The sequence below is a fragment of the Canis aureus genome, chromosome 15, assembly GCF_053574225.1.
Source record: "Canis aureus isolate CA01 chromosome 15, VMU_Caureus_v.1.0, whole genome shotgun sequence".
NCBI lineage: Eukaryota > Metazoa > Chordata > Mammalia > Carnivora > Canidae > Canis > Canis aureus.
This window is the reverse complement of record NC_135625.1, coordinates 30,980,521-31,051,808: the sequence shown is the minus strand read 5'-3', so window position 1 is coordinate 31,051,808 and position 71,288 is coordinate 30,980,521. Positions and strand designations below refer to the sequence as shown.

The window sequence follows — 71,288 nt, the reverse complement described above, 5'->3', positions numbered from 1 at the left end:
CACCCCTGTTGGTGCAACTACTGCATTGTACTGTGGTTTGTGGTTTGGTTTATGCAGCTAACACAGCTCCAGGAACCTGTTGACATGAATGAATGGGGGAGGAAGGAAGGAAGGAAGGAAGGAAGGAAAGAAGGAAGGAAGGAAGAAATGACATCTTTCACCAGATGAACAGCTCACTGAAGCTAGTGTGGTCACCTAATACGGCCACTTGACTAATTTGACTTCTCAAGAACTTAGCAATTTCATGTACCCAGTTGCTCTAGGGTTCATTTTGTTTGTCTTTTAAAGATTTATTTATTTATTGGGGGGGGGGGGCAGAGGGAGAGAATCTTCAAGCAGACGCCTACTGAGCGAGGAGCCCCTTGAGGGGATTGACTTCACAACCCTGAGATCATGACCTGAGCTGAAACCAAGAGTCAGATGCTTAACTGACTGAGCCACCAGGCGCCCCACTCTAGATTTTTTGAATGGGACATTCCTCTATAGATACCATCAGGAAAATAAAATATGGAAAAGCCTCATGGTGAAATAACATTTTATCTTTCTTGGGGGAAGGTTGTCCCAGCCGTTAGCTGTGGGGTGATAGATGTTCCCATGTACTTACGTAAATCAAGTATATCACACTGTAAAGAGTTGTTGACTTTGTTTTTTTTTTGTTTTTTTTTGTTTTGTTTTGTTTTTTTTTTGAGTTGTTGACTTTGAACCACAAGATTTGGGTTTGAACCTCGGGCTTATCATTTACTAGTCGTATTATTTTTTTGGACAAGGACCTTGATTTTTCTGAGCTTTGATTTGTTTCCTTGTCTATAAAAAGTGGGATAAGAGTAACTTAGCTTATTGGATTGTGAAGAATAAATGGGGCGATGCATGGACAAGGTGCCTGGCACAGAGGCAGCATGAAATAAATGCTGGTATTTCTTGTGAGTATCATTCTTCTTATTTCTACTGGAGCCTCGAGTAGGCGGGGTAAGGCCTCCTCTCAACCTCTGGCTAATTCAAGAGGGGAGGAGCAGGGGTCAGGGGTGACTAAGTGGAATTTCCAGGCTGAGAATGTGTGGCCCTGGGATGCTACACTCCAGTCATCTCAGAGGCTGGCAAGGGAAGATGTTCCTGGTGCTAATTAATTGTGTCCTTCTCTCCCTGACATGTAGATGTATGTCTGGAGGTCCTAGATACACACCACATTCATTGTGCAAGATACAGCACACAGGACGACAAGGGACCTTTGGGCAACTAAGAAAAATAGCGTTAAGGGCCAAGTGCTGGGCCCACAGTAGACTGTAGGTGGCAGCAGAAACCCAGGCATGGAGAAAGGAGCCAGCTGGTAAAGCCTTCCTGGAAACTGTCCTACAGTGGGCAGTTGCTTTTTCCTAAAAGCAAGTCCACTACTTGCTTTTAGGAATTTATTAAAAAGACCTGGAAGCTTTTAGCATCCATAACTTTAGTGGATTTGACACACCATTTGATGCTATCTTCTCTGTTCTTCAGAGTGAATGAAGATCTCTGAGTTCATTCGTACAAATTCCCCCAAATCTTGCATTTGTGGTTTTTTTTATGTCAAAAAAAAAATTCAGAATGTCTTCAGCATTAGGGCATTATTAGGTTGAATTCAACATTTAATGAGAGATAGCTTCCAAATTATGGCCTGTGACAGCCATCACGCATGTTATTCTTGGTGGAACAAGTTCTCCCTTTAAAACAAAAAAAGATTTTATTTATTCATGATAGACAGAGAGAGAAAGAGAGAGGCAGAGACACAGGCAGTGGGAGAAACAGGCTCCACGCAGGGAGCCTGATGTGGGACTCGATCCCGGGATTCCAGGATCATGTCCTGAGCCAAAGGCAAGACGTTCAACAGCTGAGCCACCCAGGCGTCCCAAATCCTCCCTTTTTAAAAAATTTATTTGCTTTTGAGAGGAAGGGGCAGAAGGAGGGAGAGAGGGACTAAAGCAGACTCCATGCTGAATGAGGAGCCTGACATGGGGCTTGATCTCACGATCCTGGGATCAGACGTGAGCCGAAACCAAGAGTCCCCACTTAACCAACTGCACCACCCAGGTGCCTTACAAGTTCTCCCTTGTGGAAATAATGCAGACCCTCCGAGGGGTAGACAGAAGACAGGGAGGTCTAAAATGATTTCTCAGCGCTTGCAAACCCAGGTGGTTCTCCTTCAATGATTGCTTTGGAATTTCCTTTCATCTGATGTTACCTGGTTTGCATATGTCTGATTTATACTTACCTATCTCTTAATTTTCACATTTCCTGTGAAAATTGTATAGTATGTGTCTTGTAGAGAGCACAAAACTCCATTATTGTTTCTTAACCCAGTCCGAGTTTCTTAACCAAGTCCCTATCATCTGATGCTGGACTTGAACCCATTCCCATCTCTTCTGGTAGTTTGATTGAGTGCCTTCCTTCTTACTTTATCTTTACCATTTACTATATTTATTGTTCATGCTTTTCTTTTCACATTTCTTCCGGAATAATCAGGACATTCATTTTTCAAATTCTTTTCCCTGCACTCCTTTGTCTCAAGCAGCACACGTTTTACTACATAGCTCTTACATTTTACTTGGTCCTCAAAGTTGGAAGTCCTAATCAGTGGGCTGGAACCACCGTGTTGCCCTGACCTGTCAAGATTTAACATCATCCTGGTCCTCCCCGCCAATCATTCCTCACCCCTATATTTTGTTCATAAAATTAAATTTGTACTTGTGGATCCTTTCCCTCTTTTTTTGAAAACAATTTAATGATTAGAAAACCAGAATTAGGGGCACCTGGTTGGCTTAGTCAGTGGAATGTGTGACTCTTGATCTCAGGGTTATGAGTCTGAGTCTCACGCTGAGTATAGAGATCACTTAAAAATAAAACTTAAGGGGCAGCCCTGGTGGCGCAGCGGTTTAGCGCCGCCTGCAGCCCGGGGTGTGATCCTGGAGACTCTGGATGGAGTCCCACGTCAGCCTCTCCACGTGGAGCCTGCTTCTCCCTCTGCCTGTGTCTCTGCCTCTCTGTCTCTATGAGTAAATAAATAAAAATCTTTAAAAAAAGAAAGAAAAAGAAAGCTAGCACAAAGAACATCTGCAATACCCTTTGTCAGATTTACCTATTAACATTTTACCCCAATAATCCTCTATCATTTACTTCCTTGTACACACACGCACACAGATAATTTTTTAAAGATTTTATTTATTTTTATTTATTTATTTATTTATTTATTTATTTATTTATTTATTTATTTTAGACAGAGAAAGAGAGAGAGACACAGAGACAGGCAGAGGGAGAAGCAGACCCCATGCCAGGAGCCCGACGCGGGACTGGATCCAGGAACTCCAGGATCATGCCCTGGGTCAAAGGCAGGCGCTAAACCATTGAGCCACCTGGGGATCCCAGATATAATTATTTTTTGAGAGTAAGTTACGCATATACCCTCATATCTACTCTTATCCCTAAACATTATGTGTGTACTTCCTAAGAAGAGTGATATCCTCTTACAATTTCCATTGTATAATTATTGGTTTCATACACTTTGTTTTAATATTTTAACTTAGTGTATAGTTAACATTCGTGTTTTGTCAGTTGACCTAATAATGCCTTTTATGGCATTCCCCACCCTCTATCACTGTAGGGCCTTATCTGGGGTTAAGTATCACATTTGGTTGTGCCTCTTTAGTCTCCTTTAGTCTGGAAATTTCAATAGCTTTTCTTGGTATTTTATGACATTCACATTTTTTAAACTGAAGGATAATTAACAGATAAGGTTATATCAGGTTTCAGGTGTACAATATCAAGTGATTCAACAATCCCATAAATTACTCAGTACTCTCAATCCCCTTCACCTATTTCACCCATGCCCTCCTCCCTTCTGGCAACCACCAGTTTGTTCTCTGTATTTGAAAGCTTTTTGTTTCTTTATCTCTTTTTCCTTTGTTCATTTGGGGTTTTTTCTGTCTTAAGTTCCACATACATAGGAAATTATATGATATTTGTCTTTCTCTGTCTGACTTATTTCATTTAACATTATATCCTTTAGGTCCATCCACATTGCTGCAAATGGCAAGGTTTCATTCTTTTTTATGGCTGACTAGTATTCCACTATATATGTATACATTTACCACTTCTTCTTATCCATTTATTTATAGATGGACATTTTGATTGCTTTCATTTCTTGGGTATTATGAATAATTCTGCAATAAACATAGGGTTGCATGTATCTTTTGGAATTAGTGTTTTCATTTTATAATTGAGTGAATACCCAGTAGTGGAATTACTGTATCATAGGGTAGTTCTATTTTTCATTTTTTGAAGAACCTCCATACTGTTTTCCACAGTGGCTACACCGGTTTGCATTCCCACACAAGTGTTCCTTTCATTCCACATCCTTGCCAACACTTGTTGTTTCTCATGTTGTTGATTTTAGCCATTCTGACAGGTGTGAGGTGATTTCTCCTTGTGGTTTTGATTTATATTTCCCTGATGATGAGTGATGTCGAGCATCTTTTCATGTTTCTGTGGCCATCTGGATGTCTTCTTTGAGAAACATTCACATTTCATAAAAGCAGAGTTTCTGTTGACATTAGAAAAATAGAAGGTTGTTTATTTTGTGCTTTTCTGATTATTCCATCATGATTAATTCAGATTATGCATCCTCATCATGTCCTCATCAAGTGAGCTTGTGTTTCCCTTAGTTTATGTCTTCTGTCCTCACAGAATACCTACCTGCTTTCCACTGCTGATATGAATTTTGATCACCTCTGCAGAGTGTTGTCTTATTCTCTGCTCTGTCATTATGGTTTTTGTTTTCTCTTTTGCCGCTACTAAGCAGTTTGGAATGATATACCTTATTACCATGCAGCTATCCTTCTTCTTACCAAAATGCCCCCTAGATTTATCATCCAATGATGACTCCTGGCCGATCCACTCATTACTTACAATGTTTGCAAAATAGTGATTTTTCCAGCTTTATCACTCCCTGCACATTTACCAGTCAGCTTTTGGCATTCTGCTGTAAACAAGAGGCCTTACTCTATCTAGCTCTATCTCTTTATCTACCTAGCTATTGATCTAATCTATTGGAAATGGGCTGATTGATTTCTATATTATCAATGGTTTGTAATTCAGTACTGTACTTAACTATTTTGGTGCTCAAATTGTGTCAGATTGAGTCCTATTTGTATGTCCCTACTTTTGCAGTGAGAACTTGGCTCCCAACAATCAGCATGCTTGGTCATTTGCCCCGTCCTTTAGTACAGCTAAAATAGTTTCAGAATTACTTTGTCCAGGCTGTGTTAAAACAAACCATTAAAAAGAGCTTGAGATTCATTTTTCCATTCTTCTCCCACCTCAATGGCTTAAAATTGAGGCAATGTAGGCAAAGACCGTGTTTGCAAGGTACTTGGATTCTTTCCTTCTTGGTTCTTGGTTTGTCACTCCTTCCATCTTCTTTCCTTCCCGTACACACATATACAAGAACAATTTGAGCAGAGAGATCTTCTTTTTAAGATTTTATTTATTTATTCATGAGAGATACACAGAAAGAGGCAGAGACATAGGCAGAGGGAGAAGTAGGCTCCATGTGGGGATTCTGATGTGGAACTAGATCCCAGGGCCCTCGGATCATGACCTCAGCCGAAGGCAGATGCTAAACCCTTGAGACATCAGGGCGTCCCAGAGCAAAGAGATCTTTAAAAAGTACTGTTGGATTATCATGAAAAGCATAAAGTAGGAACCAATCAGTTCATATTGATATAAATACATGCTTGAAGAAAAAAGGAAAGAATGAAGAGGGAGACACGGCACAACTATATATCATTTGTGCTCCTTTGCATTAGGCTTTATCAATGTAAATGTATATGTTTCACAGGAATGTATGCACTTGTCACAATTTTTTTTTGTATTCTTACATTTTTTTCTCTGTCATTAGGTCTTGAAATTGAATTAATTTTTTTCTTTCTTCCTTTCTTTTTTCTTTTTCTTTTTACTTTTTGGAGTATTGTGTGATTTCCTTGGTAATGGAACAAGGGTGACACATTTCTGAATTCTTGAACATCTACAAATCTCCTTCTTCTGCCGTTGCATCTGAATGGTATGTTTCTGTACACAGTTCCCAGATCACAGCCCTGTCTACCAGGAGTCTTGACATGAGACTTCTCTTTGCTGCTAGCCTAGATTCATGCAAGTACTATTTTCTTTGTCTGAAACATTGTATTTTCATCATTCTCAAGGTTCAGGAATTTTGGTGATATATGGGCAGAGAGAAGTCTGTTCTCATTAAGTTTGCTTGGGAATTGGCAAGTACCTTATGACAGCAGTTTCTCTTCAGCTTAGGGAAGGTTTCTTCTGTGTTTGTACAAGCATTAATTTCTCTCCATCCAGTGCTTTTTCTCCCTCAGAAACTCTATTATTCACATAATAAATCTCCAGTCAAGGCCCATTCTTCTCTTCCTTCATATTTTCTATTTCTTTGTATTTTGTTCAGTGGGCTCAGCTCTTTTTTTCCATTTCTTCTCCTGAAATCCCAGGAATGCTCTCAGCAGTGGTCACTGTACTTCTCATGTCTGCTGATTTTCTAAATTCATAAATCCTATTTTGAACTTCTAAAAATCTTCCATTTGCTCCAATGATAGTTCCAAAGCATTATTTTTATGTATTTATTAAAATGTCACCCTGTCTCGTGTGCTGATTCTACCTCAACAGAAACCCCCTGTTCTTAGCCATCCTGCCCACCCTTCCTCACTTACCACCTGCTCATGGGCTGGGGAGGCCCCTCAGCCCCCACCAAGGTCAGGCTGTGGAAAACTATGGCAAGTGGTAAACAGGCAGGACATTGTGAATGACATGGCAAATTGTTTGATTGTGGATGGAGGAGCTTGTTTTGGGAATAGGAAGACAGGTATGTTGGGTGGAAGGGTTCCAGAGAGAGGGAAAGACTTTTGTGGAGGCAGACAGACAGGGAGCAGTTCATTCCCTGTGTGGCTCAGCTCAGATCTGCAGTCTCCCCCCAGGGCCACATGCGGCAAATACACAGAGTGCCGAAAAAATCCACTGGAGTCTCTCAGTTGGGCTTCCCCAGACGGCCTCAGCATCTGAAGTCCATATCCTGAAGCCTCTGTGTCGGAGACGCAAAGCTTTCTGCTTTCTACCAAGCGTGTCCAAAGTCAGTCTCTGCACCTGTCCTCCTCCTGGAGAATTTAATCCTCAGATGCACTCACGAATCCCTTGAGGGACCTATGCACGTCCAGCAGCAGCAGCCTTACTTGGGAGTTAGAAATGCAGGCTCTCATGCCTCACCTCAGATCAACCTGAAAAGGAAGGTGCTTAATAACAAGATCCCTGGATAATTTGTCTATATTTTAAAGCATAAAAGAATCCTGCCCTGGGCCACTGCGACCGGCCGCGGACACCTGCTGGCACCTCATACTCACCTGGGTTGTTGGGTGGCCTTGGAAAGGAGGTGGGAGGTTGGAGGGTCCAGAAATGTATGTACACTTAATCTGACATTCTCTCAGCATTCTGTCCTAGGTTTTCAGGAGTCTTTTTAGATGTTTGTAACAATGTGGTTTTCAATTCATAGAATGCTGAAGTTCAGAAAGATCTGGAAGAGAATTGGTCTTCCATCATCCGATTTTTATACATGACGTCCAAAGAGGCTCCAAAGTTTAATAAATGTCATAGAGTGAATAAGCAGCAGGGTAAGGGGAAGAATTCAGGTCTCTTCATTTTAGACCACTGCTTTCTTTCCCTCATTTCACTGCCCAGATCTTCCTGGGTGGTAATTTTTATTGATGTTCTATCAACAAATGAGTATGATCTTCAAATATTACCAGGGCAAACCTAAACCAGAACCAAATCAAGACAACAAAAACCATCACCACCACCACTACCAAAAAAGATAAAAAAGAAAAGGACAAGGACGCCTGGATGGGTCAGCGGTTTAGTGCCTGACATTGGCTCAGGTCATGATCCTGGGGTCCTGGGATCGAGTCCCACATCGAGCTCCCTGCAGGGAGCCTGCTTCTCCCTCTGCCTGCGTCTCTGCCCCTCTCTGTGTGTCTCTCATGAATAAATAAATAAAATCTTAAAAAAAAAAAAGAAATCCAAAGGAAAATCTTAAAAAAAAAAAAAAAAAGAAATGCCAAAGGAAAGAAATCCAGCAAATGAAACAACATGCCACACTTGCTTTCTCTTAGTCACGATCTTGCAGTATTTAGTCAAAAGAAACAGTGGAAGAAAATTTCTGATGCAGCAAGATCTGTATTTAATTGCGTGGAAATACAGGACGGCTTGTGGCCCCGAGGGAGAGCAGCCTGGGGCAGGGACATGAAGGGTTGGTGAGCGGCGCTGGCGCAGAGCACAGTGAGTGCAACCGCTGAGAAGGGGCATGTGTGCCCCCGCCCCCACCCGGGGCCAGGGCAGGGGTGTGGCCAGGGGGCATCCGGAGGACAGGTGAGGGAGAAGCTCGGAGAATAAATGGAATTATATGACATGATGAAAACCTGATTGAACCAACAAGGCACCCATTGGTAGGGTACAGAAGAAATTCACGAACGAGTGCTTTTCTGGTTAGAGCTTAATATGCAAACAGAACATGCTGGCACAGACACGGTCCCCAAACATTCGGCTGCGGCTCTGAAGTCTTGCTATATCTGTCCGTTTTGTGGTCCCTGCTTGTAACGATTCCATGCTGACATTTGCCACTATTTTTAAGATAAAGACTTGTAATGCTATACATGAAACACCAGTAAGTACTTACTATTTTTTCCCTGCTCTTTAACTTCAAGATCTTTTATACTCTCTGTGTTGCAGGTTGAGTGCCCAGGGCATATTCTCTTTGGAGAAATACAGCAAAAGGAGTTAAGATGACTCATTTTTACCAATGACAATAATATTTGAAATGGCTCTTCAGAAATGGAAAGTGTGATGCTTTGAATCGAAATGATCAGTGACACAGATATGGGCAAGAAACGAAATCAAATGGATCCAGGGAATGGAGACTCCCCCAACCCCCCCCCCCCCCCAAGGAACATGGTTTTAAAGTCAGTGGTGGAGAAGCAGGTCCTCACCTAGGATAGGACAAGCACGACCGTTTTCAAAATGTGTCGTGTCGCACCAGATTATTTTAGCAATCTGTTAATCAGATGGCCCAGATGGACACCAGCAAGGGAGGCTGGGACAAGGTGATTCTCTGGTATTTAAGCTCCAGCAGATGGGTGCTTCTAGCGTGGTTCAGCCTGCCACTGCTGCCAAGTCAACAGCGAGGAAAATTAACACAGATCTGACTTGCTACAGAAATGATCCTCTGTAGCAGGTTTCTTTTTTCTTTCAAATGCTGCTGAAATTTCACCTCTTTCATGAAATCTTTCTAGGCTAATATCTCTTGGCACATCATCATTCAACATTTATTCCTTTCGGCTGTTTTGAGACTTACATGGACACCCACACGGTTCTCTGCTACCCAGCTTGGCAGACTATAACGTATGGGTGAATCAGCTCACGGAGGCAGATTCACGATGCTTAAACATGTAGAAGTTAACAAATCCCACCACAGTTGGAAGATAAAATACATGTAACAACCAAATTAATAATTTTAGTATCAATCACTGGTGTAAAGCTTTGTAGCAATTTACCCCATCATTTTATTATTATTGCAATCCTAGTAAGAACTGCAAGGGCCAATCCGGCCACAGAATTGGTCAGGAAATGTCTGTAGGGCTGGTGGTGAGTCGTCCAGGCACAGGTGAGTGTCCCAGGCATTTCTACCTGATAGGCTGAGACCAACCCAAAACATTGGCTTAACATCTGCAAGTGGATCAATATGATATATCATATTAGTAGAAAATATGATAAAAACCACATGATCATCTCAATAGACTCCAAAAAAAGCACTTGACAAAATCTAACTCCTTTCATGATAAAAATACTGAACAAACCAGGAATAGAAGGAACTTTCTCAACCTGCTAAAGGGCATCTGTAAAAAAACCCATAATGAACATCTTATATAATGGAGAAACCCTGAATGCTTTTCCTCGAGATTGAGAACGTTGGTGGCTTAAAATTCAAAGTTCCAGGGGAGGTTAATCAGCCAAGTTTGGGTTATGTGCCTGCTGTCTTACCCTCTTCAGGAGGACAGAGAAATAATCTGACCCTGGGCATTGGGGAGAGGCAGGGGCTGGCCTCCCACCAGGATGCCCCCACAGCAGGGAGGAGGTAATTCCACAAGGCAATTCAGGTGCTCTTTAGAAAGAGGCTCAGATCCCAAGTGGCCAAAAAAAATCAACAAAGTGTCTCTGTATGGAAATATTCGGGTCTACTCACTCCAAGGTCCTTGCCATGTCACCATATTTGGCATATTATTGGTAATTCAAAAGATTTTTTGACATCCTGATTAATTAGGAACATTGATATTATTGAAGAATCTATGGCCAATGGATTTTGAAATAAAGGTTGTCCATCCTTGCCTCCAGACCATTCCTTTCCTGGCAGATTCTGTGTCTGGTGACTCTACCCTTCTCTTGGGGCCACCATGAGGGAAGCCAGCAGTATGTGTCTGGTTTCTTACTTCAGTTGCTGGACCACTGCTCCATCTAGCTAGAACTTCTAAAATGGCTACACCTGCAACCCCCTTACTGCCCACTCTGCCCGGTTCCCACTGGATCTCCTCTTTACCTCTTGATGGCTGAACCTGGGTCTCATTTGAATCTTTGTACTCCTACTTGTGTGTTCAAAACTTCCTTTAGCTTAGCTCATCAGGCACCTCATGTGCTGGGATCGCCTGTCTATCCAGCTTCCTAGCCTGCCACCACCTTGTGATAGCCCTCACTACAGCAATTCTGGATGAATGGGAATTTCTTAGACCGACTCTGCACCTTCATATATTCTCCTCTGTCTGCCTGGAATGTTCTTTACATAGATAACATGTCTTTCAAAAAATTAGCTCAACATCATGACCTCTCTGAAGCCTGCCTTGATTGTGCCTATCCCAGGCCAACCCCTATCTCCTCTTTGCACCCATGACATATCATGTGTTCCACTGTTAAATTTTTCTGACTGTACCGCAGTCATTCCTTTGCTGGTCTGTTATCATAGCTGTAAATTGTAGGACATGTATCTTAAATTATTTTGCATCTTTAGTGCTTTGTGCTCCATAAAATTCTTTAACTGCCTACTGCTTGGAGTTTCACTTCCTAACATTTTTTTTTTCCTTTAAATCAACCAGAGCTGAAAGGGATGGCAGGTTTAAAAAAAAAAAAAAAAAAAAAGAATCAACTACATTCATAAAACACTTTAGTTTTCATAAAACAACCTGTATTTTCTAGATCTGGTTAGAAGGCTGAGGCATTAAATTAAAAAGTCACAAATAGGGGTGCCTGGATGGCTCAGTTGGTTGGGTGCCTGACTTTGCCTTGGGTCGTGGTCACTGGGTCCTGGGATTGGGCCCCAGGATGGACTCCCTGCTCAGTGGGGAGGCTGCTTCTCTCTCTCCCTCTCCCCCTCCTCCTGCTTGTGCTTTCTCTCTCAAATAAATAAACGAAATCTTTAGGAAAAAAAACTTAACAGCAGAACAATCATTAACAGCAGTTCAACTTGATTCAACATTTATCGCGTATATCCTATAGGCAGGACACTGATTACTAAGATACCAGTTCATTTTCACTAGACACTGAATTTCAGAAAAAAAAAGTGAAAATATAAAGTTTCAGAATAACTACATGATAGATCCCAATTATAAGAGTTCAGCCTTGCAAATTATATAATTCTTCTGTCCTGTTTCCCTTATATGGGTTGAAATTTTGGGGTATAACCATAAATGCAACTCTCCTGTTAAGATATGTATAAAAATAGGAGAACCAGTATAAGATTTTTCTAGGCAGAATTTTGAACATGCCAAAAAAAAAAATTACTTGATAGAACTCTAGAGACCCAGGAGTTGAAGTCTAGATTTTTTTTTTAAGATTTTACTTATTTATTCATGAGAGATACACAGAGAGAGGCAGAAACACAGGCAGAGGGAGAAGCAGGCTCCTCACAGGGAGCCTGATGTGGGACTCGATCCTGGGACTCCAGGATCACACCCTGAACTGAAGGCAGATGCAGAACTGCTGAGCCACCCAGGCGTCCCTAGATTTTGGTTTTACATATGGTTCAAATTTAGGATGACATCCATTCATTTCATGACACTGATGGATTAGTCAGGGTTCTCCAAAGAAATAGAACCAATAGGATATGTAAATAGAGACACTGATGTAGATATATAGATAAGAGATTTTTTTAAAAAAGATTTTATTTATTTATTCATGAGAGACACAGAGGGAGAAGCAGGGTCCCTGTAGAGAACCTGATGTGGAACTCGATCCCAGGATGCTGGGCTCACGACTTGAGCCAAAGGCAGATGCTCAACCAGTGAGCCACCCAGGTGCTCCATAGATAAGAGATTTATTATGGGAATCCGCTCACATTATTATGGGCATATATATATATACCACCATATGCTATCTGAAAGGTGGAGAGCCAGGAAGTCAGGGATGCTGCTGGGATAAATTCTGGAGAACCAGGAGTTCTGATGTTGGAGTGCAGGAGAAGATGGATGTCTCCAGCTCAAGATGAAAGAGATAATTCACAACTTCCTCTATATTTTTGTTCTTATTGGGGTCCTCAATGGATTGGATGATGCCAGTCCACATTGGTGAGTGTAGATCTTCTTTACTCAGATCACTGATTCAAATGCTAGTCACTTCCAGAAACATCCTCATAGACATGCCCAGAAATAATGTTTTACCAGCTACCTGGGCATCACTTAGCATCTCGAGTCAACACAGAAAATTAACTATCACAACTGGTTCAGGTAGCCCGAGTAGATGACTGCAAGGTTTGTCTTGTTGGGCCACACCAAAAGTCAGGCATTTGACCACCAGGTTCTGGAGCATTTGCACTGTGATAGAAGGAAGCTGTCCTCAGCAGGGGACAGAACAGTTGGGTCCTCTCCTTTACAAGTTATTCATCCACGCAACAATCATAGATTCTTCACTTAAATCAAAAATGTGCTAGATGGTGGAGCTCAGAGATGATTAAGAAAAGGTTCTTACCTTGAATTTAAAATCTCAGAGTGTTGGGGAACAGAAATGTAAAGAGATAATTACAGCAAAATGTTGTGTAGTAATATGAAAAGTAATGATTAACATGACCCCATAAAAACTTCCTGCCTGTTTAAGAAAGTTTTTCAACCTTTTTTTTTTTTTTTTTTTTTTTTTTAGTTTTTCAAGATTTTGAGTAGTGTGCTATTCAGGTAATTTTTAAAATGTCCATTGAAATTAAGGTCTTTATATCTAGAAACATCTGTATCTTTTTATTAATATTAATAGGAAATATACTATTTTAATATAAATAGAAATATTATAATATGTAACATATTATATTTGCCATATATTGTATTTAATATTAATAAAACCTGGTAAATTTTTATAGTTTCAATATATGTCCTATATCTTTTATTCTAAGTATTTTATAGATTTTTTTTTGTATTTCCATTTCAACTGCTTTTTGCTCTCAGAGAAGATACTGTTATATTGTTTGCACCCATGTCAGCAAATTCTCTTAATAACTTTAGTTTAACTTAGGGTTTATTAAGTTTTCTGGATAGAGCAGCATTGGTAAATAAAATCTTTTCTTTCTTTTGTGATACATTTTCTTATACAGCCTATTTTGTTTCCCTGAGATGATGGTCTACGGATACCAGTGGGTCTGCAAGGTCAAAACTACTTTCAAAATAAAATTTGCATTGATGGTAAACAAACAAAAACTAATGATGGGTAATATTGGTGTCTCCTTACCATGAATTAAGCTGGTGGCACCAAAGTATACTAGTGGTCAGTATATTCTTCATTGCTACATACTTATGGTTTTATCTATCTATCTATCTATCTATCTATCTATCTATCTATCATCTATCTATTCACGTATATATTTAAAGATATATATATATACATATATACATATTTAAAGATTTTATCCATTTATTTATTTGATAGAGAGGGAGAGAGAGCAAGGGGAGAAACAAGGGGAGCAGTAGAGGGAGAGGGAGAAGCAGACTCCCTGCCCATCAGGAAGCCCAATGCAGGGCTCCATCCCAGGACCCTAGGATCATGACCTGAACCAAAGGTAGATGCTTAAGTGATGGAGCCACCCAAGTGCCCCATACTTGTAGTTTTAAAATATGTCTTTTTTTTTAAGACAAGAATGTGCTTCATGCAGTAAAAATGATTAATTTTTATTAAATCTTAGCCCTGTAGCATATAGGCTTTTAATATTCACTGTTACTAAATACGGAGTTTGCATTAAGCCCGTCTGCTTTGTACCAGAGTTGGAGGAGGGAAAGCACCTGTGCAACCATCTGAGTCACAAGCGTAATGAGCCACACTTTTCACAGCATACCATTTTTACATGAAAGAAGGACTGACAGACATCTGGTTATTCAGACTTGGGGACTTGGCAGACATGATCCTCAAAAATGAATGGTGCATATGTGTCACTTCAAGGAAAACAACTGACAGTATTTGTTTCCAGTGACATAATTTGAGCTTTCGAGGGAAAATTATAATTTTTGGAAACTGGAGTCCACCATCTAAAAGCTTACTAGCTTTCCAACAGTCAAAATCTTTTGTGATGATATCAGTAGCGATGTTAACAAATGTGATTTTTAAAATACTGCATGATAGAAGGTGTTAACATTTGGAATATCAGCATAACTTAATGAACCCATATTTTCCAAATGATCAATGCATAATGCTACAAAGTCATGCATGGGTGAAAGATCCACCCAAAGTACAAAATAGACTGGTGGATTTTAATAAGAACAGCATGAAATGCTCATTGATGTGGTTTTGGATTTCACACTGCAATTAACCTTTAAGAAATTACCACTTAAGTTTTGGTCTTAGCGTCTATGCTAATTTCATAGGGCTGACATAACAAACTACCACCAACTGGGTGGCTCAGAAGAGCAGGAATTTATTGCCTCACAGTTCTGGAGGCTAGAAGTCTGGAATCAAGGTGTCCCTGCTCTCTCTGTAAGCTCTAGCAGAAAGATCCTGCTGGCCTCTTCCATCGTCCAGTAGCTTCAGATGCTCCTTAGCTTGTAGTAGCATAGGGCCTATCTCTGCCTCCACCTTCACATAGCCTGCTCCCTGGGTCTCTTCACGCTGCCTCCCTTCTATATATGTCTGTGCCCATATTTCTCTTTTATAAGGACACCAGTCATATTGGATTGGGGCGCACTCTAATGCCCTCACCTGAACTTGAGTAAATCTGCAGAGACCCTTTTTCCAAATAAGGGTCACATTCTGAGGTACTGGGAGTTAGGACGTCAACATATTTTGGGGGAGGCAGAAAACTAAACCAATACACTTAACTAAAAAGGCTATTATTTCTTCTGCAGCCAACGCTTACCTGCGTGAGGCCAGATTTCCTTTATATCCTGCAATCAAAACAGCAATAAATCACAATTTACAGGCTCTGGGGATTAGAACGTGACCTTTTCCAGGTGGTGGTGGTGGTGGTGGTGGTGGGACAATATTCTGCTCACCATTGGCTGACAGAGCAGATTGAAAAGGTGAAATGTAGGGGAGGGACCTAGGAGAGGATGACACATGTCACTAAGAATGAGTCAGAACATAACGATTTAAAGACAAATATGATTGTTGCTGAAATTCTTATTTATATCACTTATGTCTGTGGCTTTTTTCAGCTGGTTTGGGTTATGAAGAGCCGACATGACTGTTAGAACAACACAGCTGCGATTTGTATCCATATATAACTGCATCTAGCTGAGCCTGAACCCCGGTCTCCCCCACTGCAATTCCAAGTACTGATCACTAGCTTCAGTGGCTCTCAGTTCCTTCAGTGGGAGGAAAACTAGTCTCCTTCCCGAAAACTCTGAGCGGCTCTATTGCATCACTCAACACCAGTAAAGTATCTGAGCAGATTATTGAGATAATCTGGTTTTAAAGCAACAACATTTCAGCAGAAACCAGTATGACATGCTGCTGGGAGGTTTTTGTTACACGTGGAAGGGTCTTTGCAAGTGGCTTATGCAATCAGAGCATACAACGCATTTAAAGAAAACTTCAGAGCATATGGCGTTCTGATAACTTCGAAGTGTGGTTTGATGGGACCAGCCGTGAACACGAAGAGGAGGTATGATTTAAAAGAAAGCTGTTGGAGTACTGTATCGCAAATAAAATCTAAGAAGGCACTTTGCAATTCAGTTTTCTGTTTCTGTTTCCCCCCCTGGGGTGTTATTGCTGCCTTGCACTCCCAAGCACTGCAGAGGTTGCTCGCCAGTTTTACGTTCTAAATTCCAACTCCCAGGTGTTCTCTCCAAGAATCTGACACTCCCTTCTCCTGGCGTAGAGAAGGAATGTCACCGCTTAGCTAAATAAGGGGATGGGAGGGTGATCTATGTCTTTGGTCATGTGTCACCAACTCCCAGTTTTGTCCTATCATCTGATCCCCGAGGGGTAGCGTTTGTGTAAAATGACGTCCGGATTCCTGCAGTCCTAGAAGTCTGTGCCTCGACAGGGATGATGTTCGGCTCTGGTTTCCACCCGCCGGATGCGATGCTGAAAGCCTCCCTCCGCGGCGGGACGCGGACCGACGGGCGCCGTCTCCAGGGCGCTCGCACCCACCGGCCCTGCCTACGGGCCGCCGCCGCGAGCTGTCGGGACCCTCGGGTCGGGGCGGCGAGCGAGGCCCGGCGGAGGAGCCCCGAGGCTCGGTGGGTGCTCGGTCGGGAGCCGGAGGCCCCAGCGTTAGGAAGTGGGCGCGGAGGCCGCCCCGGGGCCCAGCCGACCCCCGGGCCGCGCCGCCCGCAGGGCCCGGGCCGTCTACTCCGGGGACTTCAGGGGACCCCTGGCGCGGAGCCGGGGACTCCTCCGGCCGAGCGTGGCTGAGCACGCCCACGTCGCCCCCAACCTGTCAACCGCCAGGCCCTGAGCTAGTCGGCGTCCGCGGTCCCACCGCTGGAGCCGAGACCCGCGGGGAGGCGGAGCTGCCCCCGCCCCGCCCCGCCCCGCCCCGCTCCAGGGGTCCCCCCCGCTCCCCAGCGCCCCCCGCCCCGCCCGGGGACCCCGCCGCTCCGCCCGGACCCCCCAGCCCCCCACCCCGCCCGGGGCGCCCCGCCCGGGCCCCACGGAATCCCCCCCACCCCGTCCGGGGTTCCCCCCCGGGTCCTCCCCGGCCCCCACCGGCCCGGTGAGCGGCAGCGAGGAAAGCCCGCCCCGGCGCCGCCCCCGCCCCCCCGCCCGGGGCCTCCGCCGAGCGGCCCCCGAGCCCCGAGCGCCCAGTCGGCTCCCGCCATGGGGCGCCGCGCGCTGCTGCTGCTGCTGCTGCTCCTGCCGCGGGTGCTGGCGGCGCTGGGCGGCCTCGCGGGCTCCGCAGCCGGTGAGTGGGGCCGCGGGGGGGGGGGGGGGGGGCGCCCCGCGTCGCAGGGTGCGGGGAGGGCGGGCGGGGAGCTTGGGGCGCCGTCGCTGTGCGCGCGATGCCCCCCCGTTCTGCAGCGACCTGCATACGGGAGGGTGACCCGGGGCCCTCTGCGGCGCCGCCGGGCGACCCGGGGAGAGGTGGCCCCTGCCGCTCTCCCGGTGACGCCTACCGGTCCAGCGCGGCAGGTGCAGGCGGAAGGGTAGGTGGGCTCCGGGCACACTCCCCTTTCCCTCCCCGCACCCCGAGCGAGCGTCGGGGACAGAGCTCTCTGCGCTCCGGAGAGCAGGCGCACCCTCTTCCCTCCCCGGGTGTCGGGCGTCGTGGCCTAGTGGGATTCGTCTTCTAGCCAATGTCCTGGGGCCCGCACCCCAGCTCAGGGGTCACCAGGCAGCAGATTTAGCCTGGGGGAGGCTCGGGAAGACATAACCTCATTCCAGAAACAGCACAGGGAAATACGGGGGCTTGGGTCCGAGGCAGAGTTAGGAAGCAACTTTCTGCAGCGCTTGTTGATGCTGCAATCCCGTTGAGGCCGACCCCAGGGCAGAGGAGAGCTGAGTGATGCCCCAGGGTGACTCAGACACCCACAGTTCCCAAGCGGTGGTGGGTGAGCGCTGTGTAGGAGGTGCCTAGCAGTGGTCAAACCACCTGGCCTGAGGATCCGACCTGGCAGGTGCCCTCATAGATTGAAGGCTGGTTTTAAATCATTTTAACGTATGCAGACTGTTGGTCAAGGTTGTGTTAACTAGTTCCAAGGAGGTGCTACTTCACTGAGTTGTCTTCCGGGAGGGATTCTAACCCACAAGATTTTTGCCTAACCTGGTGGAGCACCGGTACAGTGATGAGAAGCCCTTGTGTGGTCTTTTTGCACCACTCCTGAGGCACCTTTAAAATTATTAGCATTTTTTAACCGAGCAGTGGTTACCAAAGCTTTCTGGCCTGTAGACCTCTTTAGGATGTCTGTTTTAGAATAGCATGTGGTCACCCTAACAGACTATGAGAAAGCTACCATATACTCAACAGATAAGTAAACATATTAATAAATATCTTACTTATTCACAGCAAGCATCTACATAGGTCTCAAAACATTATTTTTCACTTATCTGCAGATATGTAGAATCTATATGCACACTTGGTCTCCAGATGGAGAATCATCAAGGCAAAATATTGTTCCAGGTGTGACTCACCTGGGAGTGTGAGTCTTTGAGGGATGACTGGACCCCTAAGTGGGATCCTTCTGGAAGGATCTGTTGGAAGTGGTAACAAAAGAGTTAATGCCTTATGAAGATTTATATGGTGGGTATTCTGTGCCAAGTGGCTTTGTGGCCATTTAATCTTTGAATCTTTCTCTTCTGATCACTTATTTACCAGTCTCATTTTTTGGACAGAAAACTGAGATCCAGAGAGAGGAAGTAACTCTCCCAGGGTCCTATTGTTGTTAGTAAGCAGTCCCACCAAGAAGGCAACCTTTGTAGCTTGACAGCTGAGTCTCTGCTCCCATAGTAGTGGCTGGTAACATCACCTGTCGTCAGTGCTTTGGGGCAAGCTAAGTGAGATTGCCTGGATGGTACAGGGCAGAGTTGTTAGCAGCCCGTTAGTAACCAATATTTTCTGAATATTTTATTTAAAATGTTTTTTATAAACCAACCCTTAAGAAAAAAATCAAACCCTAAGTAGCGAAGCTAAAAGTACTTAGAGGGATCTAAGCAAGACTAAGAAATGGTCCCTTACCGAAGAAGGGATGGTCTACATAATGACCTTCCATTGTCAGCTCCCATTACACAACTTTCCATACCACTTTCCATTCCATATACAATTGTTCCTGGAAGTAGGACCATGGTGGGAGGTGGGGGGTGGGTGGACTTCACTGCATCTTACAGAGATTTCTAGTACAGGCCATGTAGCTTATCTTTTCTAGGGACTAAAGATTGGCGCTTTTTTTTCTTTTTTTAAAGATTTTTTTAGATTTATTTGACAGAGAGCACGTGCGTGAGCACAAGCAGGGGGAGAGGCAGGCAGAGGGAGAGGGAGAAGCAGGCTCCCTGAGGAGCAGGGACCCTAATGTGGGGCTGGAGTTCATGGACCTGAGTCAAAGGTAGATGCTTAACTGAGCCACCTAGGCACCCCTGGATTGGCTTTTTCTTTTTGAAAGTTAGGACAATATAGTAAATTTGGTACAGTCAGGCCTTCCTGGTGCTTCCCTCTGAGGACCACATTCCATAACAGGCATTGTTTGGACATTGATCTTTCAGGTTTGATAAACACAAGCTTGTGAGTTGAATAAGACAGATAGTATAGATCAATCAAACTTAAAGTATTCATAAGCAACCTATTAGAAGCATTCTTATGAAGATAGTATGTAGGGGTGGGGGACAGGGTAACTGGATGACGGGCATTAAGGAGGGCACATGATGAGATGAGCACTGGTGTTAAACTGGATGTTGGCAAGTTGAATTAAAAAAAAAGATAGTATGTGGGACCCCAAATCCTAATCTAATTTTTAGATATGTCCGCACAGGCTGAAAAATAAACTAGAGTCCAGACTTTGAGCTTAGACTTTTAAATGTGCAATTATTCGTGCAGAGTCTTAAAGATCAAACCAGAGCTGAAGAAGTAGCTGGGTCTCTTTGAACACAGTGCAACTGGGCCCCATTCTAATGCAAAAACTGGGAGGCGAATGGCAACTCCCCAATTCCACAGCCCAGAAAAGAGTTTCCAAGGATCGGTATTAGGGCAGTCATATTGGTCTTTATGGCACTGGACCGCCCCCTCCCAGGGTTCTCCAGGGAATTAGTTGAAGGAAGGTCCTCTCAATGACCTTTTAACTGCAGCTTATCATGAAACAAGCTGTTCTCTTGAAGCTGAGGAAGCCAGGACCTCTCAAGGATTTGCTTTTGTTTACCCACTGCAGAGGAAGTAAGGTGTAACATGACGAGGCAGGCTGCATGTGGGGAAAGGTGCATTCCTGTGACCTGGCTCTGCAATGGACAGCAAGAGTGCCCCGATGGGTCCGATGAGCAGTGTGGTAAGTGCTCCTCGCTGCATCGCATCCTCCTCCGTAAATGGCCCGTCGTGCTGTGTGCCTGGCTGACAGCCTCGGGTCTTGTAGTTTTCCTTCGGGAGGGGATATCCAAAAATATTGGGTGTTCTGAGTTGTTGCAGGCTTTCGGTGGGTAAGCCTAGAGATGTACGTGTTGGTAGCATTGCTATCAAACAAGCGTGGAGGGCTGGTTGGGATAGAAAAGCCACCAAAAGCCTGGCTTTTCACCTTATCTTCTAGCTTAAACATGTGGCAGCTACTGAAGCTGGAATATTCCAGATTGCTTTATAGGAAACCCTCGCCAACCCCAGTGCATACGATTACTTGAAAACAAACTAGTTCAACTCTCCTTGGAGCTTTTGCACAACAAAAAGATAATTTTTCAAATTGAGGACAAAGAAAATCATTAAACTGATAGACACCAAGTTAGCCATTTGGAAAAGGTCTTCCTGAAATAAAGCTCAAACACCTCTGTGCTATGAGTGCTCCCAGCCCCAGGAGGGATCTCCAAGCACCTGTATATGAGGAAAGCCTCTTAACAGATGTCTCACAGCCTTGAGCGGTGAATACAGAAGGAGAAAATTCTTGATTAAAAGAGGAAGCACTGGGTGTTATTCTGTATGTTGGCAAATTGAACACCAATAAAAAGTAAATTTATTATTAAAAAAAAAAAGAGGAAGCTCCCAACCCCCCCCCCCCAGAGCCTGGGGAGTGCTACATTTCCTTTCTCCACCCCACATGCATGTCAGTGCACTGGCCACCTACTGTAACTAATTTACTGTGAAACCTTTGATATTAAAAGATGTAATATTATGTAATATTACAGATTAGAATTAAATTTCACACTTGCAGAAGTGCCTTGTGCTCTGCTCCCCCGTACACTTCACTCCAGCTGTCCAGGTTTACTTGGAACTGCCAGGGGACATACTTAGGTGGAAATATTCGAAGGTCTCATTAGACTCCAGTTGTCTGAGATCTTTATATGGCCTCAAATGGGGCCAAAGGGGTTCAAAGAAGTAAACCTATAAAGCTGTACTAATACAGTGGCCATTAGCCACGTGTGAAGATTTACATTTATTTAAATAAATAAATATAGTTCTTATACTGATCACACTTCAGATGCTCAAGAGCCCCATGTGCCTAGTGATGACCATTTTGGACAGCAGACGTACAAACCACTTCCATCGTTGCAGAAGTTTTTATTGGATGGCGGTATTCTAGAAGCATGAGGGGGGAGCGTAAGCTTTGTGGGGCTGCTCGGTGATTGTCACGAAGGCAGGGGGTACGGTGTGTGATTAAGGGCGACAAGGAAAGGACAGGCAAAGTTAGGATTGACTCAGTGGCGGATCGGGACTTAATTGTTCTTTTGCTAATGAAAATAATTCCTATGAAACCCCAGCTGAAAAGCTGTCAGCGCCCTGACCAACACCTCTTCCTCTCTGCTTCTCGAACACTGCCACCGGCCCCACAGAGGAAGCGTGTCGTGCCCATCCCCAGGCTTGGCAGTGTGATGACGGGAAATGTATTTCTAGTAGCTGGCTTTGTGATGGTGCTGGGGACTGCCTGGACGGCTCCGACGAGGCGAACTGCGGTATGTACAATTTATTTTCTCTTTGGACATGTTCTCTGTGTGTCAGCAGCATTGATGTTAGCAGCATTGATGAACCTCCGCGGTATTCAGTGGATCCAGCAAGTCACTAGGTAGCCTTCTGCCGTACAGGCCACAGCACATGTTCACCACTCACTGTCACCGTTCAGTCGTCCCCCGTATTACAGGTGGACACTTCATCCCCTTCTGCATTTTGCAAAATTGCCTAAAAGATTCTTGCCACTATTGGCTTTTTAAACTCCTTTAAGGTGAAACTTCAGTATACAGAGTTGTGGCCACATCTCCAGTGGCTAGCATGCCCATTCAGTTCTTGGTTTTCTTTTCTTTTTTAAAGATTTTTTAACTTATTTATTCATGAGAGACACAGAGAGAGGCAAAGACACAGGCAGAGCGAGAAGCAGGCTCCCTGCAGGACTCGATCCCAGGACCCCGGGATCACGCCCTGAGCTGTAAGGCAGACGCTCAACCACTGAGCCACCCAGGTTTTCTTGGTTTTCTATAGGCCAAACCCATGAACACACCATAAATACCTAAATAAAGCAGCCTGCAGCTCAGCAGTGCCCCCTCACTGAGCCAACTCCTGCCTTTTACAGAGCTCTCGACACCATGCCCCGGCCAAACAGCCCAGTGTCCGGGACGTCCTCAGTGTGGCGATGCTTGGGAACTCTGTGAGGGCCGTAAGGACTGGGAAGATGGGCTCGAGGAAGCACGCTGCTCCCCAAACTGCTGCCTGGCGGGGCAGTGGCAATGCAGGAACAAGGTGTGTGTCGAGGCTAGTTGGAAGTGCAATGGGGTGAACGACTGTGGGGACTCCTCGGATGAGGATGCCTGTGGTGAGTGCCCCCCCAACCCCACCCCTCCCGTCTGTCCTTTACAGAGGAAGGTGGGCTGCCTTCTGCAAGTTGCATTTTCATTCCTCTGACTGGGGCTTCCATCCTATATCTAAAAACAGGATGTTTCCTAGCAATAACCAAGATTTAGTTATCCATGGAAACACTGAGCTGTCCTCAAATAGTGACTCTGCGCTGGACACTCTAGGCAACGTGGCTGCTGCACAGAAGACCAGAGCACTGGTGTCTGAAGGAAGCCTCCTAACAGAGCCTCACGTCCTTGTGTAGTTCGTACGGAAGGGGGAAATTTCTCATTAAAGGAACTTGATGAGCACCATACACAATGTAGTGGAACCTCCAACTTCTCAGTAAACCACAATCCGGCTCAATCTTTCTAGAATTAAATCTGCAATACTGAATATGTTCAGATTCTAACATTTTTACATGTATAAACTGGTTTCTCAATAGGGTTTTCCTTTAGGGCTCATGTTGACTGACTTTAACACCATTTCAATTAGAACTACTCAATACCAATTCAATTCTAATTCAGCTTTATTTCAGTTCAGTGCCCAAGTGACTTGACATCATCGTCAGTCATCCTTAAAGCCCAATTCGCTGAAAACTCTGCTTGAAATGGCAAAACTTTCCTTCCTACTTAGACTTACCTTGGGCTCTAGAAATCCTGCCCCACCTTACTGTAATAAATGTCTGTTTTTACTACCCTTTCCCCCACGGGCTGTTGGAAAAGGATGCTTTCCTTCCTACACAGCTTCCTGTCCAGACGGCATGGTCAGATGTGATGAAGGGAAATGCATCCCAGAATCCCTGGTGTGTGATGGGGAAGCCGACTGCAGAGATGGTACCGATGAACCTGCCACATGTGGTGAGGACCCAACTACCGGGCTTCACGTGGGGGTGGGGAGAATCAGAGTAAGTCAGCCTGTGCCTTTGTTACCATGGGGGCCCGCACTCTCGGAGAATGCTTGGACTAAACTCCTACATCAATTATCCTTCAGTGATGGGTCCCCCACATTTTATAAGTTCCAAGCCTTGGCTTTGGTCTCCTGAGTGTGAGCAAAGGTTACCTGAGCCATAAAGCATTATCACTCCAGGGAAATAGACTCAGACCCCTAGTTCAGAGACTTTCAACTCTGAAAATTCTGGAATATAGAAACAGACTTTGCCACTGAGAAGAAAATCATGTATTCAAGACCATATGATGAGTTCTCAAAGGATGTTCATCTAAGGATGTAACTAGAGGAAGGACTTAGGAAGACTATTTCCTGGTGAGGAGGAAGGCTCCTGAGCAACCATCTCAAACTTTAAAAAGTTAAGATTCTCACTATAAAAATCAATATAAAATATAAAAATCACTGTTGGTTGAATCTGTGGGGGAAGGGGCACCTGTCCCCAGGTCACTTTGTCATCTGTCTCATTTCTTCCTTAAACTTGGGCTTAGAAGTATATAATGAGACCTCTTCAGTGCTGCTAAGGTAAGGGCTGTGAAAGCAGCCTTCTGCTAAAGGAACAAATAAGACACAGAAAGCATGAACAATGGGACAAAGCTCAGGTTTCTGGTCCCGTGGAGATAATTCACTGAGATTAATAAATTACTGTATCACATCTTGAGGTGCGAGCCCTGGCTACTGATATTTTCTAGAGAATATAGGGAAGAGGTTGTTGGCCCTTCCGTGGGTGAGCAATATACCAACATTTGAAATTGTCAGACTGTCCACCTCAAAAAGTCCTTTCCCTTGCTCCGTCATTGCCAACTTTCCCCGTTCTACAGCCTTTCCCCAAAGCCGCCATATTCCTAGGTTGGAGGGCAGGGTCAAAGTTTATTCTTTAAGGTCCTACAGCCCTCACAGTGTAGGGGGTTCTAGCACCACAGTTTATAAGACATTTGATCTGTACTGTACTCAACTGTCCTGACTGCTGCCCTGTCTCTACCAGGGAAAAACTGCTCCCTGGCCAACGGGGGCTGTGAGGGGCAGTGCAGTGTCACCACCTGGGGAGTCCAGTGTTCGTGTGGAGCTGGGTGGCAGCTACAGCCGGACGGGCAGAGCTGTGCAGGTCAGAGTTCATCTGGCCCATCTTCTGAAGTGTTTATTGCAGTAAGAGATACATGAAATACAATTTACCATCTTAGTTGTTTGAGGCGTATAATTCAGTGGCCTCCACTACATTCACAACACCTGTAAACATCACCACTATCCATCTCCAGAACTTTCTCATCCTCCCCAATGGAAACTCTGTCCCCATTATTATTTTTTAAAAAGATTTTATTCATTTATTTGACAGAAAGAGTGAGCACAGGCAGAGGGAGAAGGAGAAGAGTAGGGAGCCCCACATGGGACTCAATCCCAGGACCCCGGGATCATGACCTGAGCCAAAGGCAGCTCTTAACCAACTGAGCCACCCAGGCACCCCAACTCTGTCCCCATTAAACAATAACTCTGTCCCCAATCCCTGGAACCTTCTATCGACCTTCTATCTCTCTGAATTTGCCTGTTCTAGTCCTGCGTATAAGTGCAGTCCTATGGTATCTATCCTGTGTCTGGCTTCTTTCACTTAGCATGTCACTAACGTTCATCCATGTTAGAGCACATGTTAGGCTCTCCTTCCATTTTTAGGGCCAAATAACTCATTGTACATGCCTCATTTTGTTTATCCATCTGTTGATGGGCATTTGGGTGGTTTCCACCTTTTGGCTATTGTGAACAGTGCTAGGAATATTGACACACACGTGTCCAAATCCCTGCTTTCAATACTCCAGAGTATACACCAACAGTGGAATTGTTGCATAGTGCATATGTTTAACTTGACAAACCTTCAAACTGTTTTTCACAGTGGCTGCCCTATTTGACATTCCCACCAGCAGTACACAAGTGTTTCTGTTTCTTCACATCCTGCCATTCATTCTGAATCAGCAATACCACTAAGAATGTTGCTAGGGTAACCCCCATCTGGCTTCTGTACCAGCCACACATCTGGGGTCGCTCTACTGATGCAACTCCATAGAGGCAGAGGCTGTCTGTCCCCACACCCAGCACAGTGATTTCCACATCATACATGTCCAGTGAGCCCCTGAAAGGGGGCCCAAAGGAGCAAAACTACTCAAGAGATTGTTCCTTGGTCGTTTGACCTATGACTCTCTATCACCAGATATAGATGAGTGCTCCTTGGCCTACGGTCCCTGTGGCCAGCTATGCCATAACGTCCCAGGCTCTTACTCCTGTGCGTGTATTCAAGGTTACCAGCTCTATAATGGCACCAGTTGTCGAGTTACAGGTGAGTTTTGACACCCCAAGCAAAGCTTAAGCTTTATCGTGTTTTTAGCAGTAATAATAGATAGAAGTACTGTTCACTTTATGGTCTAGTATTAGAGGTGACTTAATTTTTTCCATAAAGAAGCTGGTATTACAACATTTCTTGGCCAATTCAAGTGTCAGTTGCTATTAGGTATCTTTATTTTTTTAAGTTTATTTATTAAAGTAACTTCTATATCTAACATGGGACTAGAACTCATGACCCCAAGAATCAAGAGTTGGATGTTCTCCTAACTGAGCCAGCTAGGCACTCATATTAAATGTCTTTAAAAGAACTTTTTCAATAGGCTATATGCCTAGGTTGCTCCAACGACCCCACTGATACGATCTTAATGTGGCCTGTGCTGCTTAAATGATGGGACAATTAATTCCATTTAGCTGCTGTGTATAAAGCATGGAGAGGACTTCTGTCTAGGTTGGGTAAGGCCTGAATCTGAAATCAAATAGACCAAACACTCCAAAGATGAGTGTGAACGTGTTGGAGTTCAGAGGAAGAATTGTGACTTAGGGTGATCTCTAAGTCTCCTCTGGACATCTCCTCTGGACACACCTGAGTCCAAACTTCAGGGATAAGTGGATTTTTTTTTGATAAGTGGATTTTTAAAAAGATTTTATTTATTTATTTATGAGAGACACACAGAGAGAGGCAGTGACATAGGCAGAGGGAGAAGTAGGCTCCCTGCAAGGAGCCTGATGTGGGACTTGATCCCGGACCCCGGGATCACACTCTGAGCTGAAGGCAGACTCTCAACTGCTGAGTGTCCCTGGCATAAGTGGATTTTAGCATGGGAGATGGGACAGCATCTTCAGTTAAAGAGAATGGCATGAAAGAAAGTGTCAAAGGAATGTGTCACTAGTCCTTTTCTACCCTCTTTTGCAGATGGTGCTGTTAAAATTCTTATAGCGGCAGGTAGAGAGCTTGGGGTCCTGGATCGAAGAACAGGCATCTATGAGCCCCTGATACCTATAAAATCGAGGCCTACTTCTGTTGCATATGATCTTGAGAGAAGTATGTACTTTTGGGTGGATGAAGTCATAAATGTATTCGTCCTTGGGAAGCCAAATTCAGTTCCTCTCTATCCAGGTATATTTCTTGATGTTAAGAGCCCTAGCTGCTGCTTTTTTTTTTTTTTTTTTTTTAAGATTTTATTTATTTGAGACAGAGAGAGCACTTGCATGTGCACACAAACAGGTAGGAAGGTCAGAGGAGAGAGAGAAGCAGACTCTGCTAAGCAGGGAGCCTGATGGCAAGCTCGATTTCAGGACCCTGAGATTGTGACCTGAGCTAAAGGCAGACACTTAATCGACTGAGCCACCCAGGCGCCCCAAGAGCCCTAACTTCTTAAAGCTACTTCAGCACTGTATAAGCAGCCTACGCATTCCTCTGGACATCTTCTGTGACTCACTTGTGAATCATGAGAATGTATACAATCCCAGTTGAGATAAAACCACACAATTTGGCTCAGCAGGGGCTTTGGTCGAGCATAACCAGAGATAGGAAATCACTATAAAGAAGCACCGAAGGTTTGGGGATGTGGTTTCAGTCCAAGGTTAGTCTCCGCTCCATCACTAGGTATCCGACTTTGAGCCGGTTGTTAACTCTTTGAAACCACTCTCAGTAAGGCGAAGGGGATAGCCTTTGTCTCATTGGGTAGGTGTGGGGATTCAAGTAGAATGGTACATGTGAGGAAGTGTTTGGCATTCTCTTGGGCAAAGAAGTCCTCTGCTAGGACTTAAGAGGTCCAATTCCTAGCAGTTCCCCTGAGACTTCTGGAATAGCTGTCACCCCAAAATGAGATGTTGCATTCTCTTGGGTTTCTGGGTTCTGCTTCTGCTAAGGTCCTTCTCCATCCCTACCACCCACTGTATCCTGGACATAGCACACCTCTGGCCCTCCTTCCCTGTGTCCCATTTGCCTCCTCATATAGCTCGAAATCAGAAGCTGTAGAAGAGTATAGGCCGAATATTTTTTTCAAGGCAAGAAGAAGGTAGAAGAATACAGGAACATAATACTGTCTCGTGTGTCCCCAGAACTTAAAACAGTGGACAGTATCTCTTTGGACTGGCTCACGGGACAGTTGTATTGGGCTAGCAGCTTCGCACGGGTTATCTGTGCTGGTTTGAGTGATGGTCGAGGTTATGTCAGAATCTTGGAAAAGGATCTGGTGCCCGAGCAGCTGATCGTGTTTCCCACAAAGAAGTAAGTAGTGTTTCTTTGAGATTGTATCCTAAATCATTGGTTATCTTAGACATTCCTTAGACATTGATAAGAGAACCCTTCAACATTTTCAACGTAGGTCTCATTTGCTCCAAAGATACCTTCATTTTAAGTCTAAATTGAATCCTATAGAGGCCAGCTTTTCAGTCCAGAGTCTGAGGGCAGAAACTCAAGGATTCTTAGCAGTGCGATGAATTGGGGCCTGTGCAAGAGCCCTAAGGGGGCCTGGATGTTCAGAACTGGATGTGTAGGGGGAGCGTGGGGACTGCTGTTAACACTTTGTGCTTGCGCTGTCCTCAGGTCCCTGTATTGGGTAAATCGTGGTAAGAAAGGCATGAGAACCATTGAAGCTGCAGGAATGGATGGCTCGGATCGGAAGGTGCTTGCAGCTGTCAACGTGGAGGAGCCAGTAGGGCTGACGCTTGACCACGTGGCCGGCAGGCTCTACTGGATCAGTGAATATAAAGAGGTACTGGAGAGAGGTCAGGGAGAAAAACGTTTTAGGAGGGGCTTGGTGCAACTGTGGGTAACTACAGAGTTCTCCTGAGTCTCGCATCAACACTGTGAGGTGGCTCCTGGCCACGAAGACAGACAAAAGCAAGCTATGACAGCATGGTCTCTTCGGGTAGAGCCCGACTAGATCAACATAGGTTGGGAGACTTAGTGTGAATTTCCTAAACACTGCAGTCAAACGTAGCATTGGGATTTCCTAGTAGCCTGGGTCATATTCTGTATTGTACCTGGGGTATAAAACCTTTTCACGTGGCAGACCGCCTCTTTGAAAGCATGTAGTTCAGTACTTCTTTCTTAGTACTTACTTACATTCCTATTTCTAGGCCTTAATATTACATTTGATTTTATCTTATTTTTGGAAGCATCAAACTGGCAGACCAGTATGATGTGGTGACTAAAAGCATAGGCTTGAGAGTCATAGTCTTTTTCTAAGACTTTAATTTTTTTAAAGATTTTATTTATTTGAGAGAGAGAAAGTGAGAGAGCATGGTGGGGAGGGGCAGAGGGAGAAAGAGAAGTAGACTCCCCACTAAGCAGGAATGGGACTCCATTCCAGGATCCTGGGATCATGACCTGAGCCAAAGGCCTGACACTTAACCAACTGAGCCACCCAGGCACCACGTTTTGTTTTGTTTTGTTTTTTAAGCAATCTCTACACCAGTGTGGGGCTCGAATTTACAACCCTGAGAATGAGAGTTGCATTCTCTACCAACTGAGTCAGGCAGGTGCTCCAAGAATCCTATTTTTATGTCTGTTACTTCAGCTATGATTTTGGCAATTTATGGCACCTCTCTGAGCTCCCACTGCCCTCTCTGTAGAGAGCTAGAATGCTTACCTCAACAAGCAGTTGGAGAGTGTGGGGAAAGGACTTGGTACAATGTCTGGATGCAGACAGTAAGTTATAGTAGCTACTTGTACAACATGCCTGTGACCCCAGTTTGTGCAAGAAGTGGTCCAGCAACTGGCTTTGGCATTAGCCTCCATGAATCCTAAAATGCTTTCATCTTTATCCAGTTGATAGCACGTGAAGGTGTTGAATGGGCATCCACGCAAGGGGCACACTGATGTTGGCATCTCTTGCTGATGCTGCCCTCCTCTCATGACTTTAACCCTTTAGTCCATAGAGACGGTAAACGTGGATGGCAGTGGAAGGCACACCTTTCCGGAGGTCTTCTTGGAAGATGACAATCCAATAGGACTGGCTGTATTTGAGAACTCTTTCTTCTGGGCAAATAAAATACAGCTGTTTCACACTTCACCCCACGTCCCCAAGGAGAGAGTGGTATTGCTCAATGCTTCCATATCTGCTTTCTCTGTCCTCCACAAATCCCAACAGCCCAAGGGTAGGTCACTGACATGCTCATTGTTAATTGTTGACCTAGAAGTTTTCTGTTCTTGGCAGAAAATTGAAGAAAGCCCAGCATCCTGTTTACATAGAAGAAAGTCAAATATTCATTGACTGGGAGTTAAAAGCTTTTGTTAATCAGAAATTATATGTCAGATTCAACTCAGATAATGCTTCTTAAGTGAGTTTGAGAGACTCATCGAAGCAGAGAGCTGAAACCACTAGCTTTTTCTAAAAGAATCTTCCTATCTGCAAGCCAGGCAGTCATTTTGCCTTAACTCTAGGGGAGAAGATGCTGTTGGTTGAAGACTTTTTGGCCTGAGCTTAATATGGATAAGTAATTGCCACTCACCGAGAGGGGATCATGGGAGTTTAAAGGTCAGCATGCCTAACCTAGAAGGTAATGAGTACACTGGGATTTCTCTTAAGGCAAAGCTAACTTAACTCTCCTTGAGTAGTAGTTGAATTAGTATAGATAATCCTGAAATTGTTTCTAATCTATTTCTATTTTAAAATAGGCAGATACCCTGCATGTGCTCCAGGCTCATGTAGCCACCTATGTCTCCTGTCCCCTGTCCATCCCAAGGGCTATAAGTGTGTTTGCCCAGAAGGAATGTTCCTTTTACCTTCTGGTACATGTAGTGGTAAGTATGCTGGGTGAAATGGGCTGGGCTCAAGGAGGTACATTCCATGGTAGCCCTAGAAATAATGTAGCTTCCATTTTGGGATCAATCACTTTTACACTGACAACCTTACTTTGATTAGTTCTTTTGTGTGTTAAAAACATATAAAACTTACTATTTTAACCACTTCCAAGTATCAAGTGGCATTGAGTACATTTATATGTTTGTGCAACTATCTCTACCATCCATTTCCAGAGCTCTTTCATTTCTTTAAAAAAAAAAAGTTATTTATTTTAGAAGGATCATGCGGGCAGAGGGAGAGGGAGAGAGAGAATCCCAAGCAGACTCCTCATTGAGAGAAGAGCCTGAAGTGAGGCTTATTAACCTCATGGACTTGAGGTCATGACCTGAGCTGAAATCAAGAGTTGGACACCTAACCAACTGAGCCACACAGGCGCCCCCTCCAGAACTTTTTCATCTTTCTCAACTGAAGCTTTATACCTGTTAAGCAATAACTTCCCATTCCTCTCCCCTCCTCCAACCCTAGACCACCATTCTACTTTCTGTATGAGTATGACTACTTTAGAAATCTCATATAAGTGGATTCCTACCATATTTTTCCTTTTGTTACTGGCTGATTTTACCTAGCATACTATCTTTAAGGTTCATACATGTTGTAATATGTGTCAGAATTTCCTTTATTTTTAAGGTTGAATCACCATTTATACTATATTTGGTTTCTCCATCCATCAATGAATAGTTGGTTTTGATTGATTTTATTTATTAAATATTTTATTTATTTATTCATGAGAGAGACAGAGTAAGACAAAAACACAGGCAGAGGGAGACAGAGGCTCTCTGTGGGGATCCTGTTGTGGAACTCGATTCCAGGACCCTGGGATCATGACTTGACCTGAAGGCAGATGCTCAACCACTAAGTCACCCAGGTGTCCCTGGGTTTGACTGATTTTAAAGCAGGGAGAAATAGCTTACACCACTCAGTTTTACCCAACAATTAAGTTGGTATGAGGAAGAAATCCTCCATAGTCTTATGACTATTGTGTATTCTGACTTAGGTTTGTAAGCAGATTCTACTTCAATATTGTTAGCGTAAATTCTTCATGTTGTTTTGTCTTTCAAATATTAAAGCTTATAATCTCCATTGAACATCTTTATCCAAGTTACATTTTTTTTGGAAAAATTGTATTTATTTGAGAGACAGAGAGAGGGGCACCTGGGTAGCTCAGTCTTTGGCTCAGGTCAAGATCTGGGGTCCTGGGATTGAGTCCTACATCGGGCTCCCTGCAAGGAGCCTGCTTCTCCCTCTGCCTCTGTCTCTGCCTCTCTCTGGGTGTCTCCCATGAATAAGCACATAGAATCTTAAAGAGAATAAGTGTGTACAAGTAGGAGGAGGGGCAGAAGGAGAGAGAGAATCTCGAGCTTCATCTCACAATCCTGAAGTTATGACCTGAGCCAAAACTAGGAGTTAGATACTTAACCAATTGAGCCATCCAGATGCCCCCCAAATCACTTTTTTCTAATGAACACTCAGGTTTTAAGAAGGATAAATGATGTAAATATGTTCATGTTCTAACCCCCTTTTAAAGAACACAATTCTCGGGGGTAGCCACTGAATGTGATCATGGTGTATATAACATGCTGTTGTGCCAAATTCAGGACTTCAGCTTAAGTTGTATCTTGAACATTATATATATATATAACCTTAAGTTAAACACCTAAGTAACTTTTTTAAAAGATTTTATTTATTCATAAGAGACAGAGAGAGAGAGAAAGGCAGAGACACAGGCAGAAGGAGAAGCAGGCTCCACGCAGAGAGCCTGATGCTCAACCAATGAGCCACCCAGGCGTCCCTAGTAACTTTTAAAAAAAGGCAATCAAGGGGCGCCTGGGTGGCTCAGTTGGTTAAACAATGTCTTTAGCTCAGGTCATGATGCTGGTATCCTGGAATAGAGCCCTATGTCAGGCTCCCTGCTCAATGGGGAGCCTGCTTCTTCCTTTCTCTTTCCCTCCCTCTGCTCATGCTTTCTCTTGCTCTCTTCCAAATAAACAAATAAAATCTTTTTAAAAAAATAAAAATAAGAAGGCAATTGAATTTAAAATTCTTTTTGCTGAGATTTGTATGCCATGAGCAAGGATTTGAGGACATTACTGAATCCAGTGGGGCACCATCCCAGCCCTAATCCTTGTGGTCCTGTGTTAACCTTTTAGCAAAAATTTGAAAGACTCAGTGCCTTGGGAAAGCAGAGCAATGCTTCATTTGCCCAGATGACTCCCTTCTCTAAGGAAGCTAGGGCATTCATGTTGTATATGTGCTTCAGAAGTGAGCTTGATAAGACCCCTTTCTAGGTGTACCTCAGCTGGAAAGATTGGCCAAGAAAGGAGCATGGGGTTTATCTGACAAATGGCCAAACAGCAAATCTCTCCTCTTTCTTGGTAGAGTTAAAGCTTGTGTTTTCTTCTGGCAAACGTCTCTACTTGTTGAAAGTTGGTTTTATGGGAACTGCTATAGAGAGAACCCTAGTTCAAGAGCATCCTAGGAACATCTATTTACTGGATATTGACTGGAAAAGAAATCTTATCTACTGGACAAATGCTCAGGGACAGCTATTCTGCTCAACTGGCTATTCAGGAGAAAAGCAAGAGATTTGGACAGAGCATACAGGTAAGCTGGGTGGGTATTTTGGATTTTCCCCTTTATTTTCTGGCTCTAAAATTAACTAGAGCCAAAAGAAACAAACAAACAAAAATCTACCTGTTCCTGATCTGAGTCAACCTTAATGCCAAAGAACCATTTTAACCTAATTTAAATACAAACTGTCTGACTTACCCTTATACTGAGGAGAGGTGCACAGGCCCGTTAAGAGGCTACCATAACTTGGGAAATCCTAGGGTCAGTGATAAGTTTTTTGAAATTCTATTTTTCTGGCCTTAAGTTTGGGTGGGATAGAAATAGACCTTAAATATTTCAATTTTGCATTGCAGATTTTTCTTGCACTAATTTAGAAGTCATTTGCAATGCAGATTTCTGAGAGAACTAGCAAGAAATTTTCTTAATGTGGTAATATATATTTTCTCTCCTCCCACACTGCTGAATGGCACAGCCCATCCTTAGCACCCTGTACTCCACATAAAGGCAAACATCTACTTATAAAAGGGAACTGGAGCTAGAGCTTAGGGTGAGTAATTTGATTTCTGAATGTCTGTGCCCTGTGTACTCTAAGTACCAATGATACGCTTTACTACAAGAAGCACCATATTGAAATGCATGTTCCTGAGACATCCTTCAGAGTAGTGGACTTTACTGAGTCCTGTGGGCAAGCACAGGAACTTCTAGTACCTACCTCAGAGAACTTTCAGGAAAAAGTGAAATGAGCAACGTCCTTGTAATACATCTGATGGCTGTCTGAGGAAACTCATGATTTTGAGTTTCTTCCCATTTCTCCTCACCAGTTAAAATGCCACCTTCACTCCACTGTTTAATCTTAGCTATTAGATTTCTGTGTTAGAATGATCACATCAAAGATTTGGAAGGAACTGGAAATTACATTTGAGCTGACTTTCTAGTGTGGAATGTTGAGACCCTGTGGTAGATGGCTCTGAAAAAAAAAAAACTATATCTATATATCTTTATATCTATATCTATATCTATATCTATATCCCTGGTTACTGGCACAGAGACCCTAAGACCTTTGTAACTTCCTGAATGATAGCATCTGACACAGAGCTCCCCTAAGTTCTTTGGAATTTTCTAGGTGATAGGAAGAGCTTGGTTTGAATGAAGCAAATTTGGTGGGGTCTGCAATGCAATGCAAAATTGAATTTAAGGTACTCGGACTTGAGGCTAGAAAAAAAAATTAAAAACCTTCCCACTAAACATAAAATAAAATAAAATAAAATAAAATAAAAATAATAAATAAATAAATAAATAAATAAATAAATAAATAAATAAACAAACAAACAAACAACAACAACAAAAACCTTACCACTGACCCTGGGAGGTTGTTTACCAGAAGGACCAAACCATGACAAAGCTTAGAACTTTCAGCCCCACTTTCTGTTCTCTGGAGAGGGGAGAGGGGCTGGAAATGGAATCTGTGATCAATCATGCATATGTTATGAAGCCTCCATGAAATCCCCAAAGTAAGGGGGTTTGGTAAGCTTCTGGACTGGTGGTATACTCCATCTCCATGGGAAAAAAAGCTCCTACTTGTGAGCCCTTTGGATATTGCCCTATGGATCTTTGTCCAGCTATTCATTTGTATCTTTCATGGAATAAACTAGTGAATGTGTTTCCCTCAGTTCTGTGAGCCATTCTAGCAAACTATCAAACTCAGGGGGGTTGTAGGAAACCTGATTTAGAGCCAGTGGATCAGAGTACAGGTAACAACCCAGACTTGTGATTGGCATCAGAAGTGGGGGCAGTCTTGGGATGGAGCCCTTAAGCTGTGGGGTCTGATGCCAGCTCCAGGAGGACAGTGTCAGAACTGACTTGTAGGACATTTGGCTACTGTCGCAGAATTGCTTGGTGTAGGGAAACCCCTCGGACCCCCACATCTGGTGTCAGAAGCGTTGGAAGAGTAAAGGAGCCATACGGGTGTGTTTTTCCCTGTACAGTGGCTGAAAGCTTGACAAAGCCAGGCAGGCCCTTCACAACAGGTATCAGGCTGGTTACTAGCTATCTGGACTTGTTTGCAGATCTCAGGGCCTTCTTAATGCCCACGAGCATGCAGCTTTCAGCTTACCCTTACATCAGAGGGTGCTAATACCAGTGTTTTCTCTCCTTTAAAAAAAACATTTTATTTATTTTAGAGAGAAAAAAAGAGCACACAAGCAGGGGGAGCAGCAGGTAGAGGGAGAGGGAGAAGCAGACTCCCTGCTGAGCAGAGAGCCCAATGTGGGGCTTGATTCCAAGACCCTGAGACCATGACCTGAGCTGAAGGCAGATGCTTAACTGACTGAACCACCCTACTTTCTCTTTTTTTTCTAAAAAAAATTAAAAAGGGGGATTTACTTATTAGAGAGCATGTGCACGTGAGCACACGGCAGGTGGAGCAGAGGGAGAGAGATACTTAGGCAGAGTGTATGCTAAGTGTGGAGCTCAATGTGGGGCTTGATCTCATGACCCAGAGATCACAACCTGAGTCAAAACCAAGAGTTAGATGCTTAATCACCTCTGCCACCCGGGTGCTCCAGTGTTTTCTCTTAAATAAGTAATCTTGTCCTCATTAAAAATTGAGGCTGGGAAATACAGAGGAGATTGCTAATAAAAAAAAATGAAAAGGCTTCAAAATTCTGTTTTAGGAAAAAGTACATGTCTTAAGAACCCTGCATAGAGGGAGCCACCTGGGTGGCTCAGTTGGTTGGGCATCTGCCTTCAACTCAGGTCATGATCCCAGGGTCCTGGGATTGGGCTCCACGTTGGGCTCCCTGCTCAGTGAGGAACCTCCTCCTCTTTCTCCCTCTGCCAGCCGCTCCCCCTGCTTGTGTGCTCTCTCTGTCTCTGTCAAATAACTAACTAACTTACTTAAAAAAAAAAAAAAGAGGAATAACCTGCATAGAATCACTCAAAGAGGGGCACTGGGTAGCTCAGTGGTTGAGCATCTCTGCCTTCAGCTCTGGTCATGATCCCGGGGTCCTGGGATCGAGTCCCATGTTGGGCTCCCTGCAGGAGCCTGCTTCTCCCTCTATGTCTCTGCCTCTCTCTCTGTGTCTCTCATGAATAAATAAAATCAAAAAAAAAAAAAAAGAATTGCTCAAAGAATATTCTGTGGCCCTGACAACTGGGCATTCAACCTTGAATCTGCACAGTACCAGTTAAATCTAATGCCAGAGAGAGAGTGCATCTTCCGTGCAGATGGCAGGGCCCAAAGGAGAAGAGAGAAGCTCAGCTGGGTGTGACCAGTCTTTTCTTCCTAGCTGGCCCCCTTTATGTCCCTTCTTTCCTGGAGTGACTTAAGGAATGTGGAGGACACTTCTATGCAATTTCCTCCCCATGAAAACGTGAGGAATAGTAAGACCTCCCACCCTAACACCCAGGAAGTAGAAAGAACTAGAACACATGAAGCCTGTGTGTAGTGGCTTCTCCATTCCACTATCCACGCCCCAGTTTCATGGCTTGTCTGTTTGTCAACCTGCCTGGTAGTTAACATTTGAGTTCTTAAATATATCCCAGCACACCACTCAGTATTCTCTTGAGAACCAGCTCTCTGGGCGGGGGTGGGGGTGGGTGGGAGATGTGTGCGTATATACAGTATATATGTTTGTAATAAAGCTTAACTGTTAGAAAGGTGGTAACACAATTTACAAATATAGCATTGTTATAAACTTCATATAGCCACATGATTTTCAGATTGGCTACCCATCTGAAAGTATTCAGAATTTAAAAAGCTGTTTATAGTTGCAATTCAATCAGGATTTAACAGAATCCAACTTGAATAAATGCTTGATTGCTATCTGGTTTGCTAGACAAGTTGCTGCCATCACCGAGTAAATACCGTCCTTACCGTAATGTTGTTTTGACACTTGTTTCTGTAAACAAGTAAAAAGTGCAGCAGCGAAGACTAATTGGAATTAGTTTATTGACATAAAAGACTTATTTGTGGATTTGGATAATCGTTTTTCAAATACTAGGAAAACATTTTCCCAACTTTTGTGATATTTAAAATGTAATGGCTGTAGATGTGACACATGTAAGTTTTAACTCGTAATATCAACATTTTTCTTTACCTCTTAAGTCCAGACCAGGAGTTGTCAACCTCTTTCTATAAAAGGCCAGATATTAAATATTTTAGCCTGATGGGACATGCTGCAATTGTATCTCAAAGGAGCCATAGACCATATTTGCACGAATGACCATGGAGTGTCCCACCAGAATTTACGTAAACAGACTTCAGGCTGAAATTGGCCTGAAAGGGCCACTGTTGGTCAGTCCCTCATCTAGAAAACAAAACCTAAAAACAAATCAAGCCCTGATTTGGAGCATTTGCTCATTTCTCTGGTTAAAAATACTCCCACAGCGCCAGATTTCAAGCTCCCAATGTAATGTCACTTAATAGGAGTTAGGAAGGGGTGTGCGGTAAATGCAGGAAATGATGACTTGAGTATTTTCGTTTCAAATACAATTAAGTTAATGTAACTAGGTTTGGACAGCAAGCTTGCAGCAGTCCTGCGTTTGACAGCTGGCCGTTCCCAGCTTGTGCAAACTAGCTCCCACATACCACTATAAAATAATGGATCCTATCCTAAACTATTCATAGGTACAAACTCCAATCCTCAAAACAGGGAAGCACTGTGTTCCTATCATGCATTTACAGAAACTGAGGCCCAGTAATTAGCTGACACCTTATTTTGGAATGTTTCAAAAATGTCAATCTGGCTTGCTAGCCTAATGCTGCTCTTAACTTTCATGCTATACTGCACCCCAGAGTAGGTACTACCTAGCTGAGACCCAGTTGTGCAGCTCTGGTGGGTGAGATGGGAGTAGGGAGTGCTTGGTGGGTTAGCACCCAACTCTGTTGCACTTACAGGCTGCCACTATGTGGCTTTTCTATACTTGGTGCCTATCCCATGTGTGTCTCCTAGCGATAGGTCTCCCCACTACCATCCATTCTACCCGTGACCTTTCATACTCCTGCTGTGTTAACACTTCACCCAGTCTCTGCTTTCCCATAGCAGTTTCAGTCCTAGGAACGTGCTGTATAATTGATTGATTTTCATACTTAACTGATGAAGAGGGATGTGAATCCAAAGTTGCCAGCCTGCATTCAAATGTAAGCATTGCCACTTAGATACCTAACTTAGAAAAGATGGAGAATATCTCCCTTACCAGCTGGTTGTAAGGATCGCATGAGCTCGTGTGACAGAGAAGATGCTGGAACCAGAGTAGGCAGGATGGGACTCCTCAGGTGAATGAAACATGGAAGCTTGTTAGGGACCAGTCTTCGCCTCCCTCCTAGCGTCTCCCTTCCACTCTTGACCCAAAATGTTAAGACTGCGCATGAATATATTTGAACATCCTTTCCAATGGGAGTCACTTTTCCCCGTCACAGTCTGCTCGGCAAGTGTGGACATAGCCACTGGAAACTTGTACTGGCTGCCCTGTGACCGAAGTGCTATCCAGAAGACCAGAGTCACTGGTGCAGACACACAGACCCTCTATAGAACAGGCGGCATCATACTGCATCTTCTTCTCGACTGGCCAAAGAGAGTGCTCTACTGGGTAGAGAGTGGGAAACACTTGCAAAGTATGACCCTCGCTGGCAAAAATAGACAGCAAGTATGGATGGGCACCTGGACGGCAGACACCCACATGGCCTTAGATCTTGGCTCGTCTAGCATCCTCTGGACGACCAAAGGGTCAGGTAAGTTAGAAGGAGCTGGGGAATGGTGGTGAGAGTTGCTCCAGCAGGAGGATTCTGGTCATTCCTAGAACCAGCTAGACCTAGGCCTGAATTCTGGCCTTCACAGTTAAAGCTTGAGCACACACCCCTTGCCTCAAACCCGGTTTCATTTCTAAGTCTAGGATTCTGACCGAAAAAGTAGAAAACTTCAGAGCTAACGTACCCATAGCCTGTTGTTCAGAACGTGTTTCTATTTCCACGAGCAGAAGTAGCAGGACCCAACCTGGCATTGCCAATGAAGCAGAGGTGCCTTGGTTACACTTGAGACCAGATACAACTTCTACCTTACAGCTGACCCTGATGGTCTTCTCAGCCAGGAGCCCTCCCAACAGCTGGCACTTGGGCAGGAGACTGTGTTAGCATCCTGCATGAAGGACAGTAAAGGCACACCCGGTGCTCCCACCTGGCAGATCTTGCTGTCCCGGAGCTTTAATACTCCCCGGGACTATCTTTACCTATGAAATTCGATAGGAAGAATCTGTGCTTATTTTCATTTGGAGTCATTGAACTCCAATCGCATGGTACCCATGTCCCAGCCACCACCACCCCACTGTCACAGGTTACTTGTTCTCTGTCAGCTTGTAAGAACTTGACTCTTCCTTAGGGTTGCAAAGTCTGAGTCTCCTAAAAAATAGAACGTACACTTTGAACAAGACCTGGAGTGATGGCATTGTAGCAGCTCACGAGCCCTACCTGGTGACCCTGCAGAGAGGAGCCCTCCTGCTATGGAACAGGAAGACGCTGGAGCCCTTCTCACTGTCAAAAGAGCCATACGTACGGAAAATGATCATCCTGGCGGAGAATCAGCAGGTTTCAGGCGAGTCTTCCTCTGTGGGGTTCTTCTTTGAATCCACTTTGCCTCTCATCAGTATGTTTCCAGTGGGTAAAATCCTGGGTATCTTTGTATTGGCAGTTGTGCTGGCCCACAGTTCAGCCGGCCTTCTCCCTAACCTGACCTTAACACTGGAAGAGTAAGAATCATCTGACACGTTTCTGAAAGTTGCTAAATGACACAGACCCCAAGCAAAATTCCAAGTTTTTTTTTTAAGATTTTAAAAATTTATTTATACATGAGAGACACAGAAAGGCAGAGACACAGGCAGAGGGAGAAGCAGGCTCCCCATGGGAAGCCCGATGCGGACTCCATTCCAGGACCCCAGGATCATGACCTGAGCCAAAGGCAGACACTGAACCACCCAGGCATCCCAAAACTCCAAGAAATTTGCGTATCAGAACCCCTTTGGGAAATCCTCTTGTACATTAGCATATTAAACATCTTAATTGGGCAATAAGGAGATCCATTTGATTTGTCCTAAACCACTTTCCCAAACATTTTACTGAGGACCCCCTTCCCCTGTAGCAGCAACATCTCATGGAGGATCCTTTGCGAAGCTGCTCTTCTGGGGCCGTGGATACCAGGAAAAGCCCTTCCTTCCTGCTGTTAAAGTTACACCTGTAGTCGTTTTTGTTTTTACATTTTTTGAATTTAAATTCAGTTTGCCAACATGTAGTATAACACCCGGTGCTCCTCCCATCCAGTGTCCTCCTCATTGCCCACCCCCCAGTTACCCTGTCCCCCCACCCACTCTCATCCCCTCCTATAACCCTTTGTTTGTTTCCCAGAGTTAGGAGAGTCTCATGGTTTGTCTTGCTCTCTAATTTTTTCCACTCAGTTGCACTGTAGTTTTTTAAGGCTGCTTTGTTTCTTTTCACATAAGCCTTTGGCCAGGACGAGAGCCAAAAAAAAAAAAAAAAAAAAAAATCTGATCCTGGATCTTGTGGCAGAAAAAGAAGAAATCCTATCTCACAGGATTCTGGCGGGGGCGGGGGGGGGGGGCGCTTTGTCAGCAAAAGCATTCAGAAGTCCAAAGGAAGAGTAGAGGCAGAGAGGGAACAGACTCCTCTCTCCTACGGGCCCACTCTAGAATCCTCCCTCGCCCTCTTCTTTCTGAGCCACCTTACCTTTTGATTCATTGGTGCCTGGTTTCACCTGATCTTCAGGGCTAAGAAACATTAAGCATGGAAACCTATTTCTTTGGGGGTAGAGGTGTGCTAAGAAAAGGTCAACTTTTTAGTAAAAAATCCAACTTGGCATCGACAGATGAATGGATAAAGAAGCTGTGGTCTATGCATACAATGGAATATTCCTCAGCCATTAGAAACGACAAATACCCACCATTTGCTTCGTGGTGGATGGAACTGGAGGGTATTATGCTGAGTGAAGTAAGTCAGTCGGAGAAGGACAGACCATTATATGGTCTCATTCATTTGGGGAATATAAAAAATAGTGAAAGGGAATAAAGGGGAAAGGAGAGATAATGAGTGAAAATATCAGTGAGGGAGACAGAACATGAGAGACTCCTGACTCTGGGAAACAAACAAGGGGCAGTGGAAGGGGAAATGGGAGGGGGTATGGGGTGACTGGGTGACGGGCACTGAAGGGGGCACTTGGCGGGATGAGAATTGAGTGTTATGCTATATTTTGGCAAATTGAACTCTAATAAAAATAAGTAAGTAAGTAAGTAAGTAAGTAAATAAATAAATAAATAATCCAACTTGGATAATTCCACTAACTGATCTGTGAGGTCACCGTGCCAGTTGCTGCAGGGTACTAGCTGGTAACTTTTAGTATCTGAGACCTCGCAACAGGTGGGTGTCCGCGTCATGTGCAGAAACTTTACTTTTCGTTCCTAGCAGACAGCATCAGGCAGTGAGAAAAGTCATCAGGACTGGGAGGAGAAAACGATTTGCCCAGTTTGAAGCCAAGAGATGATGGGCCCATCATGCGATGGGTGCCACATCTCGTCTCAGGATCTAGGCTTTGAGGCCACTTCACTTTTCCTTCCCACGAGGTAGACCAATGCAGCTGCCCAGCCCTGACATGGTTTCTGGAGAAGGGGGGCCATAGAAGCACCCCTCTGACACCGAGACCCGAGGGCCTGCCTTGCTGAAGCCACTGTTTATTGTAGATCCCAAGTCTGAAGAGGCAGCCGCAGACGGCACCCCCACTCTTCCTCTAACACGCCGTCTGCTTTGCACCCCATCCTCTGTCCCCTGTCGGAGCGGGGAGCGATGCGTGCCTCAGGAGTACGTCTGCGATGGCAAGCGAGACTGTCGGGACGGCTCGGATGAAGGGAACTGCTCCCAGTTCTGCGCCAGGCCAGGTCTGTCACCGTCACCTGTTCAGTCCTCTATGCCAGGTATATGGAGTCAGCTTTGGGCACGTGGTGTGAAGTACCCATGTTTATTACGATCCCTTGCTTTCCCTATAAATCGTCGTAGGTAAAGCTCCTACTCTGTCAGAATACAGATCTAGTTCATCACACTGAAGTCAAATGTTTTACCAGGTGCAATTGTTAACTATTGCTTCCTTGCCCCCTCAAATTTGCTTAAGTGTTATGAGCCCCTATCACTTAACCCCGTTCAGCCTGCTAACTTAGTTGGCCTGAGCGCCTTACTAAAAAGCTTCAAGCTAAAGAACTTGAACAAATAGGATGCAATCTACTTACTCCTTAAACTCCAGGATGAGGGTGAGTGAATCAAATTTTAAACCTTCAGGATGATGGAGAATATGGCGAGAGCCTTTGGCCCTTTCTGTTTTAGGGGTCTTCCAGTGTCTGAACGGAAACCAGTGCATTGAGGAGAAATACCACTGCGATGGGGCTCAGCAGTGCTCGGATGGGTCTGACGAGCTGGGCTGTTGGAAGCCCAGTGACGATTGTTCTTTACGTTGTGACAACAAGACCCGCTGTATCCCCAGGATCTGGCTATGTGATGGCAACGCAGACTGTTTGGACAAGAAAGATGAACAAGGATGCAGTAAGTGCCAGGCAACTTATTTGTGGTAGGTTGTGTTCTACGATGTTGCGACCAACGCTGAATTAACATTTTCCACATCATTGCTCATAGAAAAAAAAAGATACAGGGTGAGGTTTCTGAGAATCTCTCATGGTAATATATTTGTCAGCTAATCAACACATAACCTTGTTTTAGGTGTATGGCTGATTAAAGGCCACTTGATATACGTAAGTTGGCTCATGAACATTGAAGACATGGCCAACGGCATCACAACTCACGCCCGAACAAAGCTTATGTAACACGTGTATCTGCTCCATAAGGCAGCTCGTAGACTTCTTGTACTAGGAACACCAGACAGAATTTCTCCACTACACTTGGGGGCCCATTTGAACAGCAGAATCAGAATCCCCCAAAAGTACAAAAATGTGGGAAGTAGAGCTCTAAATAGATTGCAGAAAGGACACTTGTTTACAGTGTGAGGACTGAAATGAGAAGGCAGTGTCGCCTTGTTCCATCTCAATTGGAAGCGTGTGCTAGGCAACGCATATGTTTTGCTGTTTTGTGTATGCGTGTCTTCAAATGACCACGAAAGCGTGGGAGCTTGGGATTGTTGGGGAGGTGTGGGTTACGAATTTTGGCAAGTAGGTGAATGTGCAAATAATGAATCTGCAAATAATGCAGATGGACTGTACTTAGCATGAAGTTAACAGACTAGGAGGGAAGGGTCTGAGTTGAAGGGATGCTGGAGATCATGGGGTAGCACTTCCCTCTCTGTGACAAGATTCCCATTAGTGGAAAACCAGTCTCTTCACAAAATGTTTCTTGAGCTCAAATCTACCACATTGAAGATTTTAATTTTGATCCTAGGTCTTCTCATGTGGGGGGCCATCCTCATCTGTGAGTGTCATTGCTTTGCCCTCTTTCCTATGGGATACTCAGTCTTTCTGTGGTCTTCCCAATGACCTGTTTCAAGGACCTTTGTCGCACTGTGGGAACAGGGTAGAGGAGAGCATTTGAAGAATTGAAGTGGGAAAAAGAAGAGTCTGGGTGAGGTTCCATGATAGATTTGAATGCGGAGGGGACTGTGGAGCCAGATGACATCATTGCAGTCAGGCTTATGAGAATATCAGGAGGAGAGGCAGGGAGGGAGGAACCCAAGGTATAATTTACTTTTCAGTAAGTATTTATGGTAGGATCTGAGCCTTTTCTCTTGAGACAAATCAAGCAACTTCCATCTGTAGGAACTGAGCCCAAGAACATAACACATAGGACATGTTGGATATCATGAGAGACTTTCTCTTTTCATGGATGACATTAAGGTCCTGGAGAAGAGTCCTGCTCCCTAGCCTATCCAGTGTCCTTCCATGTGTCTCCCATGCCTGTCCCCCAGCCCTCATTCTCCAAGACAGGATTTTTCTGGGCTATCTTAGTAGGCCTTTTCTGGCCTAACACTACTGAAACCACCTTTGAGGGCTGGGGTTTCGTTTCCCAGGGGACAGCAGAAGACCAGGGAGTCTTCAGACCCCTTTAGGTGCCTTCAGATCACTTCCACATCTGGCTGAGTTCTTACTTAAAGCTTTATTTTCCAGTTCATGCAAAATGCAGTGCACCTGAATTCCGATGCAAGAGCGGCCAGTGTGTATCTAACTCTCTGCGCTGCGATGGGAACCGAGACTGCCTAGACCACTCGGACGAAGAGGGCTGTCCTGTTGCCTGGCCTGTGCAGTGCCCGTCGGGGGAGGTGAAGTGCCGGAGGAGTGGAGAGTGTGTGCCAGCGGCGTGGCTCTGTGACCGTGACTTAGACTGCAAAGATGGGACTGACGAGAAGGTAGTGCACCCTTCTTCAGAAAACAGATTTCTCCTCACAACTGGAATGTGTGCTTCCTGGTAGAAAATGTGAGAAAACACAAGAGCAGAGAAGGCTCTCATCACTACTGCCCAGAAAGCCACCCTTAACTACATTAAAGTGTCCAAAGTGAGATGATCTCTTGCTGAAAGACCAACGTTTAAGAGGTTTTTATTGTAGGTTTGCACGTATTAGGTTTGCACGTATTAGGTCTTAATGGCTGTGGCTTATTTTTAAATTTTCTTATGTATTTATTTGAGAGCGAGCGAGCACACAAGCAGGGGGAGGGGCAGAGGCAGAGGGAGAAGCAGACTCCCCACTGAGCAGGGATCCTGACGTGGGGCTGACGTGGGGCTCAATGACCTGAGCCAAAGGCAGATGTTTAACTGACCGAGCCACCCAGGCACCCCATATCTGTGGCTTGAATGTCCCATCCAGAGCTCTGCTCCGAAGCTCTGCTCACCTGTCACCACGAAGCACACAGATACTGCCACATTGTAGGAGATGCAGCCTGGCTTGAATCCTTCTTGCATTTGACTTTGCAGAAGGACTTGCTCCCTCATGTTCCACTTCCTCATCTGTCAAATGGGTAGAACATGGGCCTCGTGGTGCCTGAGGGGTCAGGAATGCATCTAAAGGTTCAGGACTATGGCAGGGGCACAGATGTCCCCTCCCCTCCTCTAGTAGGTCCTGCCCCAGAGCCCGAGTGTCCAAGTCAGGTGAGGTGCAAAGTTTGCTATCACATTTAGTATGCTGGGGTAGTTTTGAAATGGCAAAAGAATTCTTAAGAAAAGTTTCTAGAGCACATTCTTGCATCTATGTTTTTCTTGAGTGAAGACTTCCCAATTGGCAAAATAAGATCTTTTCTTTCCACTTCACTTCCAGATTTGATTTACCTAGAACTCCTCACCTACACTCTGGCTACTGCAAACATTTTTCTGAGTTTTGGGGCTTTGTCTGCCCTCGCTGCCAAAGGAACTCAAGCGTTGTCGTGTAAGCCAGGCTCGTTCTCCCTCCGAGAACTCCTTCCTGGGCTCCGAGTGCAGGTGTCACTGACCGCATCACTGTCTCCTCAGGACTGTGGCCCCGAGGAGCTTCGCTGTGGCTCCAGGCAGTGGCCCTGTGCCGGCGGAGACCCGTGCGTGCCTGATGTGTGGCGCTGTGATGGCCAGAGAGACTGTGGGGACAGCAGTGACGAGGCTGGGTGTGAGTGCGGGGCCTCCACTGCGGGGGGCGGGGGGCTTCAGGGGGCCCCCGCTGCTTGCTTCCTCTGGGCATGAGGAGCCGGCTTGGGTGCAGGCCTGCAGGCCCTGACACCTCCCTTAGCAGGATGGAGGTGTCTTGATTGTCCATCCTTGCTGCGGGGGAGGGATGCCGGGGCTGGGTGGGGGAGCAGACTATAAAAGTAGAAAGTCATCCTCTCTAGGTCCCCCCAAGAAGTGCCAGAGTTCTGAGTTCCAGTGCCGCTCCCATGGCTGCCTTGACCTCCGCCTGGTGTGCGACGGGAAGGAGGACTGTGCCGACGGCTCGGATGAAGGTGGAAAGTGCTCGTCATTGTTGTCAGCATGCAGCCAGGCGCCGTGTTCCCACACCTGCTACCTGTCCCCACGTGGGCCCGTGAGTTCGTTCAGCTACTCTTCTCCGGCAGCTATGCACTTGGTATAGCGAGAGGGTCTCTGTCCCCAGGCAGGCTGTCCCCACAGTCTTACCTGGCTGAGCCGTCCTGACCCACCCTCTGATAACCCCTGGGCCCTTCCTGGCTCCCCCTGAGTCCTGTCAGGTTCCTTCCTTGTGTCGTGTCTCCTGGAACTTTACCACCGAGACTCCAGAAACTCTGCTACCCCTGAGCTCGGGGGGTCACTTGGGACTTGGGACTAAGCCAGACATTTTGATGAACGTCTCTTCCATGTATGTATCTGGAATGTGGCCTGCCCTTAAACTCAGGACTGCCCGTGTTCTGGCCTAGCATTATTAGTTGGCTGAACATCATGAACTTGACTCTGGTGGGCAAGTAGAAGAAAATGGTGTTCTGACGTCCGAGCACAATAACCTCTCTATGGGCGGATAGTTGGTTCAGTTAAGTCTCCATGCCTCTTCTTGATTCTGCGGGGATTCTAGGTGTCCTAGGCTGAACGCGGACCCCTCTGTTAACACAGGGGACCCATTGCACCCCTTTGTTGGTGGTGACAAGGGTGTGAGGTGCATCAGCATTAAAAAGACCAAGAGAGTGACTGTATTTAAAATGAAATTGGTTCTAAGAATCTTTTTTGTTTTGAGCTGCTAAAGTCGAGTGCATCACTGTGTGCTTTTAATAGCAAGGCGAGGCCTTTTCATCAAGGTTAGGCATCCGTGTCTTCAGGAAGTCTTAATGCTTTTGAAACCCATTCAGGTCTGTGCTTGTGAGCGAGGCTTTGAGCTGGAGAGCAGTGGCCAAGTGTGCAAGGATGTGGATGAGTGCCAGAAGTCGGGAGGACAACCTTGCAGTCAGACCTGTGTCAATACCCAGGGCTCCTACAGCTGCACCTGTCAACCTGGCTACTCGCTGGAGCCTGATGGTCACACCTGTAAAGCAACAGGTAGGCTGGTGCCAGGATGTCTTTCTCCTAAGCCCTGGGTCAGGAACTTTGAGGTCCTAAATCTCCCAGGAATACAAATGCAAACCTTCTTTCTCAAGTCTTAAATCCTCCTGCCTGCTTCCAGTCTGCTGTCTGCATCTGCGGAGCAAGCCTAGCACATTCTCCAAATCCCCTTTTTATGTGCAGCAGTTCAGATTGAATTTAAATCTGAAGGATTATGCAGATAAGCCATCATTACAACAGAAGCACAACTCTGGTCCTTACCTAAATTAGGATAAGTGTCAATAGTCTTGACAAGCACTTCTTTCCTGCCTACTTATGCCAAATACTTAGAATTTTTTTTCAATTTATGCTAATCATGTGTTTATTCTAAACATCTTTAAACTATGGGTATTAGCTCAAGCATCACATCAAGGAGAGAACTACTCAGATACCAGCCAGCTGGTGTCCCAGCCAGCTCTGCTGTGAGAATGCAGAGACACCTTTGTTCTCTAAATCCTTAGCCAGAGTGAAGTTCAGCAGCCTTCACATTTCGTAAGGCCATGCTGAAAGAGGTTATTATTTGCCAGGTATTGAACCAATCCTGCTCGTGGCAGTTCAGTCCAACCTACTCCTCTATGGCTTGAGGAGCTTGAAGGAGGATGTTCTGGCAACTGTAGACAAGAATGTGATGATTTTCTCTATTGACTACGACTTAGTGGGACAGAAAGTCTTCTGGACAGATCTTAGTGCAGAAAGTATTAAATGGATAAGTATGGACACAAGGAGGACAGGGACCGTGGTAAAAGGTATGTTCCCTTGTGCAGGCTTCATCCTGCCCTTATGAATTACACATAGCATGAAAAATGGCCATTAACATCCTAAACATTGATTTAATTAAATCTTCCCTTTTTTAAATTAATTTTTGTTTTAACTGGCCTTCCACTAATAGAGAAATGTGAGTTTCTTTTCTTTCTTTCTTTTTTTAATATATATTTATTCATGAAAGACACAGAAAGAGGCAGAGACATAGGCAGAGGGGGAAACAGACTCCTTGCAGGGAGCCTGATTCAGGACTTGATCCCAGGACCCCAGGATCACGACCTGAACCAAAGGCAGACGCTCAACCACTGAGCCATCCAGGCCTCCCTCATTAAATCTTCTTAACTAAAAGGGACAAAGGCCTGCTAGTTGGCTAGAAATGAAAAGCTGCATTGACACCTCAGTAGACCACGTGAGTTGGCCAAACTGTCAGCCACTGGCCATTATTTCTAATGGCCATCTTCCTCTACAAGTAGAACCTTGGAGAAATATAAAGTCTGCTTTGATGGAGATGCATCTACCAGTTGTAAAATGAACTAATATGGAATTCAAGTCTGATGCCTATGAGCTAAAACCTAGTAAAAGCCATCATTTAACCTAGACTCCCATGTTGAATGGTTTCCTCTCTCTCTTCAGGGATAAAGTCAGACTGTATAGTGGTCGACTGGATTGGGAGGAATCTCTACTGGGTGGATGGGACAGCTGGCCAGATTTTGGCAATTCAGCTGACTGCTGTTTGGAGAGGGAAATCTGAACATACAATTGTCCTGGATGAGGACTTGACTCAACCACAGTCTTTGGCTTTAGATCCCCTAAATGGGTGAGTCCAGTGGTCAGAATGCCAGCCAAGCCCTTTAAGTTTGTTATTGCTCTTTAGTTTTGTGTTCACTCAACATAGAATGAGTAAAAAGCTTACCTGATTTGACTTTAGATCTTATGGTGATGTGGGTCAGCCATATGTATAGTAATCTTAAAATCTTCTGATAAGCCCAATGCAGGGCTCGATCTCAGGACCTGGGGATCATGACCTGAGCTGAAATCAAGATGCTTAACTGACTAAGCTACCCAGGCACCCCGATAGTGCTTAATTTACACTAATGTGCTTGGTAGTAGTGGAGGAAATAATTGTGTTGGTGTTGAATCTAGGTTCTTCCATCCAAAGTCATTTCTCTGAAAAGGCCAGGAACTTAGAGACAATGATGCCTAGCTGTCAGAGGCAAGCCCTTATTGGGATGGCCATTTGTGTATCAAATGTAAGAACAAGATAGGGTAAAACTTAGGACCCAGAGGTCACCCAGATTGGGTACCCTCTATTCTACTTTTCTTACCTTTTCAATATCTCTATCCAGGAATCTATGACATAGTCCTCAGGAAATTAGCAACAGTTCTGAGGCATCTAATGGCTTTGATTGTGACCAAGATTAAGATCAAGTCACACATCTTCCCATAGAACTAGCCTGCTTTCTAGCCCAGGAGAGATTGGCAGGTTCTCTGGTTATTTTCCAGGTCTAGGAACTAATGTATTCCGTGGCTGCTTGTATAACTGTTGTGATATTTTATCCCCAAGTGATGGCTAAACAAGCACCATAAAATTTCAAGGGTAACTTTCTTTTACTTCACAATTTCACTTAAGGAATAGACCAAGCATGAGGGAAAAAATAATGGGTCTAGATTAGTGTTTTAAGGAATGAATGGATATTTTCTGCAAAGTAATAACTTCAAAGCTGAGTTTTATCCACACAGGCTAATGTACTGGTCTGAAATCGGAGGAGAACCTCAAATAGCACAAGCTGGGATGGATGGTAGTGGCAGAAAAATACTCATCAGTCAAAGTCTTGGCCAGCCAACCAGCGTAACTCTTGACCAGTTGAGTCAGAGGATATTCTGGTCTGATTACAAATTTCACTGTATTGGCTCTGCTAATCTAGATGGTACTGGTGTCCATGTAAGTATTCTTTAGTCTTAGGCTGTATGTAATGTCTTCTGCCTTGTATAAAATTCATTCCAGAAACCTCATCATCCCCATTTTAGATATTGCAGCTAACACAGATCAAGAACCCCTTTTCGGTCGCTGTGTTTGAAGATGAAGTCTTCTGGTCCGATATGAAGATGAGAGCAGTACAGCGCATGAAGAAGACGACAGGCAAGAACAGGGCTGTCCTCATCAAGCGTTCCCAACAGCCTTATGGACTCAAGGTCTATGGTGTACTCTTCAAAATATCCCCCTAATTCTCCCGAAAAGGCTACGTGTACAAGCTTCCCAAGTACAAACTCTAGTGACATCTTTCTATTGTGATTAAAAAGCAAGACGTATTCATTTGCTATTCATAAGGATTCAATAGTGCATAGTAACATCCAGCACCTCTCTTCCAGATAATGCACGAAGTGCTCCAGCCCAAGTCTCCTAATCCTTGTCTGGACACTGGCTGTTCTCACTTGTGCCTTCTGAGCCCACGATCCAAGGGAAGCTGTCACTGCCCAGTGGGACTCCTGCTTGCAGATGATGGCATCACCTGTGTTCCGCTCGAGGAGTCTGCGTTTCTGTTCCTCGCGTTGCCCACAGGTGTCATGCAGGTACTGCTCCACAGCCTTACCCACGTGTCTGTGCCTGGGCTGTGGTCTATTTCAGACTGAGTAATTCCAACCCTCCAGGCACAGCTATACATAGTAGGGGCCCTGGCCTTTGGAATAATCTTTTTTTAAAAAAATTATGTTTTAAGTAATCTCTACACCCAACATGGGGCTCAAACTCATGACCCCAAGATCAAGAGTTGCATGCTCTACTGACCAAGCCAGCCAGATGTCCCCTGCCCCTTTCCCTTCCCCTCCCACTTTAGAATAGCCTTCAATTACAACTTAAATTTTAGTATTCATGTGTGCTGGGAGCTAGCATGACCAAAATAAAGTGACTATGAATTGAAAACCACTCCTTGAGAACTAGTATGTCAGAGCACAGGTTAGGGGTCTGAGAGTATGGTTCACCTGGGGTAGTTGTCCAAGCATCTCACTGATGATATAGAGTAATTCTGAATACAAGCAACTTGGCAGGGTTCTAACCTGGGCAGCGGGTGTACATTTTATGAGGGAATTTTTCTTAAGTCATAGGAGATACTAACAAACAAGTCACTTCTAACTTCTACCATATAAGGGGTTTGTCACCTTGGGCACTTTAAAATGACAAATGTTGGGGTGGAGGATTGGCTTCAGGTTCAGTAATATGTTCATAGTAGAGTCTCATTGAAAGGGGAGGGCGTTTCATGAATAAATGTATCAAATCAACACATGTATGCCTGAAACTTACACAAATGTTATATGTCAATTATAGCTCATTTACAAAATAAGGGGGGGGGCGTTTAACAAAGGAGTCCATCTTGAAGACATGTGGCTTCAAGGACTTTTAAGTAATTAAAGCTCCAGAAAGGGAGAGAAATAACTGCTATTTTTAGATGATAAATTCAGATTTTCATATATTCTAAGTATTTTAACGTTAATGCAAAATCAAGATGTGGAATGACACTAGATTCAGCTGGTGCCATCCACCTAATTTTTTTCCCATAGATTTATCTGAAAAATCTAGAAGCTTTACTAGGACAACCAACTTTACCAGAACATAGGATACTTCCTTTTACCAATGTGAACCAGCTTGCATCCCTGGACTACATAGTCCAGGAAAAGGCTCTCTACCTTTCAGAGTTGGGTAATCGTGATATCAGGCTCCTAAGGCTCAAAGAATCTGGAAGTCTCTCTTGGAGGAAAATCTTATCTGTGGAGGGAACAGTGATTGACCTTGCTGTGGACTGGTTGAGTGGAAACATATATTGGATTGACAGTGAGAATCCTCACATCAATGTTGCTTCCTCGAAAGGCCAATATCCCACTGTCCTGTTCAGTGAAAATCTCTACCACCCCACCTCAGTTGTACTCCATCCACCCTCTGCAGTCATGTGCTTTGTGGACCTGGGTTCCCAGGATGATAGTAGGCGTGGGTCCAGCATTGAATGTGCCTCCATGGACGGCAGCAGAAGGAAGGTGCTGTGGCAGAGATCCCAGGTCCCTGAGGGCCTGACTTTTTCAGATTCAGGAACCCGAGTTTACTGGGCTGATACTGGTAAGTAATTATAACCTATACCATAAACGTGAGTCTGAAGGACTTTGGCCCCCAGTGAAATACTGATGTTCTGCTTTCTGGTCTTTAGCCATGACTTCAAATAGCTTTTAGTTCTGAGTTTACATATTCTGCACCACCTGCCAAACAAACACAATGATTCATCATTCTGAGTAGAATGGAATAGCCCGCAGAGTCATCTGTTGTCCTTTGTGAAGGAATAAAATCGAGAACTTAACAAACGGGCATGAACAAATCTTGGTGTATCACTGTTAGAGTGAATGAAGAACAGTCCTTCAGAAAATGTGTGCTACACAATGTCCTACTGGAGGGGGTTGGCAGACAAGACACAAAGAACTACAGGATGGAGTAGAGCTGTTTAGGCCAAGTGAAATTAACTTAGCCTCTCTTTCTAGGGAGAGGACTCATAGAGAGCATTCAACAAGATGGCTCTAGATACAGAGTAGACCGCAGAGGAATTGAGGGCCTTAACCTCTTTACATTTGGCCAAGGCATGATGTTCTGGACGACAATGGATGATGATGGTAGGTCTTATTCAACATGATTGTCTTTGTGATCTGAATTTACTTGTGTGTCTCTAAAGTGAATCTACTAATGCCTACCACTGATCTTTGGCAGAGTCTTTCTTCTGGAAGAATAATTAAACAACTTCCCTAATCTAGCATGTATGTGTAACAGGAAATCTATGACTTGGGGAAGCTTTTACTTATTTGGTTATTCTTTATATATAAATATGCTTAGTCCTGTTCTGCCTGAGATTTCTGGCTTTCATCTGAGGTTCTTTGCTTTAGAGGACAGTGTGATATAGTCCAGAGAGAATTGGGCCAGGAATTGGAACCAAGTAGTATAATTGCTCTGTCGGTTAGTAGCTATAACACCTTACCTATAAAATGAGGGCAGTACCTGTCTCACTTGGCTCCATACACATGAAAGTACCAGGTGAATTACAGAATATTCTATACTTACAAGGTATTTCTAGTTTTAAAGAGATTTTCCTAAGCTACAGTATTCCAGTATGCTGTTTCTGGCTAGAGTCTAGAATTGGTAAAACTGGAAAATGCCATTTAAAATCTGTCTCTTTAATATTTTCAAATGTTGGTCCATTGACCATTTGGGCTGGCCACATCACAATTGCAAAAACAGGTTGTCAGATCCTACCAACAGAGATGCTAATTTATTTGGTATGTGGTAAGAACTTTGCTATCTGTTTTAAGATCCCCTGGTAACACTTACTGCAAAAAGCCATTTTCAGATATATTATAGAACAATGTTTAAAATCACTACCCATCATTTGCATGGACTATATCTAAGTGTCTCATATCCTAATTATCTATCCTTGTATATTTGGACATATATGAATGTGCTCAACATAATTTACACCTGACTTTATTTTGGAGGAAGGCATAGAACTACTTTTATTTGTCTTGAAATTTCTTCTCAGAAAAAAAAAAAAAAAAAAAAGACTTAGAAAAAAACATGTCTCTTCTGTAAAGCTCCTAATATTCAACTGGAATTTATGCAGATGGGTGACAGTTTTCATACTGAGCAATTTTCTTTGCACAGGAAGTTATCTTAAAATTTGCTTTTCTTAAAAATTTAAATTTTGCTTGTCTTAATGATCATTTACTGGTTTTTGTTTCAGCCCAAACCATTAAGGTTTGGTACAGCAGGGCAGAACTTTCAGAAAACCAGTGGTTCCAAATAGACCAGAAGATTGTGGATTTAAAAGTTTATAGTAGACTTAGTCAACAGGGTAAGCTACTTTTCATTGATTATGGCAACACTGAAGCCTGCTGAATTTCCCCATGAAAGGGATTCCCTATCCTGCAATATCCCCTTGAAATTGCTTTGTTTTTCCTGATAAAATATTTCTCTGGCAAATTCTTATAGATCTCCATAACTCTCTTGTCTTTATGCAATTATATATATCATAGTTCTGGTATATAACTAGTCCTATTACTTTTCTAGGAGACAAAAGAGTGGTAAATATATTGGATGGGGTTTTGGTATACTTGGACCCTATTTTAATTTCTTTTGTAGACACAATTATAACTGTGGTATAATCGAAATCATCTTTTAGCTCCATGGTGGAACTAGCCTTTATTCTACTTATCATCACTTACATCTACTTGTGTTGTTAACTAATCCTTGAAATACCAACTTGGGAGTGCCCATGTGTTTTGCTCCAGTGTTTGAGTAGAGTGATGATGGATTTGGTTAAAGTAGAAAGAGAGAAAGTCTTTTCCTAGTTGACATGAACACCAACAATGTGAGTTCAAATAATTAAGCATATCTACCACTACCATGCATGTTGAGCATCTTGGTCTTAGCACTATTTATGTTGAATATATTGGTCTTATGTGAATGCTACTCCATTGCTTTATTTTGGAAAGCTGAACTTTATAAACAAGTGTTAGTTGTGCTTAAACTTCTGAAGTCTTGGCTTTGTGGAGAGAATATTTTTATTTTATTTTATTTTATTTATTTATTTTTAAGATTTTATTTATTCATGAAAGACACACACAGAGAGAGAGAGAGAGAGGCAGAGACATAGGCAGAGGAAGAAGCAGGCTCCAAGCAGGAAGCCTGATGTGGGACTCGATCCTGGGATTCTGGGATTACGCCCTGAGCCAAAAGCAGATGCTCGACCACTGAGCCACCCAGGCATCCCATGAGAGAACCTTTTTAGAATTCTTCAGTGTGATTAGTGATCACCCATGTGATGATAATCTGTGGCTTGGTTCTGAGAAGCAGAAGGAGGGTCTCCTGGGAAGGTTTATCTATGGTATATAGATAGCTATTCCACAATTCCTGGAATATCTTAAAATAAAACCTTACTAAAAGGTAAAGGTTGAGATCGAAGCCTTACAGAACCATGGTTAGCTATCAGTGGATGACCTTCTACTCAGTTCATAGGGATAATAGATACCATAGCCTTCATATTTTCATCAAAAGAGAGCTTTATTTCTGAGGCTCTTCTAGTTTTGATGCTGGGTGCTTGGCTTACACCATGGGGAAAGGAGAACTCCCAATGGAGTCTTGGATGAGCCAGAGTTCAGCTCAATTTTTATGAAGCTGGTCCCTTGTCTGAATGCCTAGCCTTCCAAAGCCATCCTTACCCATGAAGAAAAATCACTAATCATTTGGTACCTGGTTGACTAAAGGGAGTTAAACTGAAAAACCATCCACGCTGGGAAAAAAAAAAATCTAGGTCCCATAACTCTGATAGTCTGTTTGTAGAATGTCTGCAGAAGATCCTTCTGAAACCATCTAAATCAATGTGTGTGGTTTTTGTTTTTGTTTTTGTTTTTGTTTTTGTTTTTGTTTTTGGTGGGGGGAATCCACAGGTAGTAACAGTTGCTCGAAAGACAATGGTGGCTGCAGCCATATGTGTTTACCAAACCCTGAAGGACTGACTTGTAAATGCCCCAGTGGGTACTCCTTGGCTAACATAAGCAAATGTGTTGAAGCTGTCCTGTGCTCTGAGCTGTCCCAGTCCTGTAAGGATGGTCAGAAGTGCATTTCCATGGAGCAAGTTTGTGATGGTCATGCTGACTGTCCGGATGGATCTGATGAGATGAGCTGTGAGTAACTCCTATCCAAGACCCTACTGTTCATCACTGTACATGACATACTTTGACTATTTAATAAAATAGTTCTTAATTAATATCTCAATCTGATTCTTAATATCTAATTCTATAGTATTCCTCATGCTTTTATCCTCCAAATCATTGCTTTGTTATTGCTGGCACTTTTAAACTGAACAGTATAAAACTTCTAACTATGGGCAATTGGGTATAGATTATGTGCACATCTTCTGGAAAGCTAATGTGTCCTCTGATTCAGTTTTAGAATAGGCCATACGATAGCTCCAAAGGGCTCAAGAGTTTGTGTTTTCTGGAAGAGCACTCATTTAACCTAGATTTGATTCTGTCCATTTAAATTGACCACACAGTGAGCAGAGCCAGGAGGAAGAGGTTGGGTAAATGATTTAACCTGTGTTGGTTTGGTTCCCCTTTTTAAATGTGGAAATAGTACTTTCTCCCTCAAAGAGTTGAGAAATCCAAGAGCATGTGAATAAAGCTGCCATGTTAGAGTATACCACTGTCAGGTTACTTCTTAAATGCTAGCTGGGAGCTAGTGGTTACAGAGATGCTGCTGCCAAATCCTGCCTTCATGGAAAGCTGTTTTCATGGTGAGTCAGCTGAGCAATGGGGATATCAGTCACCATCTTCACATCCTACAGCTTTGGCTCTAGTGGTATCCAAGTCGTGGAAGCTGTAGAGCTGAAGAAATGGTGAGCTCAGCACTGAAGCTTGTAACTATTAAGAAAACAAAGTGGGAAAGGCATCTTAACAGTGAAGAGTTCTTATCAATTTCTGAATTTAAATCCTTATCATCCTCAAAGCTGATGAGTTGGAATGCCACTTGTTACCCCGAATGACTTCATCTTAAATAGGAAAGTTAATAGATTTTGATTCCCCATGGTTGATTCTATGTTCTCATGGATGAGGATGTTTTCTCAAAAACCTCATGTTACGGTGACTGTAGGAGGCAGGCCAGTGAGCAAGAAATGTGTCACCTTCACCATCTCGTGTTAGAATTAAACCAGAAGCCTAACCGACCGTCACTGGTTCTCCCATCCTGATGACCAAGAGTTGGCTCTACTTCTCAATAAGTATTTCTCCCTGGCTTGTACATGAAACTTTTTTGGAGGGGGTGGTACTGGGTATGAAAAGCTAGTCTGGCTTCCTCTGGAAATACCCACTTGTCAGGGACCTTAAACTGCCCAGGAGTGGAAACACTCCTGTAACACCAACCTGAGGCAGAGGCAGTAGGTGGTTTTATTGCTAACATGGCTACCTTTCCTCCCCTTAGTTTGGTCTTTAGTATTTATATACAGAATGATGCTTGTGCCAACAACGATGGGGGATAGGGTGAAATGTCTTACAGGCAAACTGAACTTACAGGTTGTTGGTTAGAAGCACCCTCCTGCCCACTTCTGCTACCAAATCTGGTCCAAGATTTACAGCTTGTAGATCTTGCTAAACCAACACTTTACTTGGACACACACACACACACACAAATTCATATTTACACATAAACTTACATCTTAAAAATCTTTCTGGATATTTACCATTTAGATCTACCATACTGTTGTTAATAGAAAAAAATATTTTTGTAACTGAGAGAATGTGCATGGCTAAACCTGGGCATACCATCATTTAAAAATAGATTATAGATTGGTATGATAGACTGTCCTGAAACCAAACATTTTAAGTGCTTTAGAATATGCAGCTTTTTATATGTTTTTAATAGTTTTTTGGTCAGCCAAGAGGTAATGGTAATGATTTGATGATTTCATAAATTCAAACTCATCTAGAAGATGAGTCTTCTAGAATTCTTGTTCTTCTGAAATCGTTTAACTGACAAATACGGGGATATACCCATATCTGTTTTTGTAGGTATCTATCCAGATAAAACCCATTCAACACCAACATCTAAAAATGCAGAGGCTGGAAAAAGGTTGAATCCAGAAGCCTCTCTACCTCTCCGAGCTACCAAGTCCACCAAGGCCAGATATCCGAGTCTAGAAGGGGTGAATTATCCTGTTGGGAAAACACTAATCCCTCCAATTTCTGCTAGAGAAAGCAAGATCTCCGAAACCAAGGAAAAAGGCGAGCTTGTTCAGCCCAAGGACCCACAGAAGGCAAAACATCTGCCGTGTAGCACAGATTTCTGTAATGGGAGGGGAATCTGTACCATGGTAGGAGGGCTAAGAAGGTGCCGCTGCCTGATGGGATACAGTGGAGAGTTCTGTGAAGAGCCAGCACGTGGACCTGCACCTGGCTACATAGCCCTCAGCTTAACCGTTGTCTTATCAGTTGTTCTAGTAGCTCTGGGAGCATTTGTCTATTTCAGAAGAGCACACAAATTAAAAAGGTGAGCAGCTCTTAATGTCCTCATGGTAGAGTTCATTCCAAAGAAGGCTTATAGGATTAGTGGGGTTGGAGTTATCCCTCTACCCTAGGAACTTGTCCTCCAGGGAAGGATCTAGGTGAATAAGCAGCCTGCTTACTTGTTGGATGACCTGGAGGGACAACAGAGGTCACCTCTTTGAGACCTGGGGGCACACGATATTGTAAGGGATAGGAGGCATTTGCGCAGGTGAGAGCTGCCTTGGCAGCAACCAGTGGCACAATCTCAGGGGTGAAGTGATGAGATTCTTTACCAATGAGGCCAAGTTTGTGCCAAGAACTGCAGGAGAAACTCAGAGGCATGTTAGTTTGCCAGGGCTGCTACAACGAATACCACAGACTGGGTGTCTTAAACAACAGATTTCATTTTTTTAGTTCTGGAGGCTGCAAGACTGAGATTAGTGTGTCTGTGGGATTGGTGTCTCCTTGAATTATAGATGCAGACTTACCTCCCTGTGTCTTCACTGGTCTTCCCTCTGTCCATGTCTATGTCCTCGTCTCTTCTTATAAGGACAGCAGTCCTTTTGGATTGGGGCCCAGATTGACGAGCTCATTTGAACATAAATACCTCTTTAAAGACTGTCTTCAAAGATGGTTACACTCTGAGATACTGGGAATTAGGATTTCAACATACTGACTGGGAGGGGATATAACTCAGCCCATAGCAGGAGGTGAAATACACTCAGGGAAGATTTAAAGAAAGCACATTGTTTTGCCTAAGAGCAAGAGAATATTAAGAAACACACAAAAATAGCAAAATGTTGGCTTAGAGTAGGGATGATGACAAAATCGGCTTTAGTACAGGAAGTGACAGTAACTGAGGACACTAGGTTACGCATGCTGGGGAGGGTCCGTCCACTCTGTGCTGGGGGAGGGCCAATAGGCAGCCTATGTACCAAGAAATAGAGAAGGAAAGTTTTAAAAGTTAATCTCTATCAAGCCAGCACTCACAGACTGAAGAAAAGCCCGGGAGAAATGGTGTAGCTTGGCCCAAGCCAACGAGCACTGGTCAATAGCTTTACTAACGTTAAGATGGACTTCCTTAGCTCACCGGCATCCAATCACCACTAACTTGTCCTTGGATTCCGTTCTCCTTGACACCAATTAATAGTGTCCCCCAGTTGAAAAGATGTACTACTTCAGAGGTTAAGTGAATGCCTAGTAACAAATCATAATTGACTCCGGTATCACCCATTCTAGGTCATTTGATTCATCCAAAAGACAGAACACAATTCCCATAGCAATGGCCTTTGATAGGATATGAGTTGGCCCTTTCTAAGTATAGACCCATCCCAGCGTCAGCCCCTAGGAACAACTCTTTTGACTCTTGTTTCTTTGATTCTTAGAAATCGTGCAGCGGCATCGAGAAATTTGACCCGCCGTGAAGAAAATGGCCAAGAAGAGGAGAATCTAATGAATAGTGAGACTTTTGTCAACGAAGCCTATGATGAGCAGGTATGCCTGGGAAGGGTCTTTGAGGAGAACAGATTGTGAGATACAGCCAAAGAATGCCCCTTCTGAAAAGTCTGAGCTGGGTGACAGTAGGCAGTGTTAACTCACAGAGCTTTTTGTGTTGGGTGAATGATGCTATTATGTGTTTTAAACTAATGTTCAGTGACTTGTTTATCTTTAGTCTCCGGTCTCTAGTTCCAACCAAAGTGAAATGTGCATGAAGTGGGGTAATCAAGACATTCAGATTTTGGTGAACTTCCACAAGGGGCTCAGTTCCATGGTGGGGTGGGATGTTATTAGAGTTAGTTGGAGTTACCCCTAAAATTATGCCCCCCTGTGATCTCTCCTAATCTCCCCTTCACTCAACTACCTCTGTGTTTTGTTTTAACGTAGTGTGTATTCAGGGGTACCTGGCTCAGTCAGTAAAGCATATGATTCCTGATCTCAGGGCCTAATAACTTCAAGGCCCACACTGAACATAGAGCTTACATAAAAAAAATAAACAAATAAATATTTTAAAACATATCTATATCTATATCAAGGGGCACCTGGCTGGCTCAGTCACTGGAGCATGCGACTCTTGATCTCAGGGTTGTGAGTTCTTGCCCCACGTTGGGTGTAGAGGTTACTTAAAAAATAAAATCTTAGAAAAAAAACAACTATGTTAGTGTATATTCTCTGATTTCGAGTCTCTTTTCCTACAGGAACTGTTAACTTCTTTACAAACCGACTAACCTTATGATAAAAAGAGAGCTGAAACATCTCAATAAAAATTGTTTATACGTTGCATTGTGTACTGTTTTAACATCTGTAACTTACTGTAACTGTGTGCTGAAATGGTAACTTATTAAAATAACTGCTTTTGAAATTGGCTGAGGTCATCTGGTTTTGGTAGTAGGTGTTGGAAGACCGAATATTTGCAGGTGGGGTCAGATTTCAGGCCAAGCTCCATGTGATTCAGGTTCTGGTTTAGCTACAGAAACTTTCTGATCCCAGCGTGCCTGGCCCAGTGCTAGTCTGAGGTTCTGGACTTGAATCTTGGCTTTGTCACTTACTCTGAGGTGTATTTAATTGCTCTGAACGGGCTTCTGCTCTGAATGGGCTTCTCCATCTTACAAAAGGGAAAGATCGCTCTTAAATCTTTACCTTTTAGGTAAAGGTCACGTTTCTGCCATGTAACAAGTATTCCAGTATTCTTTATCACTCCCTCTCAGATACATTTTACTGCAAAGTAGTCAAAACTACTGCAATAGTACTGCAAAAGTAGTCACTTTTGTTGAAAATCTATAAAAATGGTGTTTTTCTTATGCTCTCATTTGATTCTAAAGCTAAGTACAGTTGACCCTCGAACAACACAGGTTTGAACTGCACGGATCCACTTATATGCAGGTTTTTTCAAGCAGTACACACAATACTGTGAATGTATTCTCTCATGATTTTCTTGGTAATATTTTCTTGCCTCTAGCTTACTTTATGGTCAGAATACAGCACATAATACGTATAGCATGCAAAATACGTGTTAACAGACTGTTACAGGTAAGGCTTCTGGGCAATAGTAGGCTGTTAAGTTTGGAGGGAGTCAAGTTATATGTGGATTTTCTACTGCCGTGGGTGGGCGCCCCAACCGCTGTTTGCCCAAGGATCAACTGTATAGGTCAATCTACTTTACAGATGTAGAAACGCAGACATATGGTTTAAGACTTGAAGTAAAGTGGGTAGACGCTGGGGGCCTCAACACAGAGTTACAAGTGTGGACTGGGGTTCATCTCAAAGAGCTCTTGCCTGCTGGGGAAACATGCAGATACTACTTAGATTCCAGATTCCCTTTGACCCTGCAGAGTACATCTTCCTTCACCCTTACGTAAGGACCAAGGGCACTAAATCTGTGATGGGACACAGGTAACAGGAGTGTTGTCTAAAATTCAGCAGCAACCTTTGGCAGAACACTTAATCACAAAACTATTTCCCCAACGATAACAAGGGGATTAACAGAACACACATCAGGTCAATAGAGCATCGCATGAAAATACAAAAATGCCTGTGCACTGCTTAGTGCCTAGTACCAGAGGCTGAGAACCCTAGTCCGAATTATAATCGCGACTTGACTTGGAAGTCTTTCCTTGCTTGGATTTTTTTTTTTTCTAAGCTATTCATATTTAGCTTCTTGCAGGATGATTTTGGTAGGCTACCAAGGGTCACAAGAAGTCCTAGGCTTATTAATGTGGGTATGGTACATAAAATCAACTCTGCCGTGCAGTCAAGTATAAACATTCCCAAATACAGATCAACTTGACCGGAAAAACAAATGCTGGGAGCTCTGCCCTTCCTGAGGCTGGGAGACACACAGAGCAGCATTACGTTTCCCCAAGTGCTTAGCTATATTTGAGAGAAACCAGTTCAGCACCCAAGTGCCTGAGACACCTCACCTCCACAGAGTGACTCTTAGGTTTCTCTTGCCACCTCTCCCAAGAGCCATCTCCCTGCCATGTTGGCTCTTGGCAAGGCTCTACCCCTATCTGAGGAGAAGTGAGTAAAAAAGACACAAGAGTCTGGCTTGAAAACATACACGAATGATGTGCAGCAGCGATACCACTTTGGACATCTTGAGCTATCGCCTTCACCTCCTTCAGACCTGAGACTTCCCAGGCTGGAGTTCTGGCCAGCTCTGTCTACTTCCTACTTCCGCAGTCTGTCCGCCAGAACGTTACTCCGGCCCCCCCCTGCTACTCTGCAAGCCTCACTTCTTGGTTAGACACCGCCCCCCCCCCGACACATCCACCGTTTCTTTTTCCTGGGGCAAAGGGTTGCTGACTGCTGCCAAATCTGTGTATCATGTGGGCACCCCTTCCTTCCACCTCCTTGCCCGGGCTTAGCTACGTCTTTTCTTATCTTTGGCCTCCTATGAATGTGTGCCTAAGTGTCATTCCACTTGAATCTAGTTTGGCACATCCTGTTTTGCTTCCCCAACTCAAGAATTTACAAGACGCCTCTGAACAACTATTTCACAGGAAAGACTTAAGTCTAAATGTCAGGTACTCATTTATAAGATTAACAATGCCTAACCACCCCTACTCCTAAAATTGGCTTTATTATGTCAGTTTCATAATCTTACCTGTTTGTAGCAATGGCACGTTAACTGTAAGAGCCGCCTTTGTGATGATCTCTATATTAAGTGTTAATTTCTTTATTTCTTTCCACCTAAATAGATGAAGCTCTAACCCCATAGCAGATGTAAACATTTGAATTCCTTATAGAAACTTGACATCTGTAACCCGATAATAGATTTGGGTTTTCCTCTGGAGGGACAGGAGCTTTAGAAAAGTTTTTTGGAAAAAAAAAGAAAAAGAAGTTTTTTGGTTCATGCTTTAGGTTGAGAGTGCCCTCTGCAAAACTTGACCTTTTCAGTCTATAGCAAGTAGGTTAAACACTTGATACTCTTTTTAGGAAATAAATGGGGGAGATCATCGATGATGGGAGGGATGCACCGTGTTCCTACTATTTTAACTGCTGAAAGGTCTGTTAAAAAAGGTCTGTTAGTGGAATGCCTGGGTGGCTCAGTGGTTGAGCATTGGCCTTCGGCTCAGGTTGTGATCCCCGGGTCCTGGGATCGAGTCCCACATCAGGCTTCTCTCTCTGCCCATGTCTCTGGCTTTCTCTGTGTGTCTCTCCTGAATAAATAAATAAAATATTTTTAAAAAAAATCTGTTAAAAGAGAAATCAGGAACTAGAACATGGAGTTTGTTGCCATCAGACTAGTTACTAAATCTATAGATCAGTCAGTCCTCTTCCTCAGGCTTCACTGTTCATATTTGCTTCTCTCCTCTCAGCCTCATCTAATTCTCAAGAATTAGGTATCTCTCTCAAGATAGCAAATTTAGAAAGGCTCTATGATGGCATCTAACTCAGCCTTCCCAGTTGTACAGATGAGAAAACTGAAATCCCTGAGGGGTGGCGTTTACTCTGTCAGGAAGCACATGTCCCCAGATTCTAAAATCACAATGCCCCTCAATGCTGGGATGAGGGGCAGCTCTTTGGGAGGCACTGACATGACCGTGGGGATTAGGGAGAGTGGTGGCAGGGGCCTTTGCCATGTGAATGGCAGAGGTGCTGGGTACCTGTGAGTGCACCTGCCATCCCTGGGCACCTGGACCTCATGCTGGTTTAAGAGCACGGCTGCGCCCACCTGCCTGTCAGAGGTGTTGGGCAGCCTGGTGGGACCAGAGGGCAGTAGAGTTGTCTTTACCTCAGTTTTAAGCCCGCCTCGCCACTTACCAACACTAGAGAACCAGGCCACCTGGTCGGCATTGCCTGCCCCACACCCTCCACCCCAAAAGCCTTGTCCGCATTTTCCTTGGTTTGGACAGATGTCCTTATTTCCCTGTGTCCAGTCCTGTGTAATGGAGATGTGCTGGAAGGGGTCATTTTGATGTGCGAAACAAAGGCAGAGGGAAACGTAGATAAAATTCAATGTCCCTATAACCTGCAGCCCTTTGACAAATACTGGAGGCAGTCAGGGTATAGCTTCCTCCAGGAAGCTCCCAACTGTCTAAATGCCTTGCTGGGGGAAAACCAACCTTGGTTTGACAATAGCAAGGCCTCTGGTGTCCTGTGTCTTCTTTAGTAGATGAAGATCCTTTTGGAACTTCCTTTATCTTTACTTCCCCCAACCCCAAAGTATATAATCATCTGTTCCTAATAATCCTAGGGCAGTGGGAGCAGCAGCAACAGCTCTTTCTGCCCACGGGGCTTGTCCCGTGCTTTAATAAAACCACCATGCTGCACCAAAGACAGTCTCAAGAATTCTTTCATGGCCATTGGCTCTGGACCCCACCAAACCTCACCTATATATTCAAAAACTGTAATTTTACTGCGTGCAATGAGGAAAGAGAAGAATGCATGTGGAGGTCATTGAGAAGATTGAGAATTGCGCACAAGTCTTTTCTTTTTCCTTCCCTGGCCTCACACAAGTTTTTATTTGAAGTAATGATGGTGTCTCTTACTCTGTTCCCCTCACATGGGGAAAATCTCATCCATGATGCATTGGGACCAGAAGAGGCACCGGTTGTGCTGGACTGGTCTTTAGAAGCAGATTATAACCCAGTTCATGAAGCTGCTCCTATGCCCCCCCCCCAACACTCCCTCCCCCACCCCTGTAGGCAGGTGCCCTTAGGCCACAGATGACTCTCTGTGTACAAGACAAGTTGTGTCTAGGGCAAGGAGATACTTAGGGCACGGAAATAGATTTTAGAGCTAACTTTAAGTTACTAAATTTTTCACCGGACCTGAACAAGTGTTAATACCCACTCTGGGACTACAAAAATACATAGAAACCATCATGCCCTTATATTAAATTCAGAGATAAGGTAAGTACGTCGAGAAAATGACACATTTGAACATGTGAATGATATGTTCAAATATGACCCCTCGAAGCTGATGGGGAAAAGCACCATTTAGGGGGTGTGGGGGGCGGTGAACACATAGGCCTTGGCCAAGCCATGAATGGAATTTAAGCTGAGAATGGATGACACATAAGGAAGGTCCTGAGATTTTAAAAGACATGATTGACAGGCCTTCATTTTAAGAAGGTGAGATCAAAGATATGGGGTGGGCATGGGGGCGAGATCCACAGCTCCAGGGATGTGATAGGGCCCAGAGATTTGAATTTCTTTATTTTAAATTTTTTAATTTAAAAAAAATATTTTATTTATTTATTCATGAGAGACACAGAGACATACGCAGAGAGAAAGCAGGCTCCACACAGGGAACCCGATGTGGGACTTGATCCCGGGCCTCCAGGATCAGGCCCTGGGCCGAAGGCAGATGCCCAACTGCTGAGCCACCCAGGCATCCTGGGATTCAAATTTCTGCCTCTCCCTACTGCACCACGGTAGGATAGGATGTTCCTCATGAGTTAGTCACACATTGAATTGTTCATATTTGATTCTGAAGACATTCTAGAAAAGACTTTGTTCCAAGCTGTATTGTCACCTCAAGAAGCTCTTCCCCTGACAAAGGGTAGAGGGCAAGAGTTCCCTAGCCTCACTCAAAGGTACCTCCAGCTTCCTCCTGTCCTTGGCAGGCAGTTCTAGAGAGAAGCAGAAGCAAACCATGCTGATGCCAAGCCTGCTGTGCTACCGATAAACAGGAGAGCTTGGTTCTTGTCTCACGGAATCGAAGAATGAATCTCGCGGACAAAGGAGAGTGAGTAAAGGGGTAGAAGTTTATTAAGCAAAGATACAGAGAAAGCTGTCAGGAGTGAGGGGGTCCTGACAGGGTTGTCACTGAGGCTTGTAGGGTTGAGTCTTTTATTGAGAACCAACCAGGGAACCCAAATCCTTTTAACATATCTACTGATACCACCATAGTGAGTGGGTAACATCTTTAATGGCTTATTTCCTTTTTTAGGGTCCCGTAATTCTTGTTGGCCACAAGTAACCGTCTCTGGCACCTGGGACAGGGTGGTCTGGCTTTAGCTCTGGTTTTCTTTCATCTCCACATTTTTGGGATTTTTGTGAGACTGATTTCATGGCCCCCTACCTAGCCCCATTTGTCCCTAACTCATTATCACTGTTCTCAGGGCCTGGAATGCTCCCCTCTCTATTCTTTCCATTCTCTGCTCAAGCATCACCTCCTTCCTGACCACCTTGCCTAAAAGGTCCTCCCTTGTTCCCTCCAGTCCTGGTCCCTGGTCTATTATTCATCATTTTCCCTATATGGAGCTCTCATGCTTGAGTGCGTAGGTTCCACAAAGGCGGAGCCTGCCATGGTTGTTTTCCAAGGTGTCCACAAATGGGCTGACAAAATGACAGGTGTCTTCCCACCCACTGGTTGGATGACCCATGCAACCCAGAGGAGAGGGGTGGAGAACACCTCTGGCAGCACCTCCTACAGCTTCCGCAAGGGCTCAACAGCTTGGGTGCTGAAAGCCTCAGCCCTCCTTAGTGAGGACAGGCTTCTAGATCAGAGCCGGGCCAGCCAACGGGTGGAGCAGGAACCCTGCGAATGCGGGAATGCGGTGCTGCTCCACTTCCACACATTCCTCGTCTTGCAGGAACAGTTTGAGCAATCCCGAGAAGACTTCGCCCATCAACTAGGGACACCTACTTTGTGATTGGGATCCTTAAGAACAGGCTGTGATGGTGCAAGGCAGCGGGGGAGGGCTGGCGGCAGTGCCCTTCCCCATCATGTGCTCCCCGTGGGGAGGCCGCCGAGCTAGCCGGTATTGGGTTCAGGATAAGCTCACACCCACAGCGGTGGCTGCTGAAGCTCCAGCATGGTCTAGGGTCTCGAGTGTGTCAAAGCCATTGTCACTTTGTGCTGTTGTAGCCCCAGAATGACCCGTGTGCCCCAAACAGATCCCAGCCTGATGCAGGAGTGCCTTTCCATGCTGTCTTGAATACTTTTTTTTTTTTTTTTTTTTTTTAGCAAAAACCAGTTTGCATTTCTTAAAAGGGAGTTTTGGTTTCATTTCTGTTATGCTAGGGCAAAAACAGAGCTCTAATTCTTGACAACAAATTCTTAGTCATGGGGGAGGGGGCAAGGGTTTTGAGTATAAGCCACAGGAGAATAATTGGGCAGGGAAGAAAAGTGAAAACAACAAAACGCTAGTTTTGTTTTCAGCCAGGCTTCCCTGAGTAATATTTGGAACTGTTATGCAGGCAAGATTCAGTAAATTCAGTAACTTGCTAGGAACTCAGTATCTTTGTTGTCTGCTGGGTCCTGACTTCCCAGACCCTTAATCAATCCCTGCCTTTCGGAGGTGTTAGCGGGGAAAGCAGTGTTGCCTTTTCTCCTTCTGGCTCTCGGTTCCCTGGAGCAAGTGCCCTATCTCATCCAGGCAGCAAACTCTCAAAGGTCTGATTTTGTGCAGCCTATGGGATTGTAATTTGAGTGAGGCACGGTCCCCAGGAAAGCCTTGCAGCCCCAAGGCGGGGGAGGGGGGACATGAGCTCGGGCTCCTCCCGGGAGCTAGTGAGGAAGTCAGTTTCTGGCCTCACTCCAGCCCAGTTCCATTACAATTTGCATTTGAAAGAGATCACCAGGTGATACACCTGCACTTTAAAGGTTTGGTTGCAAAAAGGTAGAAATAGGTGATTTCGGGCATTAACGGCTAGGGAAGTGAAAGTATCCTATCCCTTCCACTGTAGTTAGTAGGGTGTGCTGCTTAGTTCCTTCTGCTGCAGCCCTGTTGCCAGTGCTTACGGACCTGAATGTTCCTACCTCTGAGTCGGCTTTTAAAGGGGAGATTCAGCGCAGGGAAAGACGCCCTTAAATCAGCCGCTTGAAATGAGAGCTGGCCCTGCCCGCGACTTAGTCTCCTCCGTGGACCAGAGCTGCCTACCTGTGATTTTCGGCACCACCGTTTACAAAAGGAGACGATTTCTAGTCTCACTTCATGCTGGAAACTGGAGCTTCTAGCTTTTTCTACAATAGACTGGGCTTGGCCGAAAAACGGCACGGAACTTGGAAATAAAGCAGTCAGGGATTTAAGTGGGGCCCGTCGGCTCCTTTTAGCAAATCTTATGCTAAAAGGGGGCAAAGATATAAGTGCTAGATTTCAGAAACAGTGCCGAAGCAGCCAGGGTATTGTTGGCAACGAATGATTAAGCTCCCAAAGTTTGTACTGGAGACAAAAAAAAAAAAAAAAAAAAAAAAAAAAACACAAACTTTTGTGTGTATACTGAAACTCTGTGTTCAGCTTTTATTTATAAACAAGAGGTCTATGCCCATGTTCCTTAAAGATTTTTGTTGTTGTTGTTTATGATAGACACAGAGAGAGAGAGGCAGAGACACAGGCAGAGAGATAAGCAGGCTCCATACCAGGAGCCCAATGTGGGACTCGACCCTGGGACCCCAGGATCGCGCACTGGGCCAAAAGCAGGCGCTAAACCGCTGAGCCACCCAGGGATCCCCTAGGCCCATGTTCTTTAACTCAATGCAGTGAACGGTTCCGTTCTGTACCAACTATTTATGGTCCTCTACGTCCAGGGTGAGGTAGCCAAGGCACAGGGCAGCATAGGGTTCGTCTGTTCAAACCCACCTGGCTCCTAGGAGAGAAACTTCAATGACCTCGACTTTCACACAAAAAATAGATAGAGGCAAATCCTATGTATACTTGAAGAAATGTGAATATGAGTCCATCAAGTCACTCCACAAAAGCTGCTGGTATTCGTGCGGCTCTAAGTTTATTTTACGAGCTTCAATCAAACATAGCCAGTATACTGGTCTCTTGAGAGTTTGCAGGCAAATAAATTATACAGCGGGGTGGCAGGGGGTGGCGGGGGGGTGGTGTAAAGTTCAGTGGCATTTCCGGATAGTGTCTGCAGGTGCTACAAGGGTCTCTGAACCTCTGCTGCTGACTTGGACTTCTGGTCATCGCGTCCACACGGTGCACAAAGGAGCCCTTTTTCCAGACGTCCTCCGGCTTCAAGGATGAGAAGCTCGTCCCCCGAGGATCCTCATCCCCTCTGGGGAAGGAAACTAAACTCGACAGGAGGGAAACCCCAAAGCCAACCTGACCCGAGCGTCCCGTCCGAGCAGCCTCGCGTGGCCCCAGGCGGGGATCAGCCTCCAAAGCGGTTACGGGCACGCGTCCGGGGTCCGACTACAGGTCGGAGTCGCAGGGCGGCGGGGCGGCGGCGGGCGGCGGGCGCGGCATGGGGAAGCCGGCTCCGGGCCGGCGGGGCAGGTGCGGGCCGGGCCAGTCGACGTGCACGGTGCTGATGCTGCCGATGCTGCTGATGCTGCCGATGGTGCTGCCGCCGCGCCGCGCGGCCCCGGGGGGCTGCTTGCGGCGGCGGCGGCGGAGCTCGGCGCACACGGGCGCGAGGCTGAGCGCCAGCGAGGAGCCGCCCAGCAGCAGCAGGCAGCTGCCCAGGTAGCCCAGCACCAGGCTGTAGCCGGCGTGCAGCGTGGCCGGGCTGGCGTCGGCGGGCAGGACGGCGCGGTCCGCCAGGCGGTGGGTGTACCAGGACACCGGCGCGAGCCCGAGCAGGCCGGCGGCGCCCAGCGCCACGCCCGAGAGGCCGGCCAGGGCCGAGCGCGGCTCCTCCCGCCAGCAGCGCACGCCGAGCGCCGCCAGCAGCAGCCCCAGGGCCGCGGCGGCCAGCGACGAGAGCATGAGGGCCCGCGCGGCGCGCACCGGCGCCGCCTCCAGGTAGCCCCAGCGGTCGGGCTGGCCGCACTGGCGCTCGCGGCTGCTCTGCTCGCGGCACAGGTCCCACAGGCCCTGGTACAGCTCCACGTCCACCGGCTGGTCGACGAAGCCCTTCACCAGCCGCCAGCCGGGCGTCAGCGTGGCCGTCAGGTTGAGCAGCAGCCCGCAGGGCGCGAGCACCAGGCCCAGCGTCATCACCGCCGGCGTCCGCATCCCCGCGCCCCGCGCACCTGCCGCCCCGGCCCGGCCCGGCCCGGCCCGGCCCCGGCCCCCGCCTCCTCCGCGCCACCGAAACCCGCGCGCGGGCGGGTGACACCGAAACCGCGGCCGCCCGGTGGGAGGGGCGCGGGCCCGGGCGCCGCCGGCCTGCGGAGGTCGCTCCGCCCCCGCTCGTGGCGCGGCTCCGCGGCGGGCGGGCCCGGGGGGGGGGGGGCGGGGGACGGGGCGGCGCCGGCTCTGCCCTGTCCCGGCGCCTCCCGGGTGGGGTGCGGGCCCCCGCTGCGCCCCTGGGTCCCCGTCGGGGCGCGGCCCGGGAGCGCACCTCGTTGCTTAAGGGTTCGTCGAGGTTCGGGCCGACTCCGAAGAATCAGAGGGAGTGTGTTTCTGGCATGCGGGCCAGAGGATGTTATTTTTATTTTTTTTAATATTTATTTATTCATTTGTGTGTGTGTGAGAGAGAGAGAGAGAGAGGCAGAGACACAGGCAGAGGGAGAAGCAGCTCCATGCCGGGAGCCCGACGCGGGACTCGATCCCGGGCCTCCAGGACCGCGCCCCCGGCCAAAGGCAGGCGCCAAACCGCTGAGCCACCCAGGGATCCCCATATTTTTATTTTTATTATCCCCGTAGAAGATTTTGAAGAGGCCAAACAAGGGAAGGGTGTTACTGGGTGTCGTGTCTGGCGCACTCTCCAGTTGTATTTAGCCGTATAGGGTCCCGTGTCTGTTCGTTGTCTTTGAGCTACTTTCTACCTCTGTGAATCTGTAGAAAGCCTCTTAGTACCGCCGATGGATTTTGTTCAAAGAAATGCAAAGGAGAAGGGCGTCTGGGTGGCTCCGCGGTTGAGCGTCTTTGGCTCAGGTCGTGATCCTGGGGTCCTGGATTCGAGTCTTGCGTCGCCTCCCCCCTCCCCACCCTCCACAGGGAGGCTGTTTCTCCCTC

The 71,288-nt window shown here is 45.0% G+C and overlaps 2 protein-coding genes across 3 annotated transcripts; one reads left to right on the top strand and one right to left on the bottom strand.

Moving 5' to 3' along the window:
• The first annotated feature begins 17,320 nt into the window (after positions 1-17,320).
• LOC144284448 (low-density lipoprotein receptor-related protein 2-like) lies at positions 17,321-60,842 on the top strand. Of its 2 annotated transcripts, XM_077848987.1 has the most exons (33): positions 17,321-17,431; positions 20,382-20,495; positions 21,982-22,101; positions 22,713-22,952; positions 23,719-23,832; positions 24,903-25,022; positions 26,115-26,240; positions 27,159-27,362; positions 28,310-28,478; positions 28,797-28,965; positions 30,127-30,352; positions 30,873-30,998; positions 33,436-33,660; positions 39,047-39,358; positions 40,002-40,214; positions 42,367-42,561; positions 43,001-43,216; positions 44,785-45,023; positions 46,118-46,247; positions 46,468-46,658; positions 47,431-47,617; positions 48,187-48,405; positions 49,055-49,238; positions 50,162-50,363; positions 50,450-50,614; positions 50,792-50,992; positions 51,977-52,526; positions 52,940-53,068; positions 54,187-54,297; positions 55,892-56,128; positions 58,010-58,487; positions 59,869-59,977; positions 60,679-60,842. In XM_077848987.1, exons 1-33 carry the CDS (start codon positions 17,347-17,349, stop codon positions 60,706-60,708), a joined length of 6,336 nt encoding a protein of 2,111 aa, XP_077705113.1. In that variant the 5' UTR covers positions 17,321-17,346; the 3' UTR covers positions 60,709-60,842. The 2 variants fall into 2 exon arrangements, with proteins under 2 accessions (XP_077705113.1, XP_077705112.1); XM_077848986.1 differs by having other exon boundaries at positions 59,869-60,761.
• A 7,799-nt stretch (positions 60,843-68,641) lies between these two features.
• CLDN23 (claudin 23) lies at positions 68,642-70,383 on the bottom strand. Its single transcript, XM_077848415.1, has one exon. It carries the CDS (start codon positions 70,341-70,343, stop codon positions 69,579-69,581), a length of 765 nt encoding a protein of 254 aa, XP_077704541.1. The 5' UTR covers positions 70,344-70,383; the 3' UTR covers positions 68,642-69,578.
• Between the last annotated feature and the right edge of the window lie 905 nt (positions 70,384-71,288).

Excerpts from the sequence above, each read along its gene's own strand:
- LOC144284448 (XM_077848986.1), top strand. The coding sequence starts at position 17,347 with ATGGGGCGCCGCGCGCTGCTGCTGCTGCTGCTGCTCCTGCCGCGGGTG. Across the intron at positions 30,353-30,872 it reads CAAATCCCAACAGCCCAAGG|GCAGATACCCTGCATGTGCT; the intron begins GTAGGTCACTGA and ends ATTTTAAAATAG. Across the intron at positions 58,488-59,868 it reads AGAGCACACAAATTAAAAAG|AAATCGTGCAGCGGCATCGA; the intron begins GTGAGCAGCTCT and ends TTTGATTCTTAG.
- CLDN23 (XM_077848415.1), bottom strand. The coding sequence starts at position 70,343 with ATGCGGACGCCGGCGGTGATGACGCTGGGCCTGGTGCTCGCGCCCTGC.